This window comes from Coregonus lavaretus (genome assembly GCF_964263955.1).
Source record: "Coregonus lavaretus genome assembly, chromosome: 15".
Taxonomy (NCBI): domain Eukaryota; kingdom Metazoa; phylum Chordata; class Actinopteri; order Salmoniformes; family Salmonidae; genus Coregonus; species Coregonus lavaretus.
The window spans coordinates 10,158,993-10,231,081 of record NC_140002.1 but is presented as its reverse complement, the minus strand read 5'-3'; the positions used below and the strand labels follow the sequence as shown (position 1 = coordinate 10,231,081).

Genomic DNA, 72,089 nt, shown 5'->3' with positions numbered 1-72,089 from the left:
AATAAACAATCACCCACACAGACAAGGAAGCAGAGGGAACACTTATACCATGACTAATGAGGGAATAAGGACCAGGTGTGTGTGATTGAAGACAAGACAAATGGAGTGATGATAAATGGATCGGCAGCAGCTAGTAAGCAGGTGACGCCGAACGCCAAAACCTGACCGAACAAGGAGGGGAGGCAGCCTCGGCAGAAGTCGTGACAATCCTTTTAAGCTTGGAAAAGAGATCCTTAAACCCAGACTTTGACCACACACCCTGTCATTAATGTCTTAATCGAAATTACGGATTGCCTCTTATCTGCTCGTCGTTCCCTTATGCCATAGTTTGTACATCTCAATTGTCCGTAGAAACCACATTTGTTTAAGCAAGTCAGCCATATCAGCTACACTACCGGTCAAAAGTTTTAGAACACCTACCCATTCAAGGGTTTTTCTTTATTTAGACTATTTTCTACATTGTAGAATAATAGTGAAGAAATCAAAACTATGAAATAACACATATGGAATCATGTAGTAACCAAAAAAGTGTTAAACAAATAAAAATATATGTTATATTTGAGATTCTTCAAATAGCCACTCTTTGCCTTGATGACAGCTTTGCACACTCTTGGCATTCTCTCAACCAGCTTCACCTGGAATGATTTTCCAACAGTCTTGAAGGAGTTCCCACATATGCTGAGCACTTGTTGGCTGCTTTCCCTTCACTCTGCGGTCCGACTCATCCCAAACCATCTCAATTTGGTTGAGGTCGGGGTATTGTGGAGGCCAGGTCATCTGATGCAGCACTCCATCACTCTCCTTGGTCAAATAGCCCTTACACAGCCTGGAGGTGTGTTGGGTCATTGTCCTGTTGAAAAACAAATGATAGTCCCACTAAGCCCAAACCAGACAGGATGGCGTATCACTGCAGAAAGCTGTGGTAGCCATGCTGGTTAAGTGTGCCTTGAATTCTAAATAAATCACAGACAGTGTCACCAGCAAAGCACCCCCACACCATAATAATAATAATAATAATAATATGCCATTTAGCAGACGCTTTTATCCAAAGCGACTTACAGTCATGCGTGCATACATTTTTGTGTATGGGTGGTCCCGGGGATCGAACCCACTACTTTGGCGTTACAAGCGCCGTGCTCTACCAGTTGAGCTACAGAGGACCACCCCATAACACCTCCTCCTCCATGCTTTACGGTGGGAAACACACATGCGGAGATCATCCGTTCATCCACACCGCGTCTCACAAAGACATGGCAGTTGGCACCAAAAATCTCCAATTTGGACTCCAGACCAAAGGACACATTTCCACCGGTCTAATGTCCATTGCTCGTGTTTCTTGGCACAAGCAAGTCTCTTCTTCTTATTGGTGTCCTTTAGTAGTGGTTTCTTTGCAGCAATTCAACCATGAAGGGCTGATTCACACAGTCTCATCTGAACAGTAGATGTTGAGATGTGTCTGTTACTTGAACTCTGTGAAGCATTTATTTGGGCTGCAATTTCTGAGGCTGGTAACTCTGATGAACTTATCCTCTGCAGCAGAGGTAACTCTGGGTCTTCCATTCCTGTGTCGGTCCTCATGAGAGCCAGTTTCATCATAGCAATTGATGGTTTTTGCGACTGCACTTAAAGAAACTTTCAAAGTTCTTGAAATGTTCTGTATTGACTGACCTTCATGCCTTAAAGTAATGATGGACTGTCGTTTCTCTTTGCTTATTTGAGCTGTTCTTGCCATAATATGGACTTGGTCTTTTACCAAATATGGCTATCTTCTGTATACCACCCCTACCTTGTCACAACACAACTGATTGGCTCAAACGTATTAAGGAAATAAATTCCACAAATTAACTTTTAAGAAGGCACACCTGTTAATTGAAATGCATTCCAGGTGACAACCCCATGAAGCTGGTTGAGAGAATGCCAAGAGTGTGCAAAGCTGTCATCAAAGCAAAGGGTGGCTATTTGAAGAATCGCAAATATAACATGTATTTTTATTTGTTTAACACTTTTTTGGTTACTACATGATTCCATATGTGTTATTTCATAGTTTTGATGTCTTCACTATTATTCTACAATGTAGAAAATAGTAAAAAATAAAGAAAAACCCTTGAATGAGTAAGTGTTCTAAAACTTTAGACCGGTGGTGTATGTTTTTTTTTAAGGCAGTAAATGAGGCTGAATGAACTGTTTTGCTGCCAGACTCCGCTGATAGCCAGGTGTAGCCGTGGTAAGGATCCACTCCATGGTGCTGAAAAGAAAGCTCTGCTGTTGGGACAGCTTTATGTAGGCCCTAACTATGGGGGGTGATATGTGCCAGAATTAAGCCTAGGCAACCGTACCACCGCGTGGCTGTCGCCTACCATTGAACGTCTGACTGACATGACATGATACCAATGCCTTACTAACGTCTGCGTGACGCCTGTGTGTAACTAACATCTTGTCATGCCAACGCCTTATTAACGGCTGCGTGACGCCTGCGTGTTAATGAAAGTCATTTCCTGTTATTGCTAATTGCCTAGAAAATATTATGTCCAATCTATAGGTCATCTGTCATTCCCTCAACACCTCATGCCATGGTATGTTATCTTATCTCGCTGTATACAGATCTAAATGTTGTTAGCCAATCACAGACTGTGTTGTTACCAGTTCCCAGTAGCCTCCATCAGACAACCAATAAGAGTTTTGTCCATGGCTTTCAGTCGAATAGAGGAGTTCATAGGCTTTCCCAGAGGGTCTGTGCTATTTGGGATCCTTTGGATGTCTCTACCTCAATCAAGTATAAATGTAAAATGGTTACGTTTAGTGTTAGTTAAGGGTTATAGTTTAGGGTTTAGGGTTCAGGGTAGGGACGTCCCAAGGAATTCGGATAGCAGTGACCGTTCATAGAGTGAGAGACGGGCATGGTATTTGAGAGCTCAGCGGCGACACAGACATTAATTTTCTTTTTTTTTTACAAGTGTCTACGAGTGTCTACCCCAGATAGTTTCCTTAGAGATTATGAAAATAATTAACGTTACCAAGATGTCCTTGATCCGATTGAGGAGTAAGTAAGCTATATTTAAGTTGTGATATCGTTAGGAAATATTTAGGCCTACTATGTTGATAAGCCAAATTTGGTTTATTTGAAAATAATTACTTTTTGTTGATAACGAGTTGATAACGTATTGTCGAAAACACGTAGACAATATTATTTACCGTGTCGATAGGGGAGTAGGCTAGTGTACAATAATAACGTAATTTGATGTGCTAGTATTTATTTCATGAATTAATTAAATTGTAAATGAAAATATACACGTGGTGCTATAGGATATGTACATATTTTACATTGTAATAGACTTCCCCTACATGCCATTGTGTGCTGGAGCTATGGGTTTATTTTTCCACTGTCACTATGGGGGACACATAACTACTTTTCACTGAAGAAGGGAATGAGGTACGACATACAACTTCTATCGAAGACCTTAAAATCATGTCTGACAAGACCAATGAAATCATAACGGTATCCTGATATAGTGTGGATACAGGAGTAGCCTATTCTACAATAATGTAACTGTATGTGCTAGTATTATTTATCTAATTGATAAATGAAATTGTACATGTTGATGGGTACGCTACTTCATTCAATGATTACGGTATTGTACAAGGTAGATACAGGAATAGCCTATAGTCTACAATAATAATGTCATTGAATGTGCTATAATATAATTTATTTCATTGATGAATGAAATTGTAAATGGGTATGGGTAGACTACTTCATTCAGTGAATACAGAATGTCTTGCTATCTCTGGGAGTACATTAATGAAAGCTTTTCAGCTGTTGAACTATGGCAAGGTCGAACTCATTTCTAAATCTATCTTTCTTTTAGTCAAGAAGTGATGAGCCAGAGCAACCAATCAGCGTCACTGTAGCTGTTCTACCCACCACCCACACTGCTCTCCCTCCACAAGCAACCACATCCTCTTCTTCTGTTCAACTAATTTGCCACCACACTGAAAAGGACTGTACATACATACCTCTGTGCCCATCTCATTGCAACATGATCCATCCAAGGCCAAAGCTGGATGCCTAAAATGTGAGAAATGTAAACAAGATGCTACAGTAGTGTGTGTGTGTGTGTGTGTGTATGGATGGAGTTCCAAGAGAATGGCAAAGGAGATAGTGATGAGAGTGAGAGCATACAGTATGAAAATAAAGACCCCTTGGGATCTAAAATGAGTGTGGGGTGCCCTCTTGTGTCTCCTTTTTGTCCGTTTGAGGATTCTACAGGCACCCCTGGTGGAGGTTCTTGGAACACTGCTATTTAAAAATAATAAATAATAATTGGTCATTTAGCAGACGCTCTTATCCAGAGCGACTTACAGGAGCAATTAGGGTTAAGTGCCTTGCTCAAGGGCACATCGACAGATTTTTCACCTAGTCGGCTCGGGGATTAGAACCAGCGACCTTTCGGTTACTGGCACAACGCTAAGTCTGAGCAGAGGTTGACAAAAACCTTCAAAGGTGGTGGTGCTATGTTGCGTGTTATCTTGAATACCAGGCAGATGTTTGAGTACAGAATGAAAAGGTGTAAACTTAACAGGCTAAACTTGTTGAGTACACAGGGTTCTTTGGCTGTCACCAAAGGAGAACCCTTTTTGGTTCTATGTAGAACCCTCTGTGGAATGGAGCCCAAAAGGGTTCTACCTAGACACAGAAGGGGTTCTACCTGGAACCAAAAAGGGTTCTCCTATGGGGACAGCAGAATAATCATTTTAGGTTATAGATAGCACCTTTTTATCTGAGTGTAGGCCTATATTGCAGTGGTGGTTCCGTGGTTTTCTGTAAAAAAATAACAATAATTCATTGGTGGTGGGGAGTTAAGATAATCAGACATACTATGAAACATCCCCACTTTTAGCACACATTTGCAAGCAGGCAAAGTAACCTATGTGTGCCGAGGCATGTGTGATCACTCAACATTGACAGGACCGACAAAAAAAGACATGCTCACATGCAAACAAAAGATAACATGTGTCTAACTTGCACCATTATGCAATTATTAGGAGACTAGATACAAGTAGCTAATCCTGGCTACCAATGTTCTAGCATTAATTTATTGAGGCAAGCAGATCAGAGATGTCAAGGTGGTACCCAACCATATGCCATGTGTAAATGTGACACACAAATATTAATGGTCATATTTTTGATGTTTTCTTTCGTTTGTTACTTTAATGGAGCCATCCCTTTCTAAGCCTCCCAGGTATTTACATTTAATGCATGTATATGATTACTGCCGCTAGGGAGAGCAGTGATGTCAATGGAGTGCGTTAGTGAGATCTTGGAGGTTTCTTCTTCAATCTTGGAGAATGACTACTACTGAAAACTAAAGTTTCTCCGTCTCATAATTTTACCCTATTAATTCAGGTATGTAATGTGCAAAGGTGCAATATGACTCTCAAAAATATTAAGCTAACATGGTTAACTACATAGTCCATAAGTTTGGTGATGTTTGAAGGCAATTGAAGGGAGTTTTAACTGAGTGAAAAAATGGTTGGTATTTTCCCCATTGTAAGGAATGGAGTTTGGCTAGGTTGCTAATGGTTTACATGTAAGAGAAGGGATTAAGATGGCGTCCGAACTTTCTGTACTTTTTTTTCAACAACGTTTTAGATCCAATTTGTTTTATTTTCTATGAACAAAGGCTCAGTTTACTTTAGGTAATGTAAATATGTGATTTCACGATAAAATGTGTTAGTGTTAATATTTGTACAAAATGTAGCTTGGCTAAGCGCTAGTTAGCTCCAGGCTAGTTGGTTTCAGTCAATGTTAGTTTACATGTTAGTGGTTAATAATGTAATGGTTGTAGCATTGTTTCGCATAGGCCTCCAGTAATTTATAGTTTTTTCGAAATTGACACTGATCATACAGTGAGTTATATATAATGTGAATATGTATGGTGACTTGAGATTTCGATGAACGGACCAACGGGACTGCAATGGGCAAGTCCCTTGACGGGTACCAGGAATGGTGGGAGGACAACCTGAAGGTAGTTATCTTTGCGCACAACAGCAGCGTCCAGGCTTCCAGAGTACTCACCCTATCGCCAGATGAACGGACGGAAGCCGCAGCTGTTTAATGAGGTAAACAATGCAATTGTATATACAATTATTGCATATACTGTAGTATAAAAAAATGTGTGATTGACTTAGTGTTTGTCTATTGCTATTTTTGTATAACGTACTTTGAGATCAATGAAGCTCCACCTGATGTGGTGGAAGTTGTCGAACCAGATCAGAACGCCTTCGAGGACTACCTTCAGGCATGGGTTGAGAAGGATGTGGAGGTTTTTGACCAGGTAAAAATTATTGTCCACTGTTAAAAAAATTTCTGGCCCTCCAAGAGATATGTAAGAGATGTATTCGTAATAATATGAAATATAATTGTATTTATTTATATTATCAATCAAGGTAAGACTGAACATGGACAAGGCGCAGGAGAAACAGAAGGAGAGCAAGCGGAGGAGAATCAAGGGTCCAAGTGCTTCGATATCTGGGCGAATGACTTGGCTTGGAAGAAGGACAAAAGGAAGGCGAGACATGGGAAACCTTGCTGCTCTTTCACTCCTAGCTGGGGTCACCATCCGTTAAGGTGAATATAGAAATCTCAGATGATAACTATTTACATTTGCCTCCTCGTGGTGGGTGGCATTGCAATACTGTCAGCTGTACCAACACTGGCCCAGGGGTTTCTCCAAATGGTAAATCTCAAAGCTAACCACTGGGTCACGTTAAGTAACCGCCGCTTCCAGGTAGGTACTGTTAAGGTGTATGACTCCAGTGGTCATGACACCACCCTGGAGTTTCTCTCTCAACTCCTCTATCTTATCTTTTCCAGGGACCATCCCTCACCTCCCTCATCAACCCCACTGACATACAAAATTACAGACAGGTATCCTTTATTTTCTGTCTGCCATTAACATTATTGCATAGTTAATCAAACATTTAAATAAAATAATTCAATAACTGTATTTTTACATACCTGATAAACCTGTAACCTGTATGTTTGCTTGTTTACGTCTGTATCCTACCCTGTTCCCTTTACTCTGCTCCTGCTCTCCAGGACGTAGGAGCTCTGCCTAACACCCAGACATGGATCCACCTGATGTCCTCCATTACCAACCACCCTCCAATTTTTCATTACATCAGCTACTGTTATTGTCATGTTGTAATTTTCTGCTAAGAAAGAGCAAAAAAACTATCATACTGGGCACATAACGTGAGATACACAGATTAGCTAAAAACAATAGCACTGCAAACACTCAGAACAAAGAGAGCAGCAGCGCCTGGACTTTGCAGTCTCCCTCTTCGAGTCCCCCTTCCGAGACTGACTGCCTGTTGAGAACAAGCGACAGGCAGAACCTCCCATCCACACAGCACATTTTTTACATTTACATTTTAGTCCTTTAGCAGACGCTCTTATCCAGAGCGACTTACAGTTAGTGAGTGCATACATTTTCATACTGGCCCCCCGTGGGAAACGAACCCACAACCCTGGCGTTGCAAGCGCCATGCTCTACCAACTGAGCTACAGGGCACCCACCTCCTCTCTATTCCACACACCAGAATTCAGTATTTCAGTCTATGAGAGTGTACAAAACATATTTGAAAGTAAATTAACACCCATGTACCCAAAAAATATCAACGTTTATATATTGAAATCTTAAATATTGCCAGTTTGTTTTTCACAGCTGTTTCACAAGGTGTTCATTATTGTAAATTGTAACGTATCCCTTGATGGTATTTGTTAGTTCAACATTATTCATTGTTGTATCCTAGGACATACAATAGATACAGTGGGGGGGAAAAGTATTTAGTCAGCCACCAATTGTGCAAGTTCTCCCACTTAAAAAGATGAGAGAGGCCTGTAATTTTCATCATAGGTACATGTCAACTATGACAGACAAATTGAGAAGAAAAAAATCCAGAAAATCACATAGTAGGATTTTTAATGAATTTATTTGCTAATTATGGTGGAAAATAAGTATTTGGTCACCTACAAACAAGCAAGATTTCTGGCTCTCACAGACCTGTAACTTCTTCTTTAAGAGGCTCCTCTGTCCTCCACTCGTTACCTGTATTAATGGCACCTGTTTGAACTTGTTATCAGTATGAAAGACACCTGTCCACAACCTCAAACAGTCACACTCCAAACTCCACTATGGCCAAGACCAAAGAGCTGTCAAAGGACACCAGAAACAAAATTGTAGACCTGACCAGGCTGGGAAGACTGAATGTGCAATAGGTAAGCAGCTTGGTTTGAAGAAATCAACTGTGGGAGCAATTATTAGGAAATGGAAGACATACAAGACCACTGATAATCTCCCTCGATCTGGGGCTCCACGCAAGGTCTCACCCCGTGGGGTCAAAATGATCACAAGAACGGTGAGCAAAAATCCCAGAACCACACGGGGTGACCTAGTGAATGACCTGCAGAGAGCTGGGACCAAAGTAACAAAGCCTACCATCAGTAACACACTACGCCGCCAGGGACTCAAATCCTGCAGTGCCAGACGTGTCCCCCTGCTTAAGCCAGTACATGTCCAGGCCCGTCTGAAGTTTGCTAGAGTGCATTTGGATGATCCAGAAGAGGATTGGGAGAATGTCATATGGTCAGATAAAACCAAAATAGAACTTTTTGGTAAAAACTCAACTCGTCGTGTTTGGAGGACAAAGAATGCTGAGTTGCATCCAAAGAACACCATACCTACTGTGAAGCATGGGGGTGGAAACATCATGCTTTGGGGCTGTTTTTCTGCAAAGGGACCAGGACGACTGATCCGTGTAAAGGAAAGAATGAATGGGGCCATGTATCGTGAGATTTTGAGTGAAAACCTCCTTCCATCAGCAAGGGCATTGAAGATGAAACGTGGCTGGGTCTTTCAGCATGACAATGATCCCAAACACACCGCCCGGGCAACGAAGGAGTGGCTTCGTAAGAAGCATTTCAAGGTCCTGGAGTGGACTAGCCAGTCTCCAGATCTCAACCCCATAGAAAATCTTTGGAGGGAGTTGAAAGTCTGTGTTGCCCAGCGACAGCCCCAAAACATCACTGCTCTAGAGGAGATCTGCATGGAAGAATGGGCCAAAATACCAGCAACAGTGTGTGAAAACCTTGTGAAGACTTACAGAAAACGTTTGACCTGTGTCATTGCCAACAAAGGGTATATAACAAAGTATTGAGAAACTTTTGTTATTGACCAAATACTTATTTTCCACCATAATTTGCAAATAAATTCATTAAAAATCCTACAATGTGATTTTCTGGATTTTTTTACATCGTTTTGTCTGTCATAGTTGACGTGTACCTATGATGAAAATTACAGGCCTCTCTCATCTTTTTAAGTGGGAGAACTTGCACAATTAGTGGCTGACTAAATACTTTTTTCCCCCACTGTATATATTCAACTACAAGGGTGTACTAATGAGCTATGATTTTTTTTTTTCATAATAGAGGATTACTGAAATAAGATTGTTTCAGTGTAGATAAGGGAATGCCTATTTAAAATGAAAACATGCCAGCCAGACAAGCCAGTGTATTAATCAAATGTATTTGCATATGAATGGAGTGGAAATTAGCTGACTTTGGGATCTGTAAGGTAAGTAACATTAATGTGGGGGGGCATCGAAATGATATACTTTTTTACCCCGATGCCTGTTTATTCATAAAAAGCAGAAGATGGTAAATAACATTAATCGCAATGGCCTATGCAAATTAATAGGAAAACAAAAGCTTATTAATAGGAATACATTTAGCCTATTTGGTAACAAACATAACGTGGGGAAAAATCAGGATCCTAGTCAGGCTATTGTTTGTCAAATTCAGATTAAATATAGGTCTTCATGTGTATTAAATCTGTAGGTGATTGTGGGCTAAATCAATGACAAACAGCTGAAATGTTCAGGCTTCATCATGATCTGTGATCAAAACAGGCTGGTGTGTTTTCGGTTCCGTTTAGACTAAGGTTATGCATAAGAACGCAACTGCACTGAAATGAATAGCCTGATTCAATACAATTCTCCTGAATAAAAATGTATCTGTTAAACTGTTTGGTCTATGCATAGACCCATACTGATTCTATCTTTTTGGTATTTTGCGGTAAGCATAGCCTACCACTAATATTTTAAATTGCGGAGCATTTAATAAACCAACCACATTTTCCTGTGATGTTGAGGCTGAGCGAGACCTTCAATAGGCTAGTAGACTATTTTTCTAAGGCTAAGCAAACAAGGGATAGCATATGCTTTTTGCCTATATCGTCACATACCCCCTCAATTCGAGCCCTGTCTCCACAGAAATGTATAGTCTAAGGATTGCATGGTGACAGTGATTGTGTCTGTTAAACTGGTAAACTAGTAAACTAGGAACTCGGGGGGAAAAATGAGGTCAAATCATGACATCAGTGATTTTCAGGTCAGATAAAGATGCCAGAGTTTCTGAACGGTCAGTTGGATGACCGTTCAAAACTATTTTTCCCCTCATTTTTCTCAGAGTTCCCAGTTGTCTTGAATGTGCCACTACAGACCTAGGCTACCTCTTATTTCTGAATAGGGCTGTCTGTATTGATGTGAGAAATAGGCATATCTACACACTAATGGTGGCTGGCTGCGATATCAACTAGCCTAATAATTGTTGTATTGAGGTGATATGCCTATTTTAGCTAAATCTACAAATGAAATTGATTAGATTACTCTGGCAATTATTTAATTTTTTTGCAAAATCATGTACATGTAGACGTCATGTAGACGTTTGTAAGGCGTTCATGATGAGATCTTTAGTAAACTAAACAGACACTTAAACTAACACGTGACGCATAACACATGCAGACGTTTTAAGGCGTTCATGGTAAGATCTTTCATAATAAATGTAAATGCAAACTGAGCCACATTACACGACGTGAACATTATGTCTACATGACGTGTACGTGTCATGTGACGTGACCACGTCGGCAGGTTGATGCCTTAGAAAAAAAACTCCATTGACAGTCTACGTTAATTTATGGTGCTAGAAAGATGTTAGGTGGATTTAGGCGGGCGAGCCAATAGCAAAAGCCTCTGAGGTCGAGGGTGAGTTTGAGCTCGAGTAAAGGACGCCCAGGTAGCGAAGAAGGACCGAAGTTTATTGCTCATATTTTATCGAAAGCGCTATGAATAAGTGCAGAAAGGGAGAGTAGGAAGGTAAATGGAGTCCCTTGAGAAAGTAAGAAACAGATGTATGTCAGGAGAAGTGCAGTATTATCATAAGGAAATGTATACCTGGATGACGGAGGAGGAATGGAAGGAAAAAGAGAGGCAGATGAGGTCTAAGAGAGAGAGGGAGGAAGACTGTGAGCTTGAGTCTGTTAAAAATGGCGGGGAAAAGGGAGAAGGTTTGTTAAAGAAGAATGGTAGGAAATGTAAGCAAAGTGAGCTGAAGGCAGGAGGAGAAATAGAAGTGAATGAGGGTGAAGTATCGGAGGTGGAAGGTGTGGTGAAGTACTCGGAGCCCGAGGATTGCACAGAGGGTCAGGAGGAAGATGAGTCTGTGACAGTAGGAGTGAAGTTTTTGGAAAAAAGTGGAGCCTTGCCTTTTGGCTGATCCATTTGTGGTTTCAAGATGGGTGAAAAAAGCGTTGGGTAAAGTGGAATCGGTGAGGGTAACCAGAAGTGGTCTAGTGATAATTGTTTGTATTTCTGTTGGTCAGAGGGAGAAGGCGCTCAGATTTAGACAAATGGGGGAAAGAATGGTGAATTGTTTCGCTCTCAAGAAAAGGGCGCCATTGAAAGGAGTGATTACTGGTGTAGCAGTAAATGTAAAAGTTGACCAACTGAAGGGGAAGATTCCCGGTGGGTGTGATGCTCGTCGTTTGGTGCGACACAAACAGGGGGTTGAGAGTGGGGAAACAGAGGAGTCATTGTCTGTTCTTTTGAGTTTTAAAGCTGAGTCTTTGCCTGATAAAGTGAAGTTAGGGTATATACAGTAAGTTATCCTGTACAAGCTTATATGCCGAATACATTACGATGGGCATGTGGCAGCAGTATGTAGGAGGGAGGTTCCAAGGTGTGAGAAGTGTGCAGAAGGGCATGAGACAAAGGAATGTGTAGCATTGGGGAAAGTAGTGGTATGTGATAATTGTAAGGGTGCCCATGGGGCTGGGGATCAGAAATGTCCTGTGCGAGAGAGGCAGGTTGAGGTTTCCAGGGTAAGAGTAGTGAAGAAGTTGACATATGCTGAGGCAGTGAAGAAAGTAGAGGAAGATGGCTCAAGGGGGAGGAATGGTGAGAGTAGTAGAGATGTACCAATGCAGAGGGATAGGACAACAAGTGATATATGTTTCAGTAAGATTGGATTTTTAGCATTTATAGCAATGGTTATTAATTGTACTGCAGGGATGGAACGTAAGTCTAAGAAAATTGAGGTTGTGGTGCGAGACTTGACATCAGAAGAGTTACAGGGAGTGTTAAGTGGTGATGTTCCATCATCTTAGGTTGAGGGCATGAGGTAGGAATGAATATATTTAAATAGTGGAGTGGGGTGGTGTTAATTATTAATAATCATTTTGAATTTGTGAGTGTAGTGTTATTTTATTTTTCAAGCAAAATATAAGGGAGTTGTACACCAGTCTAGTACATTTTACATTTTAGTCATTTAGCAGACGCTCTTATCCAGAGCGACTTACAGTTAGTGAGTGCATACATTTTTATTTTTATTTTTTCATACTGACCCCCGTAGGTGGCGGTAATGCAACAAATTGGATACCAACCGCCGTTGAAGAAGAAGAAGAAGAAGACGTTAGGTGACTTGGTGAGAGGTATCAGTAGCTTCACGAGGCTTAATTCTGGCACGAATCACCCCCCATACTAACAGTTTGTGGGCACGGTTTGTCACCATTATAGTGCAATTAATGTATTGTTTAGTGTTGTGTAGTGACTTTGCTGGCATACATTAAAAAAAATGTTTTGCGTTAGTCCCACCAAGATTTACATGCTAAAATCGCAACTGCATATACAGTATATTGTAAATCAATATAAGGTTCCAGACGTGCCTCGATCGCTGCAGGCTTGTAGAGGCCACTGGAAACTGTGGATGGATGTAATGCAGTTTGTCCCCACAGGATGGCAGGACGTGTCAATGAAAAGTAGTCTATGGATTGTTGGTACGCAGTTTTACCAGAGATTTCATTTAACACATCAGGAAAATTATGTAATGTCGAACTTCTACCATGTTCTGCAACTTGATTATCTTTAACTGTAATTAATCAATGATTACATAGTTTCATCATTGGAACTGAGATGACTGCCAATACTCAGTGGTATGGCAATAGAGATCTATTACTGAGTCTAAACAAAAACATATTCATTTTCTTCGCTTTGGCTAGCTAGCGCTAGAGATACGCAAGTTCGGAAAGCCACCGAAAAACGCAGTGGACATGACTGTGGGAGAAGGAAAATTCTATTTACTTCACCTCGCGTGCCGAATTATGGGTTTCCACTTTGGTGCATGCGATTTAAAGCAACTCCACCCGCTTGGTGCTCCGCGTGATATAAATCGATCGCACATTATGGGTCATGGTCTTTCCAGTCATACTAGCGCGTTTCCTGTTTTCTTTTTTTCACACAGGAAGAGGGTGCATTGGATGAGCAGCTGGACGTTGGTTAATGTTGGACCAAAAAACAGGGAGGGGGAGATATTGATGCATTCTAAGTTATGGAGCTAAGACGGACAAACCCCGCATGCAATTGTGTTTTACTATGTGGAATAACGTTGTGTCTCTTTTTCGGTAAGTACTGGCTACATTTTTAAAGAAGCTAATAACAATCTGATCGCTATAGTTGATAGCTAGCGAGTAGCTATAGTAGTTTGCATGCTAACTAGTGGCTAGCAAAATATGCGTTAGCTGGCTAGCTAAACAGACGATAACATAGCTAGAAGTGCATGACTTGGTACGATCGTCGTATTTCCAGACAAGGTGTGTGACGCAAATATTAACTATAGAGTGCCTGTTAGCTAGCTTGCTAGTTATATGGTTAGCTAGTTTGCTACATTCTTGACCTATAGGGTCTGGTTAGCTTGGTTTGTTGGTAGCTAGCTAGAAATGCTAACCTAGCTAACACAAAACCAAATAATATCAAAATACACGCGATGAAGCGCGTGTTGTTGTGAAATGTGTCACGTGTTGTTGACATAATGACCTCAAAACATTTCTGAATAATTTTTTTTGGCATGATGAGTAAGAATTGACCAAGTTATTGGCTAAATATGACTGATTCATAGTCTGCGGACAGCAAGTAAAACACATTTTACTTAGCTAATGTCATTTTTTTATGAAAAGTTATAATAAAATCTTTCAGAAATTATTATTGTAGCGCATCATTTGTAGTCTACTATACTTTTGAGATACAACAATAATATCATATCGCTTCCAATGTACTTGGTTTCCATTAGTGTGTTGCTTGCCCAGGCTGTGTTGGGATGAAATTCAAAGGCTTTGAGGGAAAGTGTCCACCTGTTTTATTATTGCATTCTGCACTGTCAGCATGTTTTTGTCACACTACATGCCTTCCTCCCTGACCTGGCTCGTTCTAAATGGAGAAGGTTGCCAAATATGTACAGAAATCTGTTTAACAACCCACTTTTACCTATGCAAAACTAGTTAACAACAGAGCTCCCGAGTGGCGCAGCGGTCTAAGGCACTACAGACCCTGGTTCGATTCCAGGCTGTATCTCAATTCGGCCGTGATTGGGAGTCCCGTAGGGCGGCGCACAATTGGCCCAGCGTCGTCCGGGTTTGGCCAGGGTAGGCGGTCATTGTAAATAAGAATTTGTTCTTAACTGACTTGCCTAGTTAAATAAAGGTTAAATAAAAAAATTAACAGAGAATAAGAAGCAAATGCGTCTATCCTTTTTTCTGCTAGCTGGAAATGACTTAAGCCTAGCAACTATAAAGCATAAAAGCTTTGATGTAGGCTATACATTTAAGTGGCTATAGAGCCACAATGCCCTCCCAGCTTCTCAAATTTGAATACATTAAGCAACAAACTAAATGTTGGTTCTTTATCAACAGGTACAAATCTAACAGCGGCCATAGAGTTGTACGCCCCGGCGGAGGTGCTGGTTGAGAATGGCACCACGGGGATCCTCAAGTGTTCCTTCAAGTCCAGGGAAGTGATCAGTAGCGCAGCCACAGTCACCTGGTCGTTTCGCCCAACGGGATCCGACCCCGGAAGCGCCGTTTCCGTGAGTGATTTCTTTCTCTGGGTCCATGAACAATTCCCAAGACGTTTCTCTCAGATCTTCCACCGAGGAGTGTTCTAGCACAAAATGTTTCCTCTTATTATTTAGGCCCACTGCCACAGAAAAGAGCGAGGGAGTATGTGTGCGTGTGTTTGTGACTGGTCCAATGAAAGGAAATGAGCCTGAGGAGTGTTGTGTTATGTTATAGGCCACTTCTTCCTGACCATCTGCCTCCTTCCATTTCATGTTTCTCCAAACTTAAAGGAAAACTCCATCCAAAAATGATCATTTGGTATTTGTTTCATTAGTCCATTGTTGATATAGTCCCAAAATGTTTAGCATGTCTGCAATCAAGTTTTCAAGATATTTAACTTTCAAAATACAGAAATACAGCCAGTATTTTCCTTCTGTATTTTGAAAGTTATGTATCTTGAAAGCTTGAATTTAAAATGTATTACATTTAGATTTGGTGTCACTGGCCTACACACACAATACTCCATAATGTCAGAGTGGAATTATGTTTTTAGACATTTTTTTACAACTTCATTAGAAATGAAAAGCTGAAATGTCTTGAGTCACTAAGTATTCAATCCCTTTGTTATGGCAAGCCTAAATAAGTTCAGGAGTAAACATTTACTTAACAAGTCACATAATAAGTTGCATGGACTCACTCTGTGTGCAATAATAGTGTTTAACATGATTTTTGAATGACTACCTCATCTCTGAACCCCACACAATTATCTGTAAGGTCCCTCAGTCGAGCAGTGAATTTCAAACAGATTCATCCAAGAAGACCAGGGAGGTTTTCCAGTGCCTCGCAAAGAAGGCCACCTATTGGTAGATGGGTAAAAAATAAAATAAAAAGCAGACATTGAATATCCTTTTGAGCATGGTGAAGTTATTTATAACACTTTGGATGGTGTATCAATACACCCAGTCACTACAAATATACAGGTGTCCTTCCTAACTTAGTTGCCGGAAAGGAAAGAAACCGCTCAGGAATTTCACCATGAGGCCAATGGTGACTTAAAAACCTTTACAGAGTTTAATGGCTGTGATAGGAGAAACTGAGGATGGATGAAAAACATTGTAGTTACTCCACAATACTAACCTATATGACAAAGTGAAAAGGACGCCTGTACCGAATAAAAAATATTCTAAAACATGCATCCTGTTTTCAATAAGGCACTAAAGTAAAATTGCAAAAGATGTGGCTAAGAAATTTACTTAATGTCCTGAATACAAAGTGCTATGTTGGGGCAAATACAACACATCACTGAGTACCACTCTTCATATTTTCATGCATGGTGGTGGCTGCATTACGATATGGGTAGACAAATTCACCGTTCAGCAGGACAATAACCTAAAACACAAGGCCAAATATACACTGGAGTTGCTTACCAAGAGGACATTGAATGTTCCTGAGTGGCTTGAAAATCAATGGCAAGACTTGAAAATGGCTGTCTAGCTATGATCAACAACCAACTTGACAGAGCTTGGGGAAAAAAAAAATATATATTGTACAATCCAGGTGTGCAAAGCTCTTAGAGACATACCCAGAAAGACTCACTGCTGTAATTACTGCCAACGGTGATTCTAAAATGTATTGACTCAGGGGGTTGAATACTTACTTCATGCTTTTCTTTAAAATACAAATGTTAGAATTTTTTCCACTTTGACAAAAATCAATTTCAATCCAATTTTAATTTAACACAACAAAATGTGGAAAAAGTAAAGGGGTGTGAATACTTGCTGAAGGTACTGTATTTTCGCATTGCTGGGATTTATATGGAAATGGCAGGAACAAGCAAAACTATTCCCATTTCCCTCCCCTAGAGACCTAGCTAGCTGGCTCATCTTGCTCGTAATGATGCACTTGTATCCGGCCTCGTAACAGAGTGCAGTTGGAGAGGGCGTCACCAACACCAATACTAGTCCACACAGCTATCTGTCCCTCTCATCTTTTAAACAAATTGACTATTGAGGATATCCGTCTTGTCATGTAAATGCTAAACAAAATCAGTTTGGTACAGTAGTAGATGCAAACATACCACCGAGTATCAGGGGAATATTTGATGTTTTGCTGTTGCTTGGCAAAAGTGCCCAGTCATGTAGGTAAGCCATAAGCTTACAACGGTTAAACCTGTTTGCTTGTCTTTCCCATTTCTGTTATGAGTCATTAGCTATGTCCCAAATGGCACCCTATTCCCTATATAGCCTAGTATACCACTTTTTATTTATTTATAATTTTCTAGTCATTTAGCAGACGCTCTTATCCAGAGCGACTTACAGGAGCAATTAGGATTAAGTGCCTTGCTCAAGGGCACATCGACAGATTTTTCACCTAGTTGGCTCGGGGATTAGAACCAGCAACCTTTCGGTTACTGGCACAACGCTCTTAACCACTAAGCTACCTGCCGCCCCTACTACTTTTGACCAGAGCCCCATGAGCACCGTCAAAAGTAGTACACTATAAAGGGAATAGGGTGCCATTTGGGACACTGACATTGTGTGCAATTCTTCCACTATCTATTTTCTCTTCAGACATTCTTATATTGACCCCCCCCCCAATGTCTTTTTTGTAGATTTTCTATTACACTTCTGGCAAGCACTACCCAGGGAGCGTGGCTCAATTCAAAGACAGGGTGAAATGGGCGGGAGACCTGAACAAAAAAGACGCCTCTGTCCATTTAATTAAGGCACAGTTCAATGACAACGGCACCTACTCGTGTGCCGTGATTAACCCGCCCGACATATCTGTCACCGCCGCTCAGACACAGCTCAAAGTCGTCATCAAAGGTAAACTTGCAAACGGATTCACAACAGTACAGCAACACTCAAGTCACTTTTCAGCAGGAACTGACCATGCTCTCTCACATTGAAGAATGACTTGGAATAAAAACTGCCAACTGAGCGATTACCAATATCTTAATAACCAGGGGTTGAGAAACACTCATACAAGAGATTAACCATTTTAACACTAACACTGATATAATGCCTTGAAAACATTGAACTGGCAGTATTGACACAGCTGTGACTTTGTAACATAATTGTAATGTTATATGACAACGTTTCAATGCTTACGTTGTCTTGTTTTGCAGAGTCTCTCCCTCAGAACAGCACTGCTGTCATAGTGGGCGCCGTGTGTGGCGCTGTCATCGGGCTCATTCTCATCGCCGTGGTTACCTGCCTGATCATCAAGAGGCATCAAACCAGTCATGAATACGAAGGGTAAGGCATCCTCCCTTGTATAACCATCGGGGTAGTAGATATCTTTAATAGTACTTTAATATCTGGACTTTGGTCAGTATCAATCATTACACCTGACAATCAGTATCTGTAGAGTATCTTAGAAGGAGGCATCAAAAAATTCAATAATATGAAATATTTGATCAAACAAATGAAATCACACCGGGAACCTTTCTATCCTTGTGATATAATTTTTTGTGTGCGAAGACTACTCGACTCTGTCAAAAACCAATTTACTGCATGCAGTTAATGGCTCTTGACGAGGTCAATGAAAAGGAACTGCATCTCTGAAATTTTCTGAAAGCAACCCTTGCCGTGAATGGAGCTCTACTTTCAACAAATGTTTTCATGGCCTCTTTGGTTGTGGGGTCTGCCTGAATCTCTCTTCTCTCTCCTTCCTAACCTCCCCCCTGGCATGTCTCCTGAGTCACAAACACATACACACACACACTAACGTTCTTAGTCAGCAGACCTTAACACTTAGCCCTACCTCCGCTGCATGGGATATGGGGGTTGGGTTACGATGGCTGTGATTGTCGCTTGTGTCCTCTCTCTTGGAATAATAAAATAACATGTTTGCTATTAAAACATTTGATGTGTTCAAAAAATATTCAATGGTAGAGCATGGCGCTTGCAACGTCAGGATAGCGTGTTCGATTCCCGGGACCACCTGTACGTACTTTTTTTTATGTACGCTTGACTGTAAGTCGCTTTGGATAAAAGCACCTGTTAAATGGCATATGTTATTATTATATATGAATGAAAACTCAGAAGAAAGACGCGGCTGGATTTTCCAGTGTTTGTGTGTTGGCTACGTGGGGTTAGACTGTACCAGTGGTACTTGTAAATGCCCTATAACCATGATGAATTACTTACTGAACTAGTAGGTGTCAGATCTGCTTAGCTCAAATGGGTGCTCCAGGTTTACCATGAGAGACCGGAGTGGAGGAAGTCCCACGATCTCCAACTAGGTGTTTAGAGGGTAGGCTAAATGCCAAGCGTAGACACTTCTCTCTTTTCTCTCTGAATCACATGATTAGTTACAAGGTTTTTCATGACCTAGGCCTAATATAAAGCATGAGTTGACACACCCAAATAAGTAGGGGTGCTGACTAACGGAATAGTACAATTATGAAAACACTCTAAGATAGACTCGCAATGATTTAATGCGTATAAAACACCAAGGTGTGCGACTTTCTTACGTTTTTCATATCACATTACATTCAAACAGATAATTTTTTTAACCACTGTAATCAAAACCATGCATCTAGTCTCAATTCGAGAGAAAAATATATATAATTAGTCTATCATCCAAATCACCATAATTATTGACAACGATGTTGCACGTAGAAAGACCAGAGATGTTGCTTTCCAAGATCTGTCTGTCAATGCCCACAGTGACGGATAAAAACAAAGTGCATCGTTAAGCTTGGCTTGTCATCTAACGTTCATGTTGTTGTCTGCCGCTCACGTCCCTCATCCACTTCTGACCACTAACCCCTTCCTCTTCTGTTTCACTGTCATGTGGCTCTCCTGTTTCCTCTAACGCTACCTCCTGAACAATATACATTGCCTTCAGAAAGTATTCATACCCCTTGACTTATTCCACATTTTGTTGTGTTACAGCCTGAATTCAAAATGGATTAAAAATAAAAAACATTCTCGCTAGGGCTGACCCCATATTGTCGACTGGTCGATTGTTTGGTCGATAGGCTGTTGATCGACCAATATTATTTTAGTAGAGCAGTGGCAAATATATAACTATTTAAAAAAGTTATGGGACATGAGACACCTGTCTGATTCTCGCCTGTCTGAGTGGACTGATCTATTGCGGATGGCACACCAGTATCACCAGTAGTATATTTACAGTAAATTACCATAGTTTCTCATCTACAATGTTTGTTTGGTTACAGTAATTTCTGTTAATGCATTCAATATATTATTATTACAGTCGTACCGTTGTCATTGTAGGAGTGGACACGTTGTTTGCAGGTTTATTTCATTCCAATTATGAGTTACTTTTGTTTGGAGCGCTCCTGTCAATCTTGAGTAAGGACACAAAACCTGGCCTGCGATTACCACTCAGCATGAAAGAGGGAAAATAATTCAAGCTCTGATCCGGTGCAAACGTTATAGAATAGGCCTACCTGATTACTTATCCCTTGCGCAAATAGCCTACTGCTGTGTCTGTCCCGAGCTAACTGGAGTGGGAAACTCTGAGGGCCCAGAATATTTTATACAATGTTGCAAGTTTGCTAGAATATTGGCAATGGCAATAGAAGTTACGTGTAGATTTGTATCATTTTCATTTAGATAGAATTTTGATTAACCACATGACATTGATTTTGAGATATAAAGACATTATTATAAATGAAATGAAACTGTTCCACGAAAATGTGCATATGAAAATCATAACTGGCACGCGGATCAATAGAAATGGTATGATTACTTGGCACTCCAAATGGAAAAGGTTACCGAATGCTGGTGTAGCCTATTACCGGCAACTTCAGGAGCGGAGGGAACAGGTTTTTTTCATCTGGTTATGGGAAATATGAGTCTCTGCTTCCCTCTTTAGTAATTTGTGTGTCTTAATTTTTAATTGCGTTGCTTAAAGCATCAGACAAGCTCAGTAGCCTACATAGGGCTGTCCCCCCCCAAAAAAATCAATGGTCGAAATTTTAATGAGTGTATTTTTCCATATATAGGCACACATAGGGTATGTCTATATATGGAAAAATACACTCTTTAAAATTTCGACCAAACAATTGGTCGAGAGAACAGACGACTCTAGGTCGGCCAAGATTCTTTTGTTGTTGGGGACAGCCCTATTTCTCACCCATCTACACACAATACCCCATAATGCAAAGTGAAAACATGTTTTTAGAAATGTTTGCAAATTTATTGAAAATGAAATGCAGAAATATCTAATTTATATAAGTAATCACACCCCTGAGTCAATACATGTTAGAATCACCTTTGGCAGTAATTACAGCTGTGAGTTTTTCTGGGTATGTCTCTAAGAGCTTTACACACCTGGATTGTACAATATTTGCACATTATTCTTTTTAAGATTCTCCAAGCTCTGTCAAGTTGGTTGTTGATCATAGCTAGACAGCCATTTTCAAGTCTTGCCATAGATTTTCAAGCCGATTTAGGTTAAAACTGTAACTAGGCCACTCAGGAACATTCAATGTCCTCTTGGTAAGCAACTTCACCACCATGCTTGAAAATATGAAGAGGTAATCAGTGATGTGTTGTGTTGGATTTGCCCCAAAAATAACGCTTTGTATTCAGGACATAAAGTTAATTTCTTTGCCACATTTTGCAGTTTTACTTTAGTGCCTTATTGCAAACAGGATGCATGTTGGAATATTTTTTTGGGAAAACCTCCCTGGTCTTTGTGGTTGAATCTGTGTTTGAAATGTACTGCTCGACTGAGGGACCTTTACAGATAGTTGTATGTGTGGGGTAGAGAGATGAGGCAGTCATTCAAAAACCATGTTAAACACTATTATTTCACACAGAGTGAGTCCATGCAGCTTATTACGTGACTTGTTAAGCACATTTTAACTCCTGAACTTAATTAGGCTTGCCATAACAAAGGGGTTGAATACTTATTGACTCAAGACATTTCACAATTTCACTTTGACATGGGGTATTATGTGTAGGCCAGTGACACAAAATCTCAATTTAATAAATTTTTAATTCAGGCTGTAACACAACCAAATTTGGCAAAAGTCAAGGGGTGTGAATACTTTATGAAGGTGCTGTACAAATGCTCTTCAAGTCTCACAAAAAGCTAAATGCTAACAGAGTTTTAAGATTAATTTCTATCACTTAAAAAAAAAAAATCTATAAATTAATATTTTGGAGTCCTAGGCCCATATTCATGACGTGTCTTAGGGTAAGAGAGCTAGTCTAGGATCAGTTTTTACATTTAGACCACAATTAGTAATATTACAGGGGGGGACCTGATCCTAGATCCCTCAAACACAACTCTGGACATCGAAGCCAGTTCCACTGCATTTTTAATTGTTCCCCTCGAATCAGGGACTGATTTAGTGGGTGCAATGAATTATCAGGTAGAACAGAAAACCAGCAGGCTCCGGACCTCGTAGGGTAAGAGTTGAAAATCCCTGTCCTAGATCATCACTCCTACTCTGAGACGGTTGATACAGATCCTGGTTAGATGTGAACCGAGAGATCTTGTAGAGAGTGTACAAACTGACCTTATTATATAGTGCACTACTATTGACCAGCACCAAAATTTGCTTCGGGGGAGTGCCATGTTTGCTCTTCAGTTTAGTTTATTAGGATCCCCATTAGCTGTTGCACATGCAGCAGCTACTCTTCCTGGGGTCCACATAAAACATAAAATACATGACAGAAGTACAGAACAGTTACGTACAAGAACAACATAAGATATTATTACATTAAAATTACAATTTAAAAATCATTGTCAAGGCACCAAGAGACCAAAACAATAAATAAAATAAGTGTGTTTATTGGACCACTGACTGACATTGGTATGACTGACATACAACACTAATCTTTCATGTGTGTGATCACATCATTATCTCATTGGGGTGGGGAATGTTTTTCCCTAATCCACTTCTTTATTTATTGTCTTATCTTATTGACCAATTGATTGTCGCATAGACTATTAGATAAAGTCAATGTTTTTAAGTCAATGTTGTTATGTTAATGCTGTTTCTTAGTCTTTTGCAAAGCTGCAGTAACTTTTCAACTATATTTACAGTTGAAGTCGGAAGTTTACATACACTTAAGTTAGAGTCATTAAAACTTGTTTTTCAACCACTCCACATATTTATTGTTAACACTAGTTTTGGCAAGTCGGTTTGGACATCTACTTTGTGCATGACACAAGTAATTTTTCGAACAATTGTTTACAGACATATTATTTCACTTATAATTCACTGTATCACAATTCCAGTGGGTCAGAAGTTTACATACACTAAGTTGACTGTGCCTTTAAACAGCTTGGAAAATTCCAGAAAATGATGTCATGTCTTTAGCAGCTTTTGATAGGCTAATTGACACAATTTGAGTCAATTGGAGGTGTACCTGTGGATGTATTTCAAGGCCTACCTTCAAACTCAGTGCCTCTTTGCTTGACATCATGGGAAAATCAAACGAAATCAGCCAAGACCTCAGAAAAACAATTGTAGACCTCCACAAGTCTGGTTCATCCTTGGGAGCAATTTCCAAACACCTGACGGTACCACGTTCATCTGTACAAACAATAGTACGCAAGTATAAACACCATGGGACCACGCAGCCATCATACCGCTCAGGAAGGAGACGCGTTCTGTCTCCTAGAGATGAATGTACTTTGGTGCGAAAAGTGCAAATCAATCCCAGAACAACAGCAAAGGACCTTGTGAAGATGCTGGAGGAAACAGGTACAAAGGTATCTATATCCATAGTAAAACAAGTCCTATATCGACATAACCTGAAAGGCCGCTCAACAAGGAGGAAGCCACTGCTCCAAAACCGCCATACAAAAGCCAGACTACGGTTTGCAACTGCACATGGGGACAAAGATCGTACAAAAATAGAACTGTTTGGCCATAATGACCATCGTTATGTTTGGAGGAAAAAGGGGGATGCTTGCAAGCTGAAGAACACCATCCCAACCATGAAGCATGGGGGTGGCAGCATCATGCTGTGGGGGTGCTTTGCTGCAGGAGGGACTGGTGCACTTCACAAAATAGATGGCATCATGAGGAAGGAAAATTATGTGGATATATTGAAGCAACATCTCAAGACATCAGTCAGGAAGTTAAAGCTTGGTCGCAAATGGGTCTTCCAAATGGACAATGACCCCAAGCATACTTCCGAAGTTGTGGCAAAATGGCTTAAGGACAACAAAGTCAAGGTATTGGAGTGGCCATCACAAAGCCCTGATCTCAATCCTATAGAAAATGTGTGGGCAGAACTGAAAAAGTGTGTGCGAGCAAGGCCTACAAAACCTGACTCAGTTACACCAGCTCTGTCAGGAGGAATGTGCCAAAATTCACCCAACTTATTGTGGGAAGCTTGTGGAAGGCTACCTGAAACGTTTGACCCAAGTTAAACAATTTAAAGGCAATGCTACCAAATACTAATTGAGTGTATGTAAACTTCTGACCCACTGGGAATGTGATGAAATAAATAAAAGCTTAAATAAATCATTCTCTCTACTATTATTCTGACATTTCATATTCTTAAAATAAAGTGGTGATCCTAACTGACCTAAAACAGGGGATTTTTATTAGGATTAAATGTCAGGAATTGTGAAAAACTGTGTTTAAATGTATTTGGCTAAGGTTATGTAAACTTCCGACTTCAACTGTATAAGCATCTGCTCATTGTTCCCATACAGATGCATGCCTTGTTAATCTTCCAGGACAGTGTCTCTGCCCAATGTATGTCACTCCTGCCAACCTCTCCTCCCAGCCACTTGGAGCAGTCATTTCAAAATGTGCAGCATAACTCATGTGAAATCTGCCCATCTCTCATTTGCATTTGTATCTGTCTCCCATGTCTTCTCCTGTGTCTGACTGTATGTGTCCATGTCGACCATTTCTCTGTGCGCCAACGCTTCCCGAACTGCACAAAACAAACCACCTTCTCCGATTCATAAACACCTCCCCCGGTGCAAAAACTAGCTGCACCTCAGTGGCAAGAGTGAGCTCCCACGCCACACGCCCGGGGGAGAAGAAGCACGAGTCCAGCTCGGAGGGCTCCAGGTGTAGCAGCCCCTCCGCCCCGGTCCAGGTAGGCGCTACAGTGAGTGACTCAAACCAACCATCCACACCCACTGTTGCACAGGGACACTAACAGGGGGAGAGGGATCCACTAACTAACTATAGCTGAGATGCACTACAGCATTAGCCTATCCCAGATCTAATTGTACTCTTGCCAACTCCATTGCTGTCATTGTTGAGTCAACATTTGGCGTGACAATTCCATAAGTAGTTGGCAAGAGAACAAAAACAGACTAGTACCTAGCTACTACAGCATAGGCCAGGGTTTCCCAAACTCGGTCCTCGGGACCCCAAGGGTGCACGTTTTGGTTTTTGCCCTAGCACTACACAGCTGATTCAAATAATCAACTTATCATCAAGCGTTGATAATTTTAATCAGCTGTGTAGTTAGGGCAAAAAATAACGTGTACCCCTTGGGGTCCCGAGGACCGAGTTTTGGGAAACGCTGGAATAGGTTTTCAAGCTGATCTCTTTGATGGCTTTAGTGTCTGCTTGTCTATCTTCTTTAGTTTTTCATCCATCTGATTTCTGATCTTGGAAACCAGTGTTGTGTTCAGAACAGGAACATTGTAACAAAATGTTGACTTTTCTACCTACTGAACGAGACCCAGGTGGACACACTCCCTAACATACTAGCAGATACCCATAGACTTCCAGTCATTGCGCTAACGCTAGTTAGCATTGGCTCACGAAACTACCTCTAACTTCCTTCAAACTGGACACAGAAACATACAAATGGTATCCACAAGTTCATCTGACTCTGGGGAAGTAGATAACGGGCCTCATTACCAGAATCCCAAAGTATCCATTTAAAACAACTGACAAGCATTGGAGTGTAATGTCCCTTTAAGTCTAAGGGAGAGATCCATAGACATTGCGGCCATCGAGTCCTGGCGGCGGATACCCCTGCTCTACAGACTGACTAAATCAGTGGTCACCAACCCTGGAGCAGGCTTTTGTTCTAGCCCAGCAGTGACCCACCTGATCCAACTAATCCACCTGATCCAACTAATCATCAAGACCTTGATGAATGGAATCAGGTGTTTTGGTGCTGGACTGAAACAAAAGCCTGCACATCCTGTAGTTCTCCAGGACCAGGATTGGTGACCACTGAATGACGTAATACATTTTACAAGTAATGCGTGAGATCACTCTCATTCTGGTTAAGCTCTAAATGCTTATGTCAAGAACAACTGGCTGGAGTGTCACGGCATCCCCTTTTGCAAAGCTGCTGTTGCTGACCTAAGCATGTATAGATGTTCATGTTGTTCCTATGAAGGTGTTATGCATTGCTTATGAAAGTTCAAAGGAGGCCTCTGACGATATTATCAAACACTAATATTGTAGGCCTATGTCTAGGAAAAGGAGAACCTTTATTATTTTTGTGTCTCTGAGAGGCGCTTGTTTGTGGTCGACTTTGCCGGTTGACTGGTTTAGTTTGCTGATCTTGTGAGGGACAGTCTTGAGATGCGCCTCTCCCTCATTACATTAAGAGACGTGTCCACATTCCACCGTCAGCCAAAACATGAAGGTGTAATGTACTGTACTTTGCCGTTGTATGCGTGTTGTTGTTTTCCCCCCATCTATGTTTCGAGTTTTTATGAGGTTTTTTTGGTGTGATTTTTGAGCCCAGTGGTCGGTAGAAATGACTCCCTGAAGATAAGAAGAAAATGGCGCCCTCTTCTTCTACACACTCACACAGCCCAGATGTAGTCCCAAGCTGTGCTAGATGGGAGAAAAAAACAAATGTTTTGTTTTGCGCAACAATCTGGCATTGTTATCTTCATTATCTGGCTTCATTCAGAAGCAATGGGCCAAATATCTTCCATTAACAACACTACTTTGATATGTGTTTGTTATTTGGCATTGCTATCTGCAGTTGTCCCCGCTTAAATCCCACAGCCATTTACGTTTCCTACGGCCATTTGAACTTGACAGCTAAACCAGTGTAACATGTATTGTTATTAACACAATTTTCCTCCTTCCCCTTTGCCTTATCTCCCCACCCATCCATCTGCTCATCACAACAGGGGCCGGTGATATACGCCCAGTTGGATCACTCGGGCACCAAGAACCCCAACTCATTCCACAAGATGGAGCCAGTGGTGTACGCAGACATAAGGAAAAACTGAAACGGGGTGGGGGGAGAACTGGAGACCAAAAGGGAAAGGCCACCATAGCTCACTGCTTTGGGATGGGTGGGGGGTGGGGGCGAGGGGGAGAGGGATTGATGCTGTTTAGAATTATATTTTTTTGTCTCATAAAAACCCTTCTGAAAGCATTTATTGCATGTTCGTGTGTGATACAAAATGTATGCTACCATGGCTTTCAATACAACAATACAACACAGAGATTAGAGAAACACTATAATACATTAACTGCATGTTTAGTAAGTGTAAAATACATAGGCTCAAGTAGTTTTTTCGTTTTTTTTTTTACAATAGAGGGACCATGAGAACAATATGTTAACAATCATCTCAGTCCAACATATTGGATGTTAAATTGATGGTTTAGACATAGGGTTTGGTTATAGAATAGGATACCTGAAATGCATAGCCGTTTTGTCTGCAATCATGCTACCTTCATCTAGTCATGTAAACATTTTTTTACAAGGTAACAATCACGTTAACGCCATATAATATCACTCTGGTACACAGCCATGGAAAGCCTCCTGGTGAAAAGACTTCACGTTAACGCCATATAATATCACTCTGGTACACAGCCATGGAAAGCCTCCTGGTGAAAAGACTTGTGTACAGTTTGTGTATTGCGCTGTAGATTTTAACATTGCATTGTTATATCTATGACTAAAACACTGCCACTGGGTTCGAAACTGAACTGTTCAGCTGAAACAATGATACAAAACAAAATTTTATTTTTTACATTGTTTTTATTGTACAGAAATTATACACTGTTTGCATGTAATTTATTAACTAACCACAACTAATCATGACAATAACCACGTTTGACACATTTTAGTTTTAACATCTGTTTTAGATTATGTAGGTTTGACGTGATCATGTGAGACTGATAATATCATGATGTCCGAAAGAAAATCTTATCTTCCGTCTTTCAGAAGCAATGGGCCAAATATCTTCCTTTAACAAAACTACTTTGATATATCACTGTGCTTTAATATGTTTCTGTTCCAATGATTCACTCTCAATCATGTTTGATTGAAGCAATGCGTTAATAATCAGTTTAAATGCTGTTTTAATCCCTTCCATTTTTTTCTGCAGTAGTCTTACCCCGACCAACATTTATGCATATGGATAGTTAACTATGTAAGATCTAGAGCTCGTTACTGTAATTCATTCTTTTCTGGTCAATGGTAGTATATCTTGGTGTTTTAACAAAATAATCAGTGATGTGTTTCAGAATTCCAATTTGATATTGAGTGTCATTTTTGTCAAATAGTTTGAAAAAGCATGGCTGGTGCTCTGTCTTGATGCTAAACCTCACACTGTCACGTCTTAAAAATCCTTTAAGTATTTACCCACTAGGCACACACTGGTTGAATCAATGAAATTACATAAAAAAATGTGGAATAGACGTTGAATTGACATCTGTGCCCAGTGGGTAGCGTTTTAGTGTTTTTAACTGTATATTTTAGCTGTTGACAAAATGGTTTTGATCACCCAAGAGAGCTAGAGGAGGCGTCATTCCTGTTTTCCAAAGCTGCCTCTTCCACTAGTCCTGCAAAATAAAGCAAAAGTAATTGTTAATCTACATTCCTAAAAATTCATCAAATGCTGGCGCTTATCTTGCTGTCTTGTGCTTGTGCAGTATTAGTATATGTGTGTAGTAGTAGTTGAAGTAGTATTGTCCTTGATTATGAATTATGAAAAAGCTTTTCACTTAGTCAACTCAAATGCTTAAGAAATTATGTGGTGTCAAAGTTTGGATAAGTGCAGTTTACAATACCCATTCCACTGTTACGTCTTAAAAGTGTGAAGTCGTAGTTTGGGCTGTTGAGTAGCCATATTAGCGTGTGTAATTTGGTGCTTGTTTATATAATATCTTATGTTGCAAAACCTGCACTATGGCCGGCGTATCAAAGACCACATGCACTATATGATTTTATTTTCTTCTCTGTGTCCTGTGCTTCTGTTCGATGTCTTAAAACTGGAATGTAGTACATTTAGTGCCTTTTGCATTTCATCTACTAACTTGAACACCTGCTCAATATATATATATATAAAAAAAAATGTAATTCATTTATTTACTTCATTGTATGTACTTTTTATACAGTGCCTTCAGAAAGTATTCATATCCCTTGATTTATTCCACATTTTGATGTTACAGCCTGAATTTAAAATTGATTAAATAATAATTTTTGTTCACCCATCTACACACAATACACCATAATGACAAAGTGAAAACATGTTTTTAGACATTTTTTGGAAATGTATTGAAAATTGAAATTAAATTCACACCCCTGAGTCAGTACATGTTAGAATCACCTTTGGCAGCGATTACAGCTGTGAGTCTTCCTGGCTACGTCTCTTAAGAGCTTTGCACACCTGGATTGTACAATATTTGCAAAACATATATATTTTTTAACTCCCTAGTCCTTGACGATGACAAGCATACCCATAAGTCGCTTTGGATAAAAGCGTCTGCTAAATGGCATATTAATTTAATTAACATAATGCAGCCACCACCATACATGAAAATATGAAGAGCAGTACTCAGTGATGTGATGTTGGATTTGCCCCAAACATAACGCTTTGTATTCAGGACATAAAGTGTATTTCTTGGCCACAATTTTTGCAATTTTACTTTAGTGCCTTATTGCAAACAGTATGCATCCTTCTTTTCACTCATTTAGGTTAGTATTGTGGAGTACAAGTACTACAACCTTGTTGATCCATCCTCAGTTTTCTCCTATCACAGCCATTAAACTCTGTAACTGTTATAAAGTCACCATTGGCCTCATGGTGAAATCCCTGAGCGGTTTTCTTCCTCTCTGGCAACTGAGTTAGGAAGGACGTCTCTATCTTTGTAGGGACCGGGTGTATTGATACACCATCCAAAGTCTAATTAATAACTTTGCCATGCTCAAAGGGATATTCAATGTCTGCTTTTATTTTTTACCTGTCTACCAATACGTGCCCGTCTTTGCGAGGCATTGGAAAACCTCCCTGGTCTTTGTGGTTGAATCTGTGTTTGAAATTCACTGCTCGACTGAGGGTCCTTACAAATAATTATATGTGTGGTACAGAGATGAAGTAGTCATTCAAAAATCATGTTAAACACCATTATTGCACACAGTGACTCCTTGCAATGTATTATGTGACTTGTTAAGCACATTTCTACTCCTGAACTTATTTAGGCTTGCCATAACAAAGAGGTTGAATACTTATTGACTCAAGACATTTCAGCTTTTCATTTGTAAAAAAAAAAGTTATCTAAAAACATAATTCCACTTTGACATTATGGGGTTATTGTGTGTAGGCCAGTGACTCAATCTAAATTTCATCCATTTTTAATTCAGGCTGTAAAACAACAAAATGTGTAAAAAGTCAAGGTGTGTGAGTACTTTCTGAAGACACTGTAGATATACAAAACACTCTGGATCTGATGGTCTAATTTTATATAAAAGCTATTCCTGATTTAAATGTCTGTGTGGTTGTTTACAAAGATTGTATTTTGGGTTGTTTACCAGATGGAATGCTGCTGACCATGCAAGTCAAGTATTTGTAATTCCAAACTTGCTCTACCCATGCACTCCAGGGTGAAGTTTCCCCTAGGTACAGATCTATGATCAGCTTCCCCTACCCCAATCGGAACCGTAACTATTAGTGGGGATAATGCAAAACTGACCTACTCCTACCCAAGCACATTTTGCAATGTTCTGCATGTCATTTACAGAGGTCAGCAGCCAGAGGGGTATCCTACGAAGCAAGCTAGATCTACTCAGGGTTTTCTAAAGCTAACCAGCTTCAGTTAGCTTCACATTTCAGCTCAGACTTCTTCCGTACTAAAACGGTGGATATTGCTTGTCCGTCTGCTGCTAACTCTAGCAGGCTTGTAACTGTGAGTGCATGTCGCACATTGGCTAGTCGAACGCCGAATTTCATTGAGACTGCTGAAATCCATGGGCGAGTCAGTGTCACATTTTTTATTTGTGCTGAAATCAAAATGAAAGAAAAGTTATCTTGCAAATTCAGCAGGCTATGGTGTGATAGTATTTTAGAAGTGCAGTTTTTATTTTATTACTTATCGTTAATGCCGTCTTTGGCGTACTTATCAATGAACAAGCACGTTTTTTTCCCACACATCGATAAAAAAATTCAGTAAGTCATACATTTCAAATGGGAAACTGGGCCCAGGTTAGCTCTGAAGGATTCATTGCCATAGAAATGTAGCTGTCTAAAAGGTGAGCCACTTTCATATGACCGGTTATCCTGAGTTGAACTCCGAGTTGACCAAAGTTACCTCACTAACTCCTCAAACCTGCTTCGTAGGATACCCCTCAGGTCACAGCAGCGCAGCCACTGTATACATATAATCATGTGTTTTAAACATCATTGACAAGAATCCAAGTATTGGGAGCCCAAATCTCTCTCCATTAACTTAACATGGCATTGGATAACATGAATAAAGGCAAATCACCTGGTTTGAATGGTATTCGTCCTGAGGTCTATTTAAAATTATGGAACCAATTCGGTCCACTGTTCCTTGAAGTGATTAACACAGCCGTTCACAAAGGTTCATATGGAAGGGATGTAAATACAGCACTAATTTAGCTTTTATTAAAAAAAAGGTAAAGACGTCACCCTGTGTTCTCGCTGTCGTCCCCTATCTTTGATAAACACAGATATTAAACTTTTTATTTATTTATTCTGTCGTCCCGTCTCAACTTATTTACCTAAATTGGTACATCTGGACCAAAGCGGGTTTGTTAAAAAACTATTGTCCTCAGATAACCTCTGTCGATTACATATCTTACATGCTTCATCAGAAACCAAAGCTCCTTGGGCAGTTGTATCTCTCCAATCAAATTGTATTTGCCACATGTGCCGAATACAACAGGTGTAGACCTTACAGTGAAATGCTTACTTACAAGCCCTTAACCAACAATGCAGTTTTAAGAAAAAAAGTTTAAATAAAAAATAGATAAGTAAAAAATAATTAAAGAGCAGCAGTTCAATAAAATAACAGTAGGGAGGCTATATACAGGGGGTACCGGTACAGAGTCAATGTGCGGGGGCACCGGTTAGTAGAGGTAATTGAGGTAATATGTACATGTGGGTAGAGTTAAAGTGACTATGCATAGATAATAAACAGAGTAGCAGCAGCATAAAAGAGGGGGTGGGGTGGGGTGGGGTGTGGGGGACAATGAAAATAGTCTGGGGAGCCATGATTAGCTGTTCTGGAGTCTTATGGCTTGGGGGTAGAAGCTGTTAAGAAGCCTTTTGGACCTAGACTTGGCGCTCCGGTACCGCTTGTCGTGCGGAGGCAGAGAGAACAGTCTATGACTAGGGTGGCTGTAGTCTTTGACGATTTTTAGGGCCTTCCTCTTGACGCAGAAAAAGCTTTTGATAGACTAGAATGGTCATATCTTTGTTCGGTTTTGGAACATATGGGACTTTGCTCCAATTTCATTAATATGACCAAAATACTATATGCCAATTCCTCAGCCATAGTAATAACAGGCAATACCTGCTCTTGTTCTGTTCAGAATAACTAGAAGTGGCAGACAAGGTGATCCCATCTCACCTCTGCTATGTTTATAATCTAGGGGGCGCAGGCATGCAGACTTCAAATGGGGGCACCCAGCCGAAATCCGCTGACCTAAACCCCTTAATCTCATCCCCTACACATGGGGTAACGTTTGGGGGGTGGGGAGGGAGGAGCACACGCAATCCATATTATTATCTATGGAGCCTCTGGTCCAGGCAATTCGAAAGAAATGACACATCTCTCAATTCTACGGATCATGTCATCTCATTATACGCCTACGATATGTTACTTTACCTAGACAATGTATCTCAATCCCTCCCAAACGTTTTGAAGATCAGACAAATTCAGCTCCATCTCAAGTTATAAAATACATCTAACCAAATCTGCCCTACTGCCTCTCCGGACCCAGATGGAGGACAATCGTTTCCCATTTTAAATATTTGGGAATAGACATACAGTACCAGTCAAAAGTTTGGACACACCAGGGTTTTTCTTTATTTTTACTATTTTCTACATTGTAGAATAATAGTGAAGACATCAAAACTATGAAATAACACATGGAATAATGTAGTAACCAAAAAAGTGTTACACAAATCAAAATATATTTTATATTTGAGATTCTTCAAGTAGCCACCCTTTGCCTTGATGACAGCTTTGCACACTCTTGGCATTCGCTCAACCAGCTTAATGAGGTCGTCACCTGGAATGCATTTCAATTAACAGGTGTGCTTTGGTAAAAGTTATTTTGTGGAATTTCTGTCCTTAATGCGTTTGAGCCAATCAGTTGTGTTGTGACAAGGTAGGGGTGGTATACAGAATATAGCCCTATTTGGTAAAAGACCAAGTCCATATTAGGGCAAGAACAGCTCAAACAGCTGCAAAGAAACCACTACTAAAGGACACCAATAAGAAGAAGAGACTTGCTTGGGCCAAGAAACACGAGCAATGGACATTAGACCGGTGGAAATCTGTCCTTTTGTCTGATGAGTCCAAATTTGAGATGTTTGGTTCCAACTGCCGTGTTTGTGAGACGCAGAGTAGGTAAACGGATGATCTCCACATGTGTGGTTCCCACCGTGAAGCATGGAGGAGGAGGTGTGATGGTGGGGGGGTGCTTTGCTGGTGACACTGTCTGTGATTTATTTAGAATTCAAGGCACACTTAACCAGCATGGCTACCACAGCATTCTGCAGCGATACGCCATCCCATCTGGTTTGCACTTAGTGGGACTATCTTTTGTTTTTCAACAGGACAATGAACCAAACACAAGGGCTATTTGACCAAGAAGGAGAATGATGTAGTGCTGCATCAGATGACCTGGCCTCCACAATCACCCGACCTCAACCCAATTGAGATGGTTTGGGATGAGTTGGACTGCAGAGTGAAGGAAAAGCAGCCAACAAGTGCTCAGCATATGTGGGAAATCCCACAAAATAACATTTAACAAGGCACACCTGTTAATTGAAATGCATTCCAGGTGACGACCTCATGAAGCTGGTTGAGAGAAAGACAAGAGTGTGCAAAGCTGTCATCAAGGCAAAGGGTGGCTACTTTGAAGAATATCAAATATATTTTGATTTGTTTAACACTTTCTTGGTTACTACATGATTACATATGTGTTATTTCATAGTTTTGATGTCTTCACTATTATACTACAATGTAGAAAATAGTAAAACTAAAGAAAAACCCTTGAATGAGTAGGTTTGTCCAAGCTTTTGACTGGTACTGTATTTCCTTCCTTAAATAAAACCATTGCCAGAAACTGTAACAGAACGCTCAAATCAATTCAATCCGACCTCAGTAGATGGACTAACATCCCAGTTGCTTTAACCGGCAGAATATCTATTGTCAAAATGAATATATTGCCACAGCTGAATTTCTGTAGTTCAATGCTTCCCTTGTCTCCCCTTTCTGGCTATTGGAAAAAATCCATTGTACGGTCCCGAAATGTATATTGGAAGTTAAGCGATCACTGATAAAATTAACAAACTTACAAAGAGGGAAAGACGTAGGAAGACTGTCCATACAGTACTTTAAATTGTATTTCCAGGCACTAGCATTTCCTCCCATCCTATATTGACTTAGTGAATATTAGGAAGCCCTGAAGCCCAAGGCACAAAAAAAAAAAAAAACCTAGACTCTTGGAATTATCTTGTTCAAACGACTTAGTATCTTGTTTATTTTTTACTAAGTCATTCAAATGAGATTTGTTATTTTGTCTAATTAGGCCTCTCTCCATTGATTCATGATAATCACATCTGGTAACATACATCAAATCCAAGATGGCAGCATGTCAAGTCGTTTGTCAAGTCGTTTGTTTGTGACTAGTACATTTTAACCTACTAATAATCTATTTATTTATGGTTGCGTAACTTCGTTGTTGCGTAGTGCAAACTATTTTATTTTTGCTGGTGTAAAGATCACGGGTCCTCCTCAACTCGGAACTTCATTACTTGAAGTTTACCAAAGTAACCCTATCTCTGGCTGGCCTGAGTTCCTCGTTAGTCCGCGGAGTGTCTTGTCCGAGCTGCTCCTTGCTCTTCGCCTGGCTGTCAGTGGCAGCTCAACCCGTTACCCAATCTACTCACACGCGCAAACACTCACATTGACTCACATACACGCTGTCCCTCTCTCCACTTACCTTCGTTGGCCTCTTGTTTTTTGGTCAGAGAAAATGACAATTTACGTGGTATTGCTTTGTGCACTGACTTTATTGAACTCTGGAGAAAACGAACATTGTCGCAGGGTGAGTACATCTGACAATGTACTCTCGCGTCCATTAGACATTTTGTCTGCAGGAACTCGCTCTTTTTCACTCGGTCCACTCGTCCAAGTGCCGATGCATTTGTGGCATGATGTGAACAGTACGAATTTGTGTCATTACCAAAGTCTAATGGTTTTAAATGACTGTTTTGTATTGTCTGGAAACTCACTTGTAGAATTCGCTTGCAGTAGGTCTCTTAAAAAAGAGAAGCCGTGCAAGGTTATTAAACAGAGGTGCCTAGTTATTCTTCTGTTGTTGATATCAGGTAACGTGCAACCTAACCCTGGCCCTGATATGCAATGTCTCCAAACCCCCTCTGATTTCAAATCAAGATCTGGTTTTGGTATTTTTCATTTAAATGTACGCAGCCTGTTGTCAAAAATTGATGGGGTTAGGATTTGGGCTAAATCAACTGATGCTGATGTAATTGTGTTTTCGGAAACCTGGCTCAGCAAGTCTATTTTTGATAAGGATATTTGTATAAGTGGTTACAATGTTTATCGTGCAGATCGGGTTAAGAAAGGTGGGGGTGTGGCTATATATGTAAAATCTAAATTCCATGTAAGTGTGGCAAAGTCTGAAACTATTTGTAAACAGTTGGAATTTCTTGCTTTGAATATTGAGGTTTCAAAGGGCCTCTCTATAACTGTGATTGGCTGTTATAGACCCCCCTCTGCTCTTGGTGATGCATTTTCTTCTTTGACGCACCTTATGTCTAAACTTCTTTACAGTGAAATGATCTTGATTGGTGATCTCAACTGGTGTTGGTTAAAGCCGGTGTCTGATGATTTAAAAATGTTTTGTAATTCTATGAATCTTACCCAGTTGATTAATTCACCCACTCGCCCAAATCTTAAATGCCCTGATAAATCTACCCTGATTGATTTGATATTGACAAATGTTCCACATAAATATTCTGCGGTTGGTGTTTTTTGTAATGATTTAAGTGACCATTGTGCTGTTGTTGCTGTTAGAAATACTAAGGTTCCAAAGACAAATCCACGTTTTATTCGTAAGAGAAATTTGAAGTGTTTTAATGAGCAGGCTTTCTTTCATGATTTGTTTTATTTTGACTGGAGCAAGATTGAGCTTATCCCTGATGTGGAAACTGCCTGGATATTCTTTCATGATGGTTTTTTCCAAATAGTAAACAAACATGCACCATTCCGCAGGTTCAGGGTTAAAGGGCGGGATAATCCATGGTTTTCTTCTGAGCTGTCTTGTATTATTCACGACCGTAATCTAGCCTGGGCTAAAGCAAGGAAATCTTGTTCTGATGCTGATTGGCTTATTTTTAGGCAGTTAAGAAACAAGTGTTCTTTTCTTCTCAGGAAGGCCAAGTCTGAATATTTTATGTCTGTTACCACTGATAACCTGAATGACCCTAGAAAGTTTTGGAATGCTATTAAGTCTATGTCTGGTAACAGTAATGTTAATGAATTACCGTCATGTGTTTTGAAGGACTCTGTTGCTATATATGACAAAACTGAAATGCTGAATTGTTTCAATGAGCACTTTGTATCATCTGGTAGGCTGTTTGATTCAGTGTCCTCTGTCTCTGTACAACCCTGTGTGGATGAACCAGTGTCCTCTGTCTCTGTACAACCCTGTGTGGATGAACCAGTGAGAGCTGGTCAAACTTTTAGTTTTCTGCCATTCTCAGTGCAGGTGGTACATAAAGCCCTGAAATCCTTAGATCAAAGAAAGCCTGCAGGTCCTGATCTTTTGGATCCCTGCTTTTTAAATCTGGCAGCTGATTTCATAGCTGAACCACTTACATATCTGTTCAATCTAACCCTGGAATGTAATGAAATTCCAAAGATCTGGAAATCAGCATTTGTCCTACCACTTTTAAAAGGGGGAGATCCAACTCTTTTAAATAATTATAGGCCAATCTCAAAGCTGTCACCCCTGGTGAAAATACTTGAAACCCTTGTAAGTGAACAGCTAAAAGAGTTTTTATTTACTAACTCTATTTTTTCAATGTATCAATCGGGCTTCAGGAAGAAGCATAGCACAATTACAGCAGCCATGAAGGTTTTAAATGATATCACTGAAGCCCTTGACAAAAAACAGCACTGTGTCTCACTTTTTATTGATCTCTCTAAGGCTTTTGATACAGTTGATCATGCTATACTAAGGCAGAGATTGTTGAGTGTAGGTCTGTCGGAGCATGCAGTTGCATGGTTTGCTAACTATCTGTCTGATAGAACTCAGTGCACTCAATTTGATGGGCTTATGTCTGTTAAATTGTCTGTCCTGAATGGTGTGCCCCAGGGCTCTGTACTTGGTCCTCTCTTATTCACTATTTATATTAATGATTTAGACAAAAATGTCCAAAATGCACAACTTCATTTTTATGCTGATGATACTGTTATTTACTGTTGTGCCTCATCTCTTACAAAAGCTTTCCAGAACTTGCAAACTGCTTTTTATACTGTTCAACATACCTTGTGTCAATTGAAGCTTATCCTCAATACTGACAAAACTAAACTAATGGTGTTTTCTAATGCAAGAAATAGACCTCTGAACCTTTCACCTGTTACTACCTGTCAGGGCAAGGAGATTGAGGTTGTAACCTCATATAAATATCTTGGAATTCTAATTGATGACGGCCTCTCTTTTAAATTGCATATTCAACAACTTACAAAAAAATTGAAGCTGAAATTGGGATTTTATTTTAGGAATAAGGCCTGTTTTTCTTTTGAAGCCAGAAGGAGGCTAGTATCAGCTACATTTATGCCTTTACTAGACTATGGGGATATTTTATATATGAATGCTTCCGCTCAGTGTTTGAGATCAATTGACACTCTTTATCATGGTACTTTGAGATTTATTTTAAACTGCAAAACCCTTACGCACCACTGTACTTTGTATACCAGGGTTGGCTGGCCTTCTCTAGTCACTCGTAGGCTCAGTCACTGGTATACTTTTATTTACAAAGCCATTTTGGGTTTTCTACCTTTTTATTTGGGCATTTTTATTGTTCAGAAATGTGGTGGGTACTCTCTTCGTTCACTGGACTTTATCCTGCTAACTGTTCCAAATGTCCGAACTGAATTTGGTAAAAGGTCTTTTATGTACTCTGCGCCATCGTCTTGGAACACCTTACAAAATAATTTTAAACTGGAAGAACTTGTCCCGATTGGTGTTTTTAAATCTCTGATGAAGGATTTTGAGGCTGATTCCCTGACCTGTCAATGTTTTTAATTAGCTGTTTTTGATATTGTTATACTCTTGTGAATTCATGAATGGTTTTTACTAGATTACTTGTAGTTTTTCATGTTGTCTGTCTGTAATTTTTTGTAATGACTTGGTGCTGCCTATCTTGGCCAGGACGCTCTTGAAAAAGAGATTTTAAATCTCAATGAGCCCTTCCTGGTTAAATAAAGGTTAAATAAATTTGTTATGCAGTTTGTCAGACCATGTACTGGTTGCTGCAACAATTCATTCACTGATTCCATCCATTGATATGATTGACAGTTCTTTGATAGCCTAAAGCATGTCTGCTTTTGAATGCCAGCGCATGTAAGTGTGCCAGTGTGTGGAGTGAGGAACAGAGCATAATTGAGCAGATAAAACAATTTTTTGCCTTCTCTCAGGCTCCAATTTCACTCTGGTACTGCTCATCCATAAGCTTTGGGCATGCTCTGCCTAGAATATTTCATTTCCATTATCACTATTCTTTTACATAGGCCTATTCAGTTGTAATTATTTAGCCTACCCCACCCACAGTAGCCTATATATAGTTTGTAAACCTACTTTCTAACTGAAGATGTAGTTTCTATTTTGAATTACTGTTTTAGGTAGGCAATACATAGGCTACTGTAAAATGCATTTTCGTGTTTTCTTGGAATAGAAACACCATAATATAAATTAGTTTAAGCTAAAATATCATAAATAAATGGTAAATTATAAAGGCCGGTATCAGCTTCTTTTCATAAATAAAAATGAATAAATAAGTAAAACTGCAGCAGTGAAATGATTTGCGTACAGAAGTAAGCCCCAACAAGCTTCACATGTGCGTTGAGTGTGGGAAATGCCACTACAAATTACATATTATTATTATTATAAAGACAGAAAAATACACATGTAAAAGCTTAATTCCATAAAGGAATATTAGTGGGAATATAGCCATAATATAAACAAGAGAAAGGAGAATGGAATTCGAAAAGCCCCAAAAAAAATGTTTGATTGGAGAATGAAAACAAGTAGGCTGCCAGTATGGTGCAATACACCTTTGTGAACTATTTACAGAAAATATATACAAAATAATACATATAGGAGCAAATCAGCCTGAATATCAGGACGCATAACTGCAATGCGTTTCGACTACTAATTCATACACACATTGCATCTGAAACTGTTCTTTAGAGATTTCAACCCCTCTGTTCCCACGAAAAGTGTGTTTAGGGCTCCATTTATGTTCATTCCACCTGGGCCTATTGACCCAGTTGTGGATACGTACTACAGACTGGTGCGTAAAGACCTATCCAAGCTAGAGGCAATAAGATATGTCAGGAATAGCTTCTGAGAAATAAGCCCTTCAATCTCCAGAATGACACATCTATAGTCATAGATTTTAGATTCTTCAAAGTAGCCACCCTTTGCCTTGATGACAGCTTTGCACACTCTTGGCATTCTCTCAACCAGCTTCATGAGGTAGTCACCTGGAATGCATTTCAATTAACAGGTGTGCCTTCTTCAAAGTTATTTTGTGGAATTTCTTTCCTTCTTAATGCGTTTGAGCCAATCAGTCGTGTTGTGACAAGGTAGCGGTAGTATACAGAAGATAGCCCTATTTGGTAAAAGACTAAGTCCATATTATGGCAAGAACAGCTCAAATAAGCAAAGAGAAACGACAGTCCATCATTACTTTAAGACATGAAGGTCAGTCAATACGGAAAATTGCAAGAACTTTCAAGCGCTATGATGAAACCGGCTCTCATTTTGTTACGTTACAGTCTTATTCTAAAATGTATTAAATTAATTGTTTTCCTCATCAATACCCCAAAATGACAAAGCGAAAACAGGTTTTTAGAAATGTTTGCACATTTATTAAATATAAAAACAGAAATATTTATTTACATACGTATTCAGACCCTTTGCTGTGAGACTCGAAATTGAGCTCAGGTGCATCCTGTTTCCATTGATCATCCTTGAGATGTTTCTACAACTTGATTGGAGTCCACCTGTGGTAAATTCAATTGATTGGACATGATTTGGAAAGGCACCCAGCTGTCTATATAAGATCCAACAGTTGACAGTGCATGTCAGAGCAAAAACCAAGCCATGAGGTCGAAGGAATTGTCTGTAGAGCTCCGAGACAGGATTGTGTCGAGGCACAGCTCTGGGGAAGGGTACCACAACATTTCTGCAGCATTGAAGGTCCCCAAGAACACAGTGGCCTCCATCATTCTTAAATGGAAGAAGTTTGGAACCACCAAGACTCTTCCTATAGCTAGCCGCCTGGCCAAACTGAGCAATCGGGGGAGAAGGGCCTTGGTCAGGGAAGTGACCAAGAACCCGATGGTCACTCTGACAGAGCTCTAGAGTTCCTCTGTGGATATGGGAGAACCTTCAGAAGGACAACCATCTCTGCAGCACTGCACCAACCAGGCCTTTATGGTAGAGTAGCCAGATGGAAGCCACTCCTCAGTAAAAGGCACATGACAGCCCGCTCTCAGACCATGAGAAACAAGGACTCTCAGACTATGAGAAACAAGATTCTGTTGTATGATCAAACCAAGATTGAACTCTTTGGCCTGAATGGCAAAGTTCAAGTCTGGAGGAAACCAGGCACCGCTCATCACCTGCCCAATACCATCCCTACGGTGAAGCATGGTGGTGGCAGCATCATGCTGTGGGGATGTTTTTCAGCGGCAGGGACTGGGTGACTAGTTAGGATCGAGGGAAAGATGAACGGGCAAAGTACAGAGAGATGCTTGATGAAAACCCGCTCCAGAGCGCTCAGGACCTCAGACTGGGCCGAAAGTTCACCTTCCAACAGGACAATGACCCTAAGCACACAGCCAAGACAACGCAGGAGCGGCTTCGAGATAAGTCTCTGAATGTCCTTGAGTGGCCCAGCCAGAGCCCGGACTTGAACCGTAAGGGTAGGTAACAACACATCTGCCACACTGATCCTCAACATGGGGGCCCCTCAGGGGTGCGTGCTCAGTCCCGTCCTGTACTCCCTGTTCACCCATGACTGCATGGCCAGGCACGACTCCAACTCCGTCATTAAGTTTGCTTACGACACAACAGTGGTAGGCCTGATCACCGACAATGATGAGACAGCCTATAGGGAGGAGGTCAGAGACCTGGCCGTGTGGTGCTAGGATAACAACCTCTCCCTCAACATGATCAAGACAAAGGAGATGATTGTGGACTACAGGAAAAAAAAAGAGGACTGAGCACGCCCCCATTCTCATCGACGGGGCTGTAGTGGAACAATTTGAGAGCTTCAAGTTCCTTGGTGTCCACATCACCAACGAACTATCATGGTCCAAACACACCAAGACAGTCGTGAAGAGGGCACGACAAAGCCTATTCCCCCTCACTACAGAGGGTAGTGCGTACGGCCCAGTACATCACTGGGGCCAAGCTTCCTGCCATCCAGGACCTCTTTACCAGGCTGTGTCAGAGGAAGGCCCTCAAAATTGTCAAAGACTCCAGCCACCCTAGACATAGACTGTTCTCTCTGCTACCGCACGGCAAGCGGTACCGGAGCGCCAAGTCTAGGTCCAAAAGGCTTCTCAACAGCTTCTACCCACAAGCCATAAGACTTCTGAACAGCTAATCATGGTTACCTGGACTATTTGCACTGCCCTCCCACCTCATCCCCCTCTTTTACGCTGCTGCTACTCTTTTTATTATTTTATTATTTTTATTTCACCTTTATTTAACCAGGTAAGCCAGTTGAGAACAAGTTCTCATTTACAACTGCGTCCTGGCCAAGATAAAGCAAAGCAGTGCGATAAAAACAACAACAACACATATGGAATAAACAAAAACGTACAGTCAATAACACAATAGAAAATCTATATACAGTGTGTGCAAATGTAGTAAGTTATGGAGGTAAGGCAATAAATAGGCCATAGTGCAAAATAATTACAATTTAGTATTAACACTGGAGTGATAGATGTGCAGAAGATGATGTGCAAATAGAGATACTGGGGTCCAAATGAGCAAAATAAATAACAATGTAAATAACAATATCGGAATGAGGTTGTTGGGTGGGCTAATTACAGATGGGCTGTGTACAGGTACAGTGATCGGTAAGCTGCTCTGAGAACTGATGCTTAAAGTTAATAAGGGAGATAAGTGTCTCCAGCTTCAGAGATTTTTGTAGTTCGTTCCAGTCATTTGCAACAGAGAACTGGAAGGAAGGGCGGCCAAAGGAGGTGTTGGCTTTGGGGATGACCAGTGAGATATACCTGCTGGAGCGCATACTACGGGTGGGTGTTGCTATGGTGACCAATGAGCTAAGATAAGGCAGGGATTTGCCTAGAAGTGATTTATAGATGACCTGGAGCCAGTGGGTTTGGCGACGAATACAGTGGGGGAAAAAAGTATTTAGTCAGCCACCAATTGTGCATGTTCTCCCACTTAAAAAGATGAGAGAGGCCTGTAATTTTCATCATAGGTACACGTCAACTATGACAGACAAATTGAGAGAAAAAAATCCAGAAAATCACATTGTATGATTTTTAATGAATTTATTTGCAAATTATGGTGGAAAATAAGTATTTGGTCACCTACAAACAAGCAAGATTTCTGGCTCTCACAGACCTGTAACTTCTTCTTTAAGAGGCTCCTCTGTCCTCCACTCGTTACCTGTATTAATGGCACCTGTTTGAACTTGTTATCAGTATAAAAGACACCTGTCCACAACCTCAAACAGTCACACTCCAAACTCCACTATGGCCAAGACCAAAGAGCTGTCAAAGGACACCAGAAACAAAATTGTAGACCTGCACCAGGCTGGGAAGACTGAATCTGCAATAGGTAAGCAGCTTGGTTTGAAGAAATCAACTGTGGGAGCAATTATTAGGAAATGGAAGACATACAAGACCACTGATAATCTCCCAAGATCTCACCCCGTGGGGTCAAAATGATCACAAGAACGGTGAGCAAAAATCCCAGAACCACACGGGGGGACCTAGTGAATGACCTGCAGAGAGCTGGGACCAAAGTAACAAAGCCTACCATCAGTAACACACTACGCCGCCAGGGACTCAAATCCTGCAGTGCCAGACGTGTCCCCCTGCTTAAGCCAGTACATGTCCAGGCCCGTCTGAAGTTTGCTAGAGTGCATTTGGATGATCCAGAAGAGGATTGGGAGAATGTCATATGGTCAGATGAAACCAAAATAGCACTTTTTGGTAAAAACTCAACTCGTCGTGTTTGGAGGACAAAGAATGCTGAGTTGCATCCAAAGAACACCATACCTACTGTGAGGCATTGGGGTGGAAACATCATGCTTTGGGGCTGTTTTTCTGCAAAGGGACCAGGACGACTGATCCGTGTAAAGGAAAGAATGAATGGGGCCATGTATCGTGAAATTTTGAGTGAAAACCTCCTTCCATCAGCAAGGGCATTGAAGATGAAACGTGGCTGGGTCTTTCAGCATGACAATGATCCCAAACACACCGCCCGGGCAACGAAGGAGTGGCTTCGTAAAAAGCATTTCAAGGTCCTGGAGTGGCCTAGCCAGTCTCCAGATCTCAACCCCATAGAAAATCTTTGGAGGGAGTTGAAAGTCCTTGTTGCCCAGCGACAGCCCCAAAACATCACTGCTCTAGAGGAGATCTGCATGGAGGAATGGGCCAAAATACCAGCAACAGTGTGTGAAACCTTGTGAAGACTTACAGAAAACGTTTGACCTGTGTCATTGCCAACAAAGGGTATATAACAAATTATTGAGAAACTTTTGTTATTGACCAAATACTTATTTTCCACCATAATTTGCAAATAAATTCATAAAAAATCCTACAATGTGATTTTCTGGAGAAAAAAAATCTCATTTTGTCTGTCATAGTTGACGTGTACCTATGATGAAAATTACAGGCCTCTCTCATCTATTTAAGTCGGAGAACTTGCACAATTGGTGGCTGACTAAATACTTTTTCCCCCACTGTATGTAGTGAGGGCCAGCCAACAAGAGCGTACAGGTCACAATGGTGGGTAGTATATGGGGCTTTGGTGACAAAACGGATGGCACTGTGATAGACTACATCCAATTTGCTGAGTTGATTGTTGGAAGCTATTTTGTAAATGACATCGCCGAAGTCAAGGATGGGTAGGATAGTCAGTTTTACGAGGGCATGTTTAGCAGCATGAGTGAAGGAGGCTTTGTTGTGAAACAGGAAGCCGATTCTAGATTTAACTTTGGATTGGAGATGCTTAGTGTGAGTCTGGAAGGAGAGTGTACGGTCTAACCAGACACCTAGGTATTTTTAGTTGTCCACATATTCTAAGTCAGACCCGCCGAGAGTAGTGATTCTAGTAGGGCGGGCGGGTGCAAGCAGCGTTCGATTGTAGAGCATTCATTTAGTTTTACTAGCGTTTAAGAGCAGTTGGAGGCCACAGAAGGAGTGTTGTATGGCATTGGAGCTCATTTGGAGGTTTGTTAACACAGTGTCCCATGAAGGGCCAGATGTATACAAAATGGTGTCGTCTGCGTAGAGGTGGATCTGAGAGTCACCAGCAGCAAGAGCGACATCATTGATGTACACAGAGAATAGAGTCGGCCCGAGAATTGAACCCTGTGGCACCCCCATAGAGACTGCCAGAGGTCCAGACAACAGGCCCTCCGATTTGACACATTGAACTCTATCTGAAAAGTAGTTGGTGAACCAGGCGAGGCAGTCAGTTGAGAAACCGAGGCTATTTAGTCTGCCAATAAGAATGTGGTGATTGACAGAGTCAAAATCCTTGGCCAGGTCGATGAAGATGGCTGCACAGTACTGTCTTTTATCAATCGCGGTTATTATATCGTTTAGGACCTTGAGCGTGGCTGAGGTGCAACCATGACCAGCTCGGAAACCAGATTGCATAGCGGAGAAGGTATGGTGGGATTCGAAGTGATCGGTGATCTGTTTGTTAACTTGGCCTTCAAATACTTTCGAAAGCAGGGTTAGGATGGATATAGGTCTGTAACAGTTTGGATCTAGAGTGTCACCCCCTTTGAAGAGGGGGATGACCGCGGCAGCTTTCCAATCTCTGGGGATCTCAGACGATACGAAAGAGAAGTTGAACAGGCTAGTAATAGGGGTTGCGACAATTTCCGCGACTAATTTTAGAAAGAAAGGGTCCAGATTGTCTGGCCCAGCTGATTTGTAGGGGCCCAGATTTTGCAGCTCTTTCAAGACATCAGCTATCTGAATTTGGGTGAAGGAGAAGCGGTGGGGGGGGGGGGGGGGGGGGGGGGGGGGCATGGGCAAGTTGCAGCGGAGGGTGCAGAGCTGGTGGCCGGGGTAGGGGTAGCCAGGTGGAAAGCATGGCTAGCCGTAGCAAAATGCTTATTGAAATTCTCGATTATCGTAGAGTTATCGGTGGTGACAGTGTTTCCTAGCCTCAGTGCAGTGGGTAGCTGGGAGGACGTGCTTTTATTCTCCATGGACTTTACAGTGTCCCAAAACTTTTTGGAGTTAGTGCTACAGGATGCTAATTTCTGTTTGAAAAAGCTAGCCTTTGCTTTCCTAACTGATTGTGTATATTGACTGAAAAGTTGCATATCGCGGGGGCTGTTCGATGCTAATGCAGTACGCCACAGGATGTTTTTGTGCTGGTCAAGGGCAGTCAAGTCTGAGGTGAACCAGGGGCTATATCTGTTCTTAGTTCTGACATTTTTTAATGGGGCATGCTTATTTAAGATGGAGAGGAAAGCACTTTTGAAGAACATCCAGGCATCCTCTACTGACGGAAGAGGTCAATATCCATCCAGGATACCCGGGCCAGGTCAATTAGGAAGGCCTGCTCGCTGAAGTGTTTTAGGGAGCGTTTGACAGTGATGAGGGGTGGTCGTTTGACCGCGGACCCATTACGGATGCAGGCAATGAGGCAGTGATAGCTGAGATCCTGGTTGAAGACAGTAGAGGTGTATTTTGAGGGTAAATTAGTAAGGATGATATGTATGAGGGTGCCCATGTTTACGGATTTAGGGTTGTACCAACTCCGCCCCCTTTGGAAAATGTTGTAGTTCGGGATGGACATTTCTGAATTTTTGGTGGCCTTCCTAAGCCAGGATTCAGACACTGCTAGAACATCAGGGTTGGCAGAGTGTGCTAACGCAGTGAATAACTCAAACTTGGGGAGGAGGCTTCTGATGTTAACATGCAAGAAACCAAGGCTTTTACGGTTACAGAAGTCAACAAATGATAGCGCCTGGGGAGTAGGAGTGATACTGGGGGCTACAGGGCCTGGGTTAACCTCTACATCACCAGAGGAACAGAGGAGGAATAGAATAAGTATACGGCTAAAGGCTTTAAGAACTGGTCTTCTAATGCGTTGGGTACAGAGAATAAATGGGGCAGATTTCCGGGCGTTTTAGAATAGATTCAGGGCATTATGTACAGACAAGGATATGGAAGGATATGATTACAGTGGAGGTACACCTAAGCATTGGGTAACGATGAAAGAGAGCATCACTGGAGGTACCGATTGAGCCGGTCTCGGCGTGTATGGGGGGTGGGACAAAGAAGCTATCTGAGGCAAGTTGAGCGGGACTGGGGGCTTTACAGTGAAATAGTACAATAACAACTAACCCAAACAGCAATAGGCTAGGCATATTGACATGGGTGAGAGGCATAACGCAATCACAGGTGTTATTCGAGAGAGCTAAGACAACAACTGGTAATGGTGACGAATGTTTGGGCTGAGGCTAAACAGGATGGGGTACCGTGTAAAGGAACAGTCCAGCGGGCATCAGATGTGTAGCTGAGTGATCATAAGGTCCAGTGAACAGCAATAGGTAAGTCCGGGAGCAGTTCGTAGGCTGCTACGGCACAGGCGAGCAGGAGGCACGGCTGTTGATTGCGCGTGCTAGCGGGCCGGTGCTAGCAGATGGATCTTCGTGGTCGTCGCAACGGGAAGCCTGTTGAAACCACATCAGACGATTACGTCGGCAGACCAGTCGTGATGGTTCGGCGGGGCTCCGTGTCGACACTAGGAGGTCCCATCCGGTTGACAGAGAGGTGGATAGCCGGGAGATGGGCCTAGCTCGATGCTAGCTTAAGGCTAACTGGTGCTAGCTTTGGGACAAGTGGTGATTAGTGGTGATTAGCCAACAACAACATCCATTCGGTTGCAGCTAGCTAGTTGTGATGATCCGGTGTTAAGGTCCAGTGATTCAGTGATTCCGGCAGAAAATCCTAAATGCTCTGGGTCGATAGCACGCTGTGCAGACTGGCCGATAATTGTCCAGGCTAGAGCTGGCTAGTAGGTAGTGCAGGCCACGTACAGTGGTGAAGACCGCTAACGGTGGCTAATAGCAATAGCTAATAGCAGGTAGCTAGTTAGCTGGTTTGCTGGCTAGTTTCAGCCGTGTGTTATTGATAAAAGGTATGAAGAAATAATAGAATCCGTTCCACATTGGGTGAGGCAGGTTGCATGAAAGTATATTTAGTTAAGGATGGAAAGTGAGATAGAGAAATATATACGAAAAAAGACAAAAATACTATTTACACGATGACACAACATAATACACATTTACGTAAGTTCTGAATACTTACGTAAATGTGATATTTCAGTTTTTTTTTTTTTTATACATTTGCTAACATTTCTAAAGACCTGTTTTTGCTTTGTCATTATGGGGTATTATGTGTCAAGGGGTCTGAATACTTTCCGAATGCACTGTATCTAGCTAAAATCATCCCTTTCCTAAATTAGCCATGGATGGAGATAGGCGATTCTGATTTAACCATAAATTCATACATTGTGCCCCTGGCCTTAGAGGATGAAAGTTCAATATGTAGCTAGATGTAGTAGGCTAATGTTAACTAGCTGGCCTGGCGCATTGTTGCCCGTGAAAGGAAGTTATGCTAGCTAGCGAGCAAGCATTTTAGCCAGGTAGCCTAGCACAACAAAAACTTAAAGCGTGTACTGTATGACAGAGTCATGAAATAGAGGAGGATGGCATTGGCGTTTCTCTACAAGTAGGGTGAGTCAACATGTACTTCCTACTTGCAGGCACAAACACACACACACACAGAAATCAGTACCATGGACAGCCACATTATATTTTGTTTTGTTACGCGTTAATAACATGAAGACTACGTTACCCAGCAGGCTATGCGGGGGGGGGGGGGAGTTGAAGTATGCCTTGCATGGCTACAGAAGGAGATTGCTAGCTAAAGTACCAGTTTATTAAAAGTAGTTCAACCTATGCCCCGGTTTGTCATTATTTAAAGGAACAAACATAACATGGTGTTAGATTAGTAGTCGCTATGACGAGACAGAGAAAAGAAAAGAGTAACTCTGCAAATTTCCCCTATGAAAATGAAACGTTTTACCACATGTCAAGTGACGTGAGTAGTCGAAGATGCTAGCTTGCAAGAGCGATGCAAACGAGCCACAGCAGCGAGAGCGAGGCTGCATTGGAATCTGTTGACGAGCAAGTATTTTTTGACCAGTACTTGGCTGAGCTGAACACACTGAGCAAAACATTTTACATTTACATTTTAGTCATTTAGCAGACGCTCTTATCCAGAGAGACTTACAGTTAGTGAGTGCATACATTTTCATACTGGCCCTCCGTGGGAAACAAACCCACAACCCTGGCGTTGCAAGCGCCATGCTCTACCAACTGAGCTACAGGGGACTGTGTGAATTTGAAAATCTGAAAGACAGGATAGTCTGTGGCATACTTGATAATGGACTCAAGGAGAGATTGCTGCGTGAGCAAGATTTAACTTTGGATAAAGCAGTGAATATGTGTTGAGCAGCTGAAACCAGCAGAGCACAAGCTAAAGAGCTGCGCAGGGATGAGACGTCAGTGCAATAAAAAGAGAGAACCAACATACACAACGCTTTACAAAACAAAAACAAGCAAAATAGAAATATCAAAACACTACATGCCACAAAATTGCCATGCATATGGCAAATCATGTAACAACTGTGGGAAAAATGATCATTTCTAAAAATGCTACAAAGAAAATGGTTCACACAGTCAAAGAGGAGATTGAATAATTCTTTGTTGATTCTGTGGAAATATGCAATGCAGTAAAAGCTGAATGGATTGTGCCATTGACTGTGAATGAAACTATAATACCATTCAAGCTCGATACTGGAGCTCAGGTAAACCTGTTGTCGCTGGATGACTACAAAACACTGAAAGTGAAGAGCCAAATACACCCTGTGAAAATCAAGGTTACTGGTTATTCTGGGGAGAACGTACCAGTTAAAGGAAGCTGCATAGTAATTTTACAGCACAAAGGAAAACAGTTCAAAGCACAGCTGCTGATCGTGGAAAATAGTGTACAGCCTATTCTCGGAATCAGTGCACGTGAAAAGCTCAATTTGGTGAAAAGAGTGTATGTAGTGACATCACAGACTGAAAATGACCAAGAATCTCTACTGGCTGAGTACGAGGACGTGTTTGAGGGTCTCAGATGTTTACCTGGAGAACACAAAATATGTACTGATGACAAAATTACTCCAGTTGTGCATTCGTGCAGAAAAGTTCAATTTGCACTGAGGAAAAAGCTAAAGGAGGAATTCGGACGCATGGAAAAGATGGACGTCATCACAAAAATGGATGAACCTACAGATTGCGTAAGCTCACTGCTTATTGTGGTGAAAAAGAACGGCGATCTCAGGATATGTCTGGACCTGAGAGATCTCAACAAACTATCAAGCGAGAGTATTTCAAGTTGCCAAGCAGAGAAGAGATAATGTCGCAGTTTGCTGGAGCAAAGTGGTTCAGTAAGCTTGATGCCTCATCAGGATTCTGGCAAATGAAGCTAGATGATGCAAGTTTAAGGCTCTGCACATTCAACACACCTGAGGGCAGGTACAGAATTTTTCGTCTCCCATATGGGATTCTCTCAGCGCCAGAGGTCTACCACAAGACAATTCACATGATCTTTGAGCACATTCCAGGAGTAGAGACCATGATGGACGACATCATCGTCTGGGGGTCCACAAAAGAAGAACACAACACGCGAGTGAGTCAAGTGCTGGACCTGACACGGAAAGTCAACCTGAAACTAAACAAGGACAAATGCGAGTTTGGTGTGAAAACACTTACCTTCGTGGGAGACGTACTTTCAGAGGATGGAGTCAAACCAGACCAGAGGAAAACATCAGCCATCAACAACATGGAGCGCCCGAAGAACAAGGACGACGTGAGACACTTCATGGGCATGATCACCTACCTTGCAAAGTTCATACCTCAACTGTCAGCACAGTCTGCTCCACTCAGATGTCTTCTGGAACAGAAAAAAACGAATGGGAATGGTCCCATGAGCAGGAAAACTGCTTCAAAAACCTAAAGAAGGCAATCACAGAAGAGCCAGTGCTCAGGTTCTATGATCCAGAGAAAAGCACAAGGATTTCTGCAGATGCGTCACAGTTTGGCCTGGGAGCAGTTCTTCTGCAACAGCATGACAACACATGGCAACCTGTCGCTTATGTGTCCAGAGCTTTGACATGCGCAGAAACAAGGTATGCACAAATAGAGAAAGAACTACTGGCGTGCACATACGCGTGCGAAAGGTTTCACCAATACGTCTATGGACAAGCCTTCCAAGTAGAAACCGACCACAAACCATTGGTGTCAATCATGTCTAAGCCACTGAATGATTGTCCAATGAGAATCCAGAGAATGTTGATCAGACTGCAAAAGTATGATGTGAAGATGATCTACACCCCGGGAAAGTTCATGTTCGCCGCCGACACTCTTTCTCGAGCAGTCGACAAGAAAGAGAGCGCCGACACTTCCGATCACTTCCTGTGTCTTCTGAGAGAATGGCACAGATCAAAAGAGAGACAGCAGCTGACCAAACAATGACAGTTGAAAGAAACAATACTGATAGGATGGCCTGCACAGAAAAACAACTGTCCAAGGAGAATACAGGATTATTGGATGTGAAGAGCAGAGCTCACTTTTGTGGAGGACATAGTGTTCAAAGGCAACAAGATTGTCATTCCCATGATACAACGCAAAGAAATGCTACAGAAAATACACGAGGGCCACTTGGGGGAGGAAAAAATGCAAACGACGAGCACGAGAAGTAATGTACTGGCCAAGAATGAACCAGGAAATCAGCCAGACCACTGTTTCATGTGAACTATGTTTGACCTACAGGCCAAAGCAGCAAGCAGAACCGCTAATGCCTCATCCAGTACCCAACCGACCCTACTACAAAGTTGGAGTTGACCTTTTTGACTGCAATGGCAAAAGTCACATTGTTGTTACCGACTACTACTCAAACTACCCTGAGGTAGCAACACTGCCAACTACCTCCAGCAAAGCTGTAATCACCTATCTGAAATCAGTCTTCGCAAGACATGGGGTTGCGTCTGAACTGTACTCGGACAATGGCCCGCAGTTCTCAAGTTCTGAATTCTGATCGTTCGCTAATGACTGGGGATTCCGACACAACACCTCCAGCCCCAACTACCCAAGGTCCAATGGCTTAGCAGAAAGTTCAGTCAAAATAGTAAAAGGTCTGATGAAAAAGGCACATGATGGAAAGGAGGACTTCCTAAAAAGTCTGATCTACCGCAGCGCACCGCTGCAGAATGGACTTTCACCTGCACAAATGTTGATGGGACATCGCATCAGAACCAACCTACCCATCCATGAGGACTTGCTAACACCCAGAGGTGCTCACAATGTCAAACTCGCAAAGGAAAAACAGAAAGACAAACAAAAACAGCGACACGACAAAAGTGCAAGACACTTACCTGAACTGAAACCTGGAGATCATGTACGACTCCGAGACATCACTACAGGAACCTAGATGCAGCAAGGGTGTGTGCAGAGAGAAGTTGCAACGCGATCCTATGAGATCCAAACGGAGCATGGATCACAACTGAGATGAAACAGAGTGGATCCAAGGCTTCAGCCATTCACTCAAGGGACTGAGGATCATCATAAGGAAACGGCTGAAGTGCCAAATTCCTTTACCAATGGACAATTCAGTCAGAACACCCTGACTGACAATGAACGCTGTCCAACTGCTTCAGGAAGCACTTAAGCAGATGACCAAAAAGGACTGTCAGAGCCCCTGAAAGGCTTATTGAGAATTGCAACAAAAAATATATATATATATTTTTTTTAAAGGGGCACCTGGATTGGATGTTTTTGTTTATGTGAAGAGAAATAGAGCCACAATAGAGTATTGTTGGACAGAGACTGCATTTAGTTGAGAAAAAAAGGGGAAAGAAATGTGTGTTATTGAAAATTGCATGGTATGCAGGTTGAGTAAACAAATGTTTAGTTACAGAGAAAAAGTAGTTTTCTTTTAAAAGACGGAAGATGTGTCGTTATTTGTTAATAACATGAAGACTACGTTACCCAGCAGGCTATGCGAGGGGGGGAACATAACATATTTAGCTTACGTTGATTGGACTAAATTGTTTTTGGTATCTTAGTTGTCACTGTATTAGACTAAGTATAGGTGATTTGTTGATGTTGAAATGGTGCTGGAATAGTGGAGGCAGCTCGTTTTCTTTGCGACTTGCGGTAACTCTCCGTGGTTTTGTGATGAAACAAATGTGTGGTTGAATTTATTCTGCCACAGTCTTCTTATTGTCTCGGCCTTAGGCCGATATATCACGGTGGCACAAGTTTAATTCAACATTTATTCTAGCTCACAATCAAGGATGGCTGTGTATTCCCTCCAGCACTGGTGAAGTGTAGGCCTATGACTATGAAGCCTTGTGACACTGTCCTACTGGACTCTGCCAGTCCCAACTTAAATGTAATGGAGTACTATGATATGGTGGAATCTCGTTACCTTCCTGAAGATGGAAGTATTGAGTCTCGACTTCAGGTCATGACTCAATACTGTCATCTGCAGGATTGTAATGAGACCCTGCAGGTGACGCCCAGTGCACTGATGGAATATACTGTACCAAAAAGAAATAACCTGTGCCTGTTTACTGTACTAATATGATATAAATAGTAAGATATCACATTCAAAATGATCCCAAACACACAAAATAAATTGCCACTGGTCTAGAGTCCAGGGAAAGTGGCAGTGTGCAGTGAAGGCTGTACATATGCTGTATGTTCTAATGGAGGTCTGCTAGACCCGAAAGCTTAACAAATAAACTGAAACTGGCATCGGTTCTATGTGTGCACAAGTCTCTTTCTTTGAAGTGTGCAGGGTGTACCATTCTTGATTTCCTGTATTTTTTCAATTTGATTTTTTTCTCACATCTAAATTTTTTGACATTTTACTGCATTGTTAGGCGCTAGTAACATAAAACTAAACTGTGCTAAACTGTGTACATTACAAATAAAATTTGATTTGATTTGGAACAAACATACATTTTTCCATTCTTGTATGACTTTATTAACCAGAATGTCCACTGCAAATAGAGGTTATTTTTAAATTATCCAAGATAAATTAACAAATTTACCTCTGAACTATACTGGCATATTCCACAACTTCAGACTCTTCCAATGCTGACAGTGCTCTTGTTCTTTTTCACAAAAAATGCTACATAGGCTACAGAACCAGGATTTTAACCGTTTTGTATTGCCTAAATGCAGGACAAAATGCAATTAAAAGCAAGCTGTCTTCTCAAATACACTTTTAAGGCGCAGTAGAGCATTAGTCCATGGTGCTGAAGGGACTTTGGAAGGTCAACGTTCATAGCCTAAGCACCTGGAACCATTCATATTACATATCTAGGCTATGAGATGTAGTATTTCAAACTGGTCTCAGAGCATTTCGTATTATTCTGTACGTAAATCCAAGAGACTCTATTTATGATATGTTATGTTTGGTATGATTATATAAGACAGATAGTTACTTAAGGCAAAAACAAAAGTAGGGTGGTTGTTTGGGATGGATGGGTGGGCATATAAAGCGAACGTCTAGCAACCCAAAGGTTGCGAGTTCGAGAATCTCACAAATATTTGCACCTGAATGTTTTATAACACAGAAGATGTGTTATGGCCCTCCTGTAGCTCAGTTGGTAGAGCATGGCACTTGCAACGCCAGGGTTGTGGGTTCGATTCCCACGGGGGGCCAGTATGAAAAATGTATGCACTCACTAACTGTAAGTCGCTCTGGATAAGAGCGTCTGCTAAATGACAAAAAATGTAAGATGCTGTACTTTTTGGAGCAAGAGATAGGCTGTAGCAAAATCACTAACAACAATGCATAGGCCATTTGACTCCAGACTCTAGAGACATTAATTTTACATTATGCAAACAAACTTTGATTGCAACAGCAGAACACACACCCCCACAATTACATTTACATTTACGTCATTTAGCAAACGCTCTTATCCAGAGCGACTTACAAATTGGTGCATTCACCCTATAGCCAGTGGGATAACCACTTCACAAATTATTATTATTATTTTTTTTTTTAGGGGGGGGGGGGGGGGGGGGGGTAGAAGGATTACTTTATCCTATCCCAGGTATTCCTTAAAGAGGTGGGGTTTCAAATGTCTCCGGAAGGTGGTGAGTGACTCCAATAACAGTGCATACTGACCTGGACTATTTGCATGAAGCGGAACTGTATGAGTGAACGATTAAGGAAATCCCCAGAGAAATATCCATCCTCTTTAAGCACCTAGAATAAATTAACCAAAAACTGCACATTCTCCTTGCGAAGGATACCCCTGAAGCTATCGATTCTTTGATTGTGATTGCTTGATTCATACAAAACACTCATATGAAAGGCAAATTCATCAGTGCCCAGTAGCGGTGCATTGGTAAAATCACTGGGGAAAAAGCCATATTACAACCTATGTGTTGTGATAATTGCGTTGTTTACTCTATAACCTGTTAGTTCATACAGTGGGGAAAAAAAGTATTTAGTCAGCCAACAATTGTGCAAGTTATCCCACTTAAAAAGATGAGAGGCCTGTAATTTTCATCATAGGTACACGTCAACTATGACAGACAAATTGAGAATTTTTTTTCCAGAAAATCACATTGTAGGATTTTTAATGAATTTATTTGCAAATTATGGTGGAAAGTAAGTATTTGGTCACCTACCAACAAGCAAGATTTCTGGCTCTCACAGACCTGTAACTTCTTCTTTAAGAGGCTCCCCTGTCCTCCACTCGTTACCTGTATTAATGGCACCTGTTTGAACTTGTTATCAGTATAAAAGACACCTGTCCACAACCTCAAACAGTCACACTCCAAACTCCACTATGGCCAAGACCAAAGAGCTGTCAAAGGAACCAGAAACAAAATTGTAGACCTGCACCAGGCTGGGAAGACTGAATCTGCAATAGGTAAGCAGCTTGGTTTGAAGAAATCAACTGTGGGAGCAATTATTATGAAATGGAAGACATGCAAGACCACTGATAATCTCCCTTGATCTGGGGCTCCACGCAAGATCTCACCCCGTGGGGTCAAAATGATCACAAGAACGGTGAGAAAAAATCCCAGAACCACACGGGGGGACCTAGTGAATGACCTGCAGAGAGCTGGGACCAAAGTAACAAAGCCTACCATCAGTAACACACTACGCCGCCAGGGACTCAAATCCTGCAGTGCCAGACGTGTCCCCCTGCTTAAGCCAGTACATGTCCAGGCCCATCTGAAGTTTGCTAGAGTGCATTTGGATGATCCAGAAGAGGATTGGAAGAATGTCATATGGTCAGATGAAACCAAAATATAACTTTTTGGTAAAAACTCAACTTGTCGTGTTTGGAGGACAAAGAATGCTGAGTTGCATCCAAAGAACACCATACCTACTGTGAAGCATGGGGGTGGAAACATCCTGCTTTGGGGCAGTTTTTCTGCAAAGGGACCAGGACGACTGATCCGTGTAAAGGAAAGAATGAATGGGGCCATGTATCGTGAGATTTTGAGTGAAAACCTCCTTCCATCAGCAAGGGCATTGAAGATGAAACGTGGCTGGGTCTTTCAGCATGACAATGATCCCAAACACACCGCCCGGGCAACGAAGGAGTGGCTTCGTAAGAAGCATTTCAAGGTCCTGGAGTGGCCTAGCCAGTCTCCAGATCTCAACCCCATAGAAAATCTTTGGAGGGAGTTGAAAGTCTGGGTCGCAGTTCATCTTCAATGCCCTTGCTGATGGAAGGAGGTTTTCACTCAAAATCTCACGATACATGGCCCCATTCATTCTTTCCTTTACACGGATCAGTCGTCCTGGTCCCTTTGCAGAAAAACAGCCCCAAAGCATGATGTTTCCACCCCCATGCTTCACAGTAGGTATGGTGTTCTTTGGATGCAACTCAGCATTCTTTGTCCTCCAAACACGACGAGTTGAGTTTTTACCAAAAAGTTATATTTTGGTTTCATCTGACCATATGACATTCTCCCAATCCTCTTCTGGATCATCCAAATGCACTCTAGCAAACTTCAGACGGGCCTGGACATGTACTGGCTTAAGCAGGGGGACACGTCTGGCACGGCAGGATTTGAGTCCCTGGCGGCGTAGTGTGTTACTGATGGTAGGCTTTGTTACTTTGGTCCCAGCTCTCTGCAGGTCATTCACTAGGTCCCCCCGTGTGGTTCTGGGATTTTTGCTCACCGTTCTTGTGATCATTTTGACCCCACGGGGTGAGATCTTGCGTGGAGCCCCAGATCGAGGGAGATTATCAGTGGTCTTGTATGTCTTCCATTTCCTAATAATTGCTCCCACAGTTGATTTCTTCAAACCAAGCTGCTTACCTATTGCAGATTCAGGTCTACAATTTTGTTTCTGGTTCCTTTGACAGCTCTTTGGTCTTGGCCATAGTGGAGTTTGGAGTGTGACTGTTTGAGGTTGTGGACAGGTGTATTTTATACTGATAACAAGTTCAAACAGGTGCCATTAATACTGGTAACGAGTGGAGGACAGAGGAGCCTCTTAAAGAAGAAGTTACAGGTCTGTGAGAGCCAGAAATCTTGCTTGTTTGTAGGTGACCAAATACTTACTTTCCACCATAATTTGCAAATAAATTCATTAAAAATCCTACAATGTGATTTTCTGGATTTTTTTTCTCAATTTGTCTGTCATAGTTGACGTGTACCTATGATGAAAATTACAGGCCTCTCTCATCTTTTTATGTGGGAGAACTTGCACAATTGGAGGCTGACTAAATACTTTTTTTCCCCACTGTATATTTTGTGTTGTCATTAAAAATGGTATAAAGGCGTTATAACGACTTGTGACTTGAAGAGCTTTTACACTGTGGATATCAGGATTACATCCTTTACCTTGTGTAGAAAATATCAAGGAGGAAGACAATGTTTTCGGGAAGATAGGAATGTGATTTTAGCTTTCTAACAAGATCATAGTGATGATAATATTTTTGCCTCGTAACTAGCCACGCCCGAGGGAGCTCAGAGAGCATGTCAGTATGACAGAAACGCCCCTCTTTACCAGAGTGCATAAAATATTGAGTTAAGAATGATCATTTCAGACTAGATGGACCTCAAGCTGCAGAGAGGTCCATATTGGTCCCGACCCTGAAAATTAACACGAGGTGAAGACGACAAAGTTGCCTCCACTTACAATCAATGTTATGGCGGAGTAGATGTTCTAAGTACTGTATCTAAGAAGGTGAATTTAAGTGGGACCATCCTGTTACTCTCTTCAAACCATCGTCTACTACACTGCTCTCATTACCCCACAGGGGATCATCGACACGGCTGATTAGCCTTAGCCGTCCTCAGAAGAACACTTCCAGAATGAGTGAAAGTAAGCAGACAACTAAGAAGAAAGACATTGTGACCTCTTGTGGACAATCTGAGCCTTGCATATAAAAGGCCACCTGAAAGAGAAGGCCCAATCGACCCCTTCCCACGAAGGCCTGGGTCCAACAGAGATACACGACAAAGACCTCCAACACGTAAATATATGCATTACTTCTTACCAAACAGACGGCAGTTCGGGGCAAGGTATTAGGATTACTGTGAGCGTAGGTCCATGTGTATCCAAATGTTTTTCTCTCTCTCTTTAACTCGCCATCTTTTGTAACAAGTGCCATATTGTGTTAGTCCGCTAGAGACCCGTTTTCATTGTATTAAGTTTCTAGTCCCTACCTATACCGTGTACGTGTTTGTATCTTGTGTTATCATTTTAATTAGTTAGTAAATAAATAATTAAATCAATTTGTGTGGTTCGGAATGATCAGTAAGACCCGGGTTCGTGCAGACTTAAAGAGTCTACGACTTTCAGAATGAGACTGATATAAGGTAAATGATTAATAAATTACTGTTAAATGACAAGAGATATCTAGATATCTTTAGAGTTAGTTTGGGAAACGGTAACTCGTTAAACAACTTTTCCCGTGGTGCCCTAAATTCCTAATGAGTTAATTGTTACATGATTAATTTAATCTAGTAACAATTAAACATAGTAGGTAATTATTCGATAAATAATAGTCATCACAATAATGAAAGTCACGTCACGACACCATTCATGCAAAGTCCATAAGGTTTTAATTTGTCATAGCCGTCAACATGCCAAAGGAAATTTGGACCTGAATTTGTATTTGTATTTATTATGGATCCCCATTAGCTGATGCCAAGGCAGAAGCTCCTCTTCCTGGAGTCCAGCAAAATTAAAGCAGTTCATACAATTTTAAAAACATTACAATACATTCACAGATTTCACAACGCACTGTGTGCCCTCAGGCCCCTACTCAACCACTACCACATACAGTGGGGAGAACAAGTATTTGATACACTGCCGATTTTGCAGGTTTTCCTACTTACAAAGCATGTCATTTGTATCATAGGTACACTTCAACTGTGAGAGACGGAATCTAAAACAAAAATCCAGAAAATCACATTATATGATTTTTAAGTAATTAATTTGCATTTTATTGCATGACATAAGTATTTGATCACCTACCAACCAGTAAGAATTCCGGCTCTCACAGACCTGTTAGTTTTTCTTTAAGAAGACCTCCTGTTCTCCACTCATTACCTGTATTAACTGCACCTGTTTGAACTCGTTACCTGTATAAAAGACACCTGTCCACACACTCAATCAAACAGACTCAAGCCAAGACCAGAGAGCTGTGTAAGGACATCAGGGATACAATTGTAGACCTGCACAAGGCTGGGATGGGCTACAGGACAATAGGCAAGCAGCTTGGTGAGAAGGCAACAACTGTTGGCCCAATTATTAGAAAATGGAAGAAGTTCAAGATGACGGTCAATCACCCTCGGTCTGGGGCTCCATGCAAGATCTCACCTCGTGGGGCATCAATGATCATGAGGAAGGTGAGGGATCAGCCCAGAACTACACGACAGGACCTGGTTAATGACCTGAAGAGAGCAGGGACCACAGTCTCAAAGAAAACCATTAGTAACACACTACGCCGTCATGGATTAAAATCCTGCAGCGCACGCAAGGTCCCCCTGCTCAAGCCAAAGCATGTCCAGGCCCGTCTGAAGTTTCCCAATGACCATCTGGATGATCCAGAGGAGGAATGGGAGAAGGTCATGTGGTCTGATGAGACAAAAATAGAGCTTTTTGGTCTAAACTCCACTCACCGTGTTTGGAGGAAGAAGAAGGATGAGTACAACCCCAAGAACACCATCCCAAACGTGAAGCATGGAGGTGGAAACATCATTCTTTGGGGATGCTTTTCTGCAAAGGGGACAGGACGACTGCACCGTATTGAGGGGAGGATGGATGGGGCCATGTATCGCAAGATCTTGGCCAACAACCTCCTAACCTCAGTAAGAGCATTGAAGATGGGTCGTGGCTGGGTCTTCCAGCATGATAACGACCCGAAACACACAGCCAGGGCAACTAAGGAGTGGCTCCGTAAGAAGCATCTCTAGGTCCTGGAGTGGCCTAGCCAGTCTCCAGACCTGAACCCAATAGAAAATCTTTGGAGGGAGCTGAAAGTCCGTATTGCCCAGCGACAGCCCCGAAACCTGAAGGAGAAGGTCTTTATGGAGGTGTGGGCCAAAATCCCTGCTGCAGTGTGTGCAAACCTGGTCAAGACCTACAGGAAACGTATGATCTCTGTAATTGCAAACAAAGGTTTCTGTACCAAATAAAATCCCTGCTGCAGTGTGTGCAAACCTGGTCAAGACCTACAGGAAACGTATGATCTCTGTAATTGCAAACAAAGGTTTCTGTACCAAATATTAAGTTCTGCTTTTCTGATGTATCAAATACTTATGTCATGCAATAAAATGCAATTAATTACTTAAAAATCATACAATGTGATTTTCTGGATTTTAGTTGAAGTGTACCTATGATAAAAATTACAGACCTCTACATGCTTTGTAAGTATGAAAACCTGCAAAATCGGCAGTGTATCAAATACTTGTTCTCCCCACTGTATGTACAGTACAAAATCCATGTGTACGTGTGTGTATAGTGCGTATGTTATCGTGTGTGTGTATGCATGTGTCTGCGCCTATGTTTGTGTTGCTTCACAGTCCCCGCTGTTCCATAAGGTGTTTTTTTCATCTGTTTTGTAAATCTAATTTTACTACATGCATCAGTTACTTGATGTGGAATAGAGTTCCATGTAGTCATGGCTCTATGTAGTACTGTGCGCCTCCCATAGTCTGTTCTGGACTTGGGGACTGTGAAGAATACAATTGGTGTCTCTTTTTCGGCGTAGCCGTCTTGCTCTGCGGAAGGCCACACCGACTGGGTCAAGAATGTTCAGTAGTAGCATAACCGTTTCCCTTTTCACGACAAATCCATTCTGAATACATTGAAGATGCATCATTCTGTAGCCAAACATTTGACGTGGGGCCTCGATTTCCCCCAGTATGTAGCATGCGACATCCACTACATCGGAATAGTGTTTTCTCTGGTATAGACGGTTTCTTCTCAGTACATTTTGTAAAGTGTTGCGGCATATAATGATCCCATGCTGAGAATTTAGCACTGTAAATATCTCATGCTGCTGGAAACCCAGATGAATGTACAACACTACAGAAAGTGACAAATCCATCTCCACCTTTCAAAGAACAAAATGGTTTTCGTAAATCCAGAGCTTGCATAGATCATATTTTCTCGGCCTGTACAATAATCAGAAATAGACTACACGAAGAGAAGCCTACTTTTGCATGTTACATTGATTTCCAGAAAGCTTTTGATTTTGTAAATAGGGATATTTTAGCCTATAGTTTGTTAAAGACAGGGGTTGATGGGAAATGTTATCACGCAATCCAGTCTCTTTACAGAGTACCAATTGCTTGTGTGCGTGTTAATGAATATCGTACAAATTGGTTCCCCACACCCTCGGGTATAAAACAAGGAAACGCCTTATCACCGACTTTGTTTGCTATGTTTATAAATGATTTAGCAAAATAAATGAAACTGTAAAATATTGGAGTAAGATATGATTATGAAATGCTAAGTAACCTTTTATATGCTGATGATATTATTTTGATGGCAGAAACTGAAGACCTGCAGATGTTATTATGTGCAGTCAATTGGTATAAAAGATGGAGACTCATGATCAACCAGACAAAAACACAGATAATGCATTTTATTATTTTGATGGCAGAAACTGAACAAGACCTGCAGATGTTATTATGTGCAGTCAATTGGTATAAAAGATGGAGACTCATGATCAACCAGACAAAAACACAGATAATGCATTTTAGAAAACCAGGTACTAAGATAATTGTTTTTCAGTTTTCATTCTTGAGTTTATTAGCAATTATAAATATTTGGGTATTTTTATTGATGAACATATTACCTTTCTATACGGAACATCTGCCCAACTCAGCAAGTAGAGCTCTCGGGGGAGTTATAGGAAAAACTAAAACACTCCCAGTATGAAAATGTATGCACTCACTAACTGTAAGTCGCTCTGGATAAGAGCGTCTGCTAAATGACTAAAAAATTTAAATATTCCAAACTGTATCAGACATGCGTGTGTCCTGTTCTGGACTGTTCAGCAGGAGTGTGGGGTGCTAAGAGGTATATCAAAAACGAACATGTCCATAACAAAGCAGTACGTTTTAGGTGTCCACAAGTTTGCACCTATATTTGCAATAACTGGGGACATTGGCTGGGAACCCTGTGAGGTGAGAAGGAAGGCATGTATGGTGAGACTTTGGAATAGACTGCTGGATATGCCAACTGCCAGAATAGTTAGTAAAGTTTTTCAATGGGATCTATCCATAGGGGGAGCCTGGGCAACTGAAATGTCTGACCTTTTTCAACAGTCTGACTGTGAACATCTGTACAAAAACCAAAGTAAGGGAGACATAGATTTTTTTTTTTTTTAAATGGGTGGACGAGATTAATCATAAACCCAAATTAAGAACCTTTGGTTTGATTAAGGGTGAATTCGTGTGTGAGAGATATATTATGTATAACCTACCTAAAAGCAAGAGATCACTATGTGCACAGGTAAGATCAGGGATATTGCCTGCGTATTGAAACAGGTCGGTATTGTGGTGAAATGGAAGAGGAAAGACTATGTAACTATTGTGATATCAAAAAAATAGAGAATGAAACTAATTTGATCCTCTATTGCCCTTTCTACCACGATATACGCGTGCTCTTATTCCAGACAGCACACCAGATATACCCTGGCATTATGTGGCTGAGCGATGAGGAGAAACTGAAATGTTTTTTTGTCCATTGTGTATTTCCGTTTGCAGAATATTTAGATAAAGCCTGGAATAAAAGAAAAAGGGGTACCTATAATTAAATTATAAAGATATTTAGCTTCTATGTGGTAAATGGTACGTGTGTATATAGATTGTTTTAAGGCTCGTCTCCCACATTAATCTTCTCTTTGTGCCAGAATAAATTCAAATGCCTTCTGTTAAATGTTTTTGTATATGTTCTGTATGTATGTTTATACAGTGTGTATGTATGTACAGCACCAGTCAAAAGGTTGGACACACCTACTCATTCAAGGGTTTTTCTTTATTTTTTACAATTTTTTACATTGTAGAATAATAGTGAAGACATCAAAACTATGAAATGACACATATGGAATCATGTATTAACCAAAAAAGTGTTAAGTAAATCAAAATATATTTTATATTTGAGATTCTTCAAATAGCCACCCTTTGCCTTGATGACAGCTTTGCACACTCTTGGCATTCTCTCAACCAGCTTCACCTGGAATGCTTTTCCAACAGTCTTGAAGGAGTTCCCACATATGCTGAGCACTTGTTGGCTGCTTTTCCATTACTCCGCTGTCTGACTCACCCCAAACCATCTCAATTGGGTTGAGGTCGGGATATTGTGGAGGCCAGGTCATCTGATGCAGCACTCCATCACTCTCCTTCTTGGTAAAATAGCCCTTACACAGCCTGGAGGTGTGTTGGGTCATTGCCCTGTTGAAAAACAAATTATAGTTCCACTAAGCCCTAACCACATGGGATGGCGTATCGCTGCAGAATGCTGTGGTAGCCATGCTGGTTAAGTGTGCCTTGAATTCTAAATAAATCACAGACAGTGTCACCAGCAAAGCACCCCCACACCATAAAACATTTACATTTTAGTCATTTAGCAGACGCTCTTATCCAGAGCGACTTACAGGAGCAATTAGGGTTTAGTGCTTTGCTCAAGGGCACATCGCCAGATTTTTCACCTAGTCGGCTCGGGGATTAGAACCAGCGACCTTTCAGTTACTGGCACAACGCTCTTAACCACTAAGCTACCTGCCGCCTCCTCCTCCATGCTTTACGGTGGGAACTACACATGCGGAGATCATCCATTCACCCACACCGCGTCTCACAAAGACAAGGCGGTTTGGACCAGAAATCTCCTATTTGGACTCCAGACCAAAGGACAGATTTCCACTGGTCTAATGTCCATTGCTCATGTTTCTTGGCCAAAGCAGGTCTCTTCTTCTTATTGGTGTCCTTTAGTAGTGGTTTCTTTGCAGCAATTCAACCATGAAGGCTTGATTCATACAGTTCCCTCTGAACAGTTGATGTTGAGATTTGTCTGTTACTGCAGCAGAGGTAACTCTGGATCTTCCATTCCAGTGGCGGTCCTCATGAGAGCCAGTTTCATCATAGCGCTTGATGATTTTTGCGACTGCACTTGAAGAAACTTTCAAAGTTCTTGAAATGTTCAGTATTGACTGACCTTCATGTCTTCAAGTAATGATGGACTGTCATTTCTCTTTGCTTATTTGAGCTGTTCTTGCCATAACATGGACTTGGTCTTTTACCAAATAGGGCTATCTTGTCACAACACAACTGATTGGCTCAAATGCATTAAGGAGGAAATAAATTCCACAAATTAACTTTTAAGAAGGCACACCAAGAGTGTGCAAAGCTGTCATTAAGGCAAACGGTGGCTATTTGAAGAATCTCAAATATAAAATATATTTTGATTTGATGAACACTTTTTTGGTTACTACATGATTCCATGTGTGTTATTTCATAGTTTTGATGTCTTCACTATTATTCTACCATGTAGAAAATAGTAAAAATAAAGAAAAACCCTTGAATGAGTATGTGTGTCCAAACTTTTGACTGGTGTCGTGGAAATTCTAATCAATAATGAGGAGAGACAAGGTCAATCACCAATCAGGATTTTACTTTATTTAAAACTTATCAGTAAGGTAGTAAGTGAAGCTGGTCATCCCAAGAGAGCTCTGACATACAGAAAATGCAGAGTTCTTTATATAGTACATCTAAAAATGCTTAGTCATGGCTGGTTCCACCCTTCCCATGCAGACCAGGGCATCATAAGCCACTTTGGGTTCATCTGTTAGTTATTTGCATGAGGTGTTGTTCTACCCCCAACCCAGCTTAGTTTCCCAGATGGCAAGATGATTAGGAACAATTAGGATTTTTGTTCTACTCCTCCAGGCTATCCCTATCTCGGTTACACACACCACATCTTGTCTATGGAATGCAGGCTCAGTCAATTGTCAGCTCAAGCTATCTCTAGTGACCATAGGCCCAGATTAGTGTAGACCATCCCTTTACAAACAGACATTTCTCTCTCACAGCCATAGATTCAAGTCCTATGTGGGCTATTTCCATTTCTGGTGAGACTTTATGTGCTACAATAGCACATTTTACCTTTTGGTCATTTAGCTGACTAGCACTGGTATTCTTCCTATATGAAGGCACAATATCCAAATGTTAAGTTACAGTGATGGAGGATAAACCTGTAAGGGTTGGTGTGAGGTGTGACCCAGGTGCGACCCAGGTGCGGTGCAGGATAGACAGTAGGCAGTAGGCAAGGATGGTGAAACAAGGATCTTTACTGGTGGTCCAAAAACCAGGATACAAAACAACGGACTATACACGAAAACAAATGAGGAGCACATAGGTCTCCAAAAAACAGGCTGACAGCAAACAATACGAAATACTAAGTCTGACTGGAAACACACAATGACACAGGGAGAACACTTCTCGAGTACCTGTAACTCCGTCACGTGATCCGACACTGATACGTACTGCTTGACATCAAGAAACTAGCAGAGAAAACTGAGCAAGGGAACACAGGGAAGTGAGGGCATAAATACACAGGTGAACAGGTAGACACAGGTGATACCAATAGGATCATGATTAGTCCAGACTGTGAGTGAGGAGGTGCCTAAGGTTGTCGGAGGATGACACCTAGTAGGTCGCTCCAGAACTGCGACCCACTCCTGTAACATAAACCAGGCCAAAATTGTACAATCCTGGTTTTGAGCAGTGTCAACGTTGAAAGACTGTGTGTCTGAATATGCCAGTATAGTTAGGAGATACACCCTTTTTTTGTTAATTTAAAAACAATCTCTATGTGCAGTGGACATTCTTCTTCATAAAGTCATACAAGGATGGAAATAAATGTTTCTTCCGACACTTTTGTGAAGTTGTGTTTTTGCTACTGTCTGTTGTCTCAAACAGTTAACAGACGTAATTCCTTTTATTTGTTCATTTAAAAATAACTTATATGTGCACTGAATGTTCTTCTTGATAAAGGCATATGAGGATGGAGAGATTTATGTTCTGACACTTTAATAAAGGTGTGTTTTTGCTGTTGTCTGTTGTCATTGCATTTTTAACAAGTAAACCATCTGGTTTTAATTTGATGTAGGTTATTACTCTAATCTCATGTTATTATCATGTCACAGCTATTTTACCCCACTGTATCGCAGCAATTTAATAAGATGTTATTTGGTGCACCCTGCACACTTCAAAGAAAGAGACTTGTGCACATGTAGAACTAATGGCAGTTTCAGTTTATTTGTAAAGCTTTCGGTCTAGCAGACCTCCATTAGAACATACAGGGTACATACAGCCTGCACTGCACACTGCTACCTTCCCTGGATGCTAGAACACCACTGGCAATTTCCTTTGTGTGCTTGGAATCAGTTTGAATGTGATATCTTACTATATATATCCTATTAGTACAGTAAACAGGCACAGGATATTCCTTTTTGGTAGTTTATTCCATCAGTGCACTGGGCGTCACCTGCAGGGTCTCATTGCAATCCTGCAGATTTATTAACCTACCAGAATCGTCTACAAAAATAGGTTTGTGATAGACCTTCAATTAAAAGGTAAAACTTGTTATTAGACTATTGTCCACAATAACAGGAAAATTTACATTTAATCACCGAAATAAAATGAAGAGGTAGTAAACTTTCATGATGACACTTCATTTAATCGTTGAAGTGTTGGCTAATGGTTTACTGAAACACAAGGAAGCTATGTGAAAGTCAACCTATTAATTTGATGATAAGAGAACTGTGTGTAATGGATGGATTTGGCAGACGGGTTGTAAAATAAATCGTTGCATTGCAGGGATCAACTTGCTGTGGCAGTTTTATTGACTCAAGCAGTAATAGCAATAATAATAATAATAATAATGATTACTCCCTTACTATTCTGCGCAGGCTGACGCGGACCTATTAGGCTATTTCAAATACTTCAAGCCATAGTCAAAAGCCACCTACTTGGCAAAACAAATTCTGAGGTGCACAGATTATTTGGACAATAATGTTCTGTGGAGTTGTTTTTACTAGCGGGAAGAAGTTTAACTAATGTCTTATTATGGGGTCTTTGGTAAACAAAGTGTCACAATACATAGTGACATATTTATCAATCAGGGCATTTGAAGCTGAGCAGAGCTCTTTATGCCTTCTGCCAAACCTGGTCTGATATCGCAAAGAAGATTATTCATGTCCCTTTGGGGATTTAGACAATTAAACAGTACTTTAGGGACTGCAGATTACCGGCGTGAAGCTGTTTTTATGCACCAATAATCTGTGGTCTGTTTTGATGATATCATCATTGTGCAGGCCCTTGCTGACAGTCTGTACATTTTACAGGCAAAAGCTGTTTTGTGGGGTTTGTAGTGAGTCTCTTACAGAACATCTGATCAATTAGTTGCCTGAGTCCTTAAATCTTACTGGCAGTGTAGTCTGGTGGGTTGGAGTTGGAGTGAGTAGTCATGCTGTACTTTGCTCCGCAGGTAATATGACACACATTACATTACAATGGAACGATTTGATTAGTGTAATGTTAGCTAGCTACATAGGTGTCTTTGTATCAGAGATAAAGGTGTAGTATAGAGAAACTATCGAGGTTAGCTAGCCAGCTACATTCGTTCACAGCAAGGCCGTTTTTCAAACAAAGTCAACCCCGCAGCCATTGCTAGCTAGCCAACACTACCAGCTAGCAGAACTGTAGCAACTAAATACAATATCATTTTAGCCAGCTACATTCGTTCGCAGCGACGCCGTATTTTCAAAAAAAGTCAACACCGCAGCCATTGCTAGCTAGCCAACACTACCAGCTAGCAGTACTGTAGCAACTAAATACAATATCATTTTAGTCAATGAGAATTTTGCAACGTAAAACTTCACTTTCTGAACATTCGAGATGTGTAGTCCACTTGTGTAGCTAGCATGACTGACTTTGTGCTAGCTAGCCAACGTTTAATTATTTCTGCGTTATGAAATGAACTAGACACGGACACAAATTATCTGTTTAGTGTGTTAACACACTATTGGTAATTTGTTGTAACCAAGTATTGGTACTAAACCGTGTGTTATTGGATGCTAGCATGCTAGTTAGCTATGGCGTCATAGGATACGGTGCCCTGGGCGGTTTTCACAGAAGAATACTGTACCAAGTTAGCTAGCTGAATAAACTAAGTTAGAGTCTATTCCTAGAAAACATTGAACCGCTGTAGGTTACAACAATTATAATTTCTAAAGTGGAAGTTGGGAGAGTTATATTTGAGTGTTTCAGTGAAAGGTAAGTGAGGGAGGCCCCGCTCTCTCGCTTCCCCAGATGTTTAGTTAATTTTATTCCGATCTCTTTTGCATTATTATAGCCTTTTCTGTAGCCTGTCAACTATGTGTCTGTCTATCCCTGTTCTCTCCTCTCTGCACAGGCCATACAAACGCTTCACACAGCGTGGCTGCTGCCACTCTAATCTGGTGGTCCCTGCGCGCATGACCCACGTGGAGTTCCAGGTCTCCGGCAGCCTCTGGAACTGCCGATCTGCGGCCAACAAGGCAGAGTTCATCTCAGCCTATGCTACCCTCCAGTCCCTCGACTTCTTGGCGCTGACGGACAATGGATTACCACAGAAAACACTGCTACTCCTACTGCTTTTTCCTCGTCTGATCATGTGTTCTCGCATACCCCAAGAGCATCTGGTCAGCGCGGCGGTGGCACAGGAATCCTCATCTCTCCCAAGTGGACATTCTCTCTTTTCCCACTGATCCATCTGTCTATCTCCTCAGTTGAATTCCATGCTGTCACAGTCACTAGCCCATTCAAGCTTAGCATCCTTATCATTTATCGCCCTTACAGGTTCCCTTGGAGAGTTCATCAATGAGCTTTACGCCTTGATAAGTTCCTTTCCTGAGGATGGCTCACCCCTCACAGTTCTGGGTGACTTTAACCTCCCTACGTCTGCCTTTGACTCATTTCTCTCTGCCTCCTTCTTTCCACTCCTTTCCTCTTTTGACCTCACCCTCTCACCGTCCCCTCCTACTCACAAGGCAGGCAATTCGCTTGACCTCATCTTTACTAGATGCTGTTCTTCTAATAATCTCACTGCAACTCCCCTCCAATTCTCCGACCACTACTTTGTATCCTTTTCTCTCTCGCTCTCCTCCAACACTACTCACTCTGCCCCTACTCAGATGGTAATGTGCCGTCGCAACCTTTGCTCTCTCTCTCCCGCTACTCTCTCCTCTTCCATCCTATCATCTCTTCCCTCTGCTAAATCCTTCTCCCTCCGATCTCCTGATTCTGCCTCCTCAACCCTCCTCTCCTCCCCTTCTGCATATTTTGACTCTCTATGTCTCCTATCCTCCCGGCCGGCTCGGTCCTCCCCTCCTGCTCCGTGGCTTGACGACTCATTGCGAGCTCACAGAACAGGGCTCCGGGCAGCCGAGCGGAAATGGAGGAAAACTAGACTCCCTGCGGACCTGTCATCTTTTCACTCCCTCCTCTACATTTTCTTCATCTGTTTCTGCTGCTAAAGCCACTTTCTACCACTCTAAATTTCAAGCCTCTGCCTCTAACCCTAGGAAGCTCTTTGCCACCTTCTCCTCCCTGCTGAATCCTCCTCCTCCTCCCCCTCCCTCCTCCCTCTCTGTGGATGACTTCATCAACCATTTTGAAAAGAAGGTTGACGACATCCGAACCTCATTTATTAAGTCAAATGACACCGCTGGTCCTGCTCACACTGCCCTACCCTATACTTTGACTTCTTTCTCCCCTCTCTCTCCAGATGAAATTTTGCGACTTGTGACGGCTGGCCGCCCAACAACCTGCCCGCTTGACCCTATCCCCTCCTCTCTTCTCCAGACCATTTCCGGAGACCTTCTCCCTTACCTCACCTCGCTCATCAACTCATCCTTGCACCCCTCCTCAAAAAACCTACACTCGATCCCTCCGATGTCAACAACTACAGACCAGTATCCCTTCTTTATTTTCTCTCCAAAACTCTTGAGCGTGCCGTCTCTAGCCAACTCTCCTGCTATCTCTCTCAGAATGACCTTCTTGATCCAAAACAGTCAGGTTTCAAGACTGGTCATTCAACTGAGACTGCTCTTCTCTGTGTCACGGAGGCTCTCCGCACTGCTAAAGCTAACTCTCTCCTCTGCTCGTATCCTTCTAGACCTATCTGCTGCCTTTGATACTGTGGACCATCAGATCCTCCTCTCCACCCTCTCTGAGTTGGGCATCTCCAGCGCTGCTTACTCTTGGATTGCGTCCTACCTGACAGGTCGCTCCTACCAGGTGGCGTGGCGAGAATCTGTCTCCGCACCACGTGCTCTCACCACTGGTGTCCCCCAGGGCTCAGTTCTAGGCCCTCTCCTATTCTCTCTATACACCAAGTCACTTGGCTCTGTCATATCCTCACATGGTCTCTCCTATTATTGCTACGCAGACGACACACACAATTCATTTTCTCCTTTCCCCCTTCTGATAACCAGGTGGCGAATCGCATCTCTGCATGTCTGGCAGACATATCAGTGTGGATGTCGGATCACCACCTCAAGCTGAACCTCGGCAAGACGGAGCTGCTCTTCCTCCCGGGGAAGGACTGCCCGCTCCATGATCTCGCCATCACGGTTGACAACTCCATTGTGTCCTCCTCCCAGAGTGCAAAGAACCTTGGCGTGACCCTGGACAACACCCTGTCGTTCTCCGCTAACATCAAAGTGGTGACCCGATCCTGCAGGTTCATGCTCTACAACATTCTGAGAGTACGACCCTACCTTACACAGAAAGCGGCACAGGTCCTAATCCAGGCACTTGTCATCTCCCGTCTGGATTACTGCAACTCGCTGTTGGCTGGGCTCCCTGCCTGTGCCATTAAACACCTACAACTTATCCAGAACGCTGCAGCCCGTCTGGTGTTTAACCTTCCCAAGTTCTCTCATGTCACCCCGCTCCTCCGCACACTCCACTGGCTTCCAGTTGAAGCTCGCATCTACTACAAAACCATGGTGCTTGCCTACGGAGCTGTGAGGGGAACGGCACCTCCTTACCTTCAGGCTCTGATCAGACCCTACACCCAAACAAGGGCACTACGTTCATCCACCTCTGGCCTGCTAGCCCCCCTACCTCTACGGAAGCACAGTTCCCGCTCAGCCCAGTCAAAGCTATTCGCTGCTCTGGTACCCCAATGGTGGAACAAGCTCCCCCACAACGCCAGGAGAGCGGAGTCACTGACCACCTTCCGGAGACAATTGAAACCCTACCTCTTTAAGGAATATAGCTGGAATAGTATAACAGTAATCCTTCCCCCCCCCCCCCCCCCCCCCCCCCCCCCCC

General features: G+C 41.6%; 1 protein-coding gene across 2 annotated transcripts; it reads left to right on the top strand.

The window, feature by feature from the left end:
• The first annotated feature begins 13,627 nt into the window (after nucleotides 1–13,627).
• On the top strand, nucleotides 13,628–30,881 carry mpzl1l (myelin protein zero-like 1 like). 2 transcript variants are annotated; one of them, XM_084178765.1, is made up of 6 exons: nucleotides 13,628–13,793; nucleotides 15,078–15,250; nucleotides 17,833–18,046; nucleotides 18,349–18,478; nucleotides 25,168–25,276; nucleotides 27,297–30,881. In XM_084178765.1, exons 1-6 carry the CDS (start codon nucleotides 13,721–13,723, stop codon nucleotides 27,396–27,398), a joined length of 801 nt encoding a protein of 266 aa, XP_084034891.1. In that variant the 5' UTR covers nucleotides 13,628–13,720; the 3' UTR covers nucleotides 27,399–30,881. The 2 variants fall into 2 exon arrangements, with proteins under 2 accessions (XP_084034891.1, XP_084034890.1); XM_084178764.1 differs by having other exon boundaries at nucleotides 25,168–25,288.
• The last annotated feature ends 41,208 nt before the right edge of the window (nucleotides 30,882–72,089 follow it).

Excerpts from the sequence above, each read along its gene's own strand:
- mpzl1l (XM_084178764.1), top strand. The coding sequence starts at position 13,721 with ATGGAGCTAAGACGGACAAACCCCGCATGCAATTGTGTTTTACTATGT. Across the intron at positions 18,047-18,348 it reads GCTCAAAGTCGTCATCAAAG|AGTCTCTCCCTCAGAACAGC; the intron begins GTAAACTTGCAA and ends CTTGTTTTGCAG. Across the intron at positions 18,479-25,167 it reads ACCAGTCATGAATACGAAGG|CTGCACCTCAGTGGCAAGAG; the intron begins GTAAGGCATCCT and ends TGCAAAAACTAG.